The sequence below is a fragment of the Delphinus delphis genome, chromosome 19 (assembly GCF_949987515.2).
Source record: "Delphinus delphis chromosome 19, mDelDel1.2, whole genome shotgun sequence".
Classification (NCBI taxonomy): Eukaryota; Metazoa; Chordata; class Mammalia; order Artiodactyla; family Delphinidae; genus Delphinus; species Delphinus delphis.
In genome coordinates this window covers 33528331-33590010 of record NC_082701.1, presented here as the reverse complement: position 1 = coordinate 33590010, position 61680 = coordinate 33528331, and the positions used below count along the sequence as shown (strand labels likewise).

Here is a 61680-nt window from a genome sequence, read left to right as displayed (position 1 = left end):
AAATGAAAACACATTCACAAATTGTCAGTTTCCTTTCTCCATATCTTTACCCATGTCACTCCCTTCTGGAATTCCCTTTTTCCTATCCCATCCCTGATTTCTGCACGTACAAATACTATGCAGTCTTAATGTCCTGTTTTGAGGAAGCTTGCTGGTTCCCTTCCCTTCTCTTTATCCTCCAGACCACTTCTGTACTCTTCCTGTGTTTCTCATAGAACATCACTTTTCACATTGGTTACATATGGCATATCGCCAGCCAGTCTCTAAGCTCCCATCCGACCTGATCCCTCTGGTCTGATTTATCTTTGCACAGCACTCAGAGCTTTACAGTACCGAATGAATGACTGAGTGGACACATACTCATCCAATGACATGCTGGACTTACGGTCAGAAGATCTTGGTCCAAATACTAGCTCTGTCCAATGATGTTGGATAAATTCTCTGATCTTATTTGCCTTTATTTAAGATAAAATAACTTAATGACTGTGGTAGACTCTTACTTTGGGGGCCTCCCAATGAAGTATGCCACCCAACTTCCATGCCCTTGTATGGTACCTTCACACACCAACTCAAGGCTTGGCCACATGTCTTGCTTTGACCAGTGGAACATTAGCAAGAAAAGTCCTGATGAGCACTGCACACTGGGGCTTATCTTGGATGGATGGCTCTTGGCAGCCCTGAGCTGCCACGTCAGAAGTCAGACTACACTGCTGGAGAGACCACACAAAGAGACCATGTAAGGAAGCCACATGAAAGTGGAGAAACCTTGACCCTCCATGGAGAGGAAGAGAAGGCTGGCCATGTCAGAGTCCCAGCTGAGCCTAGGCCAGATTGCAGGATGATGAGAGAAAATAAAATGGTTGTTCTTTTAAGCCAGTAGGTTTTTGAGTGATTTGTTTGGAGATGTCACTTCCATCTATCCATTTTTGCTCATTTAAGACAATCTTATAATGCACATATATGCCAGGCCTGAAACTAAACTTCCTTGAGGGTTAGATATGTCTTATTCATCTTTTTCTCCCCAGTTCCAGCATAGTCCCTGGCATACAGTTGGTGCTCAATAAATGGATGTGGCATTAGCTAAGTCTGCTGTTTTGGGAATTTGGTTGAAATCTGAAACATTACAGCACCGTCTCACTTAGAATGGTACCTTATCTTTCGTCATAATTTTCTAGTGAGGAGAAATGTAGAGGTCACTTGATCATATGCCTTTTATGAGGAAACTGCAACTCAAAGAGGGAAGGGCACTTGCCAGTAGTCACCCTGCCAGGGGCACCCTGCACTTGGTCTCCTGGCTTCCAGATGCCATCGGGGGCTCCAGTGAAGAGCCGCTGAGACTCCAGCATATCCCACCTCAGAGGCAGTCTTTACAGAGGCCTTTCTGCCTCATTGAAAGAATGTTTTCTTTAATTTGTGCCCATTCCTTCTTTCAGTTCCTTCCCCAGATGACGGTACCCTAATCTTAGCGAGGAGACGAAGGCGGGGTGGAAGACCCCGATGCCTGCTGCGAGCTCTCCAAGCCTGGATGCCAGCGCTCCCACCCAACCCACACCCAGTTGCTGGCAGTGCTCAGCGACCACCAGAGCCCTGAGACCAAACTGGCAAAGCTGCGGCCGCTGCGATCGCCCTGAAGCCTATACCACTTTAAGGGAAACTTTACAAAATTATTTTAATTACCGTGCAGATCTCGTAACCCAGGCACAGTCATATGTTCTCTCCTAGAGCAAATATTTCTGAAATACCATTCCCTGTGTGTCTCTCTCCTGTCCTCACTCAACTTCAGGCCAAAGTTTATCCCTATGAATACCCCCTTCAAAGCGTGGGAAACAGTTCACAACGAGTCTCTGTCGTCCCCCTCTCTGCTTTTTGTAACTCATTAGAACTTCTAGCAAGTACGGGGCAAGAGAGAGGGTGCTAAGCTTGGCTGGCACCAGGAGAAATATTTAGAAGGGTATTTTCAATTCGATCTAAACCAATCATTGTCGAACTTGGCAGCTCCTTAAAACCACTCCGGGAGCTTTAAAAACTAATGTTGCCTGGATGTCAGGCCAGAAGTCCGATTTAACTGATCTAGGATGCGGCCTGGGCATCTGGATTTTTTTTTTTTTTTTAACTCCCTAGATTATTCCCAGGTTAAAAACTACTGAGATAAATTTCTCATTCCTCTTCCTACTCTGAAAAAGTTAGATTCTCAGCCCAGGTCTGTGGCCCAGGGGACCTGACGCCCCGACGCCTGTCTCTTTACAGCCCGCTAGAGCCGCACGGTCCCAGAAAATTGGAGCGCGCGACGACGCTAAACACGCGGCGGCGGACGGGCGGGCCCGCGTGGGGCCCCGCCCCCGCACGCCTATCGGCGCGCGGTGCGGGCCCTGACGTCACTCTTGTCAGGCCGCGGCACATGGGCGGCTGGATGCGCTGAGCCCGGCGCTGCGGGGCAGCGGAGCGCGGGGGAGCAGCGGCCGCCGGCTCGGGGAGGGGGGGTGGGGTGGGACGGCCCGCGGCCTCTGAGCTAGTGCGACGCGGCCGGGCGGTGCGGTGCCTTCCGCCCTCTGCAGCTGTCTGCATATTTTTTCTTTCTTTTTCGCAATTTTGAACATTTAACAAGACGAGGGGTTCGAAGCAAGTGAGAGCATCCTGCACGTCGTGGAGGAGCCCGCGGGCACTTGGCGCGCTCTCTGGGGACTGCATTGGGAACCCGAAAGTTTTTTGTTTTTATATTTTTACGCAGATGTATTTATAAAGACATAAGTAATTTTTTTTTTCTTCCCTGTCTGCACCGCCTTGAAAGCGAGAAGTTTTGGCAAAGGACGGAGGAAAAAGCTCAGCAACATTTTTGGGGGAGGTTGGGGTTGTTGTTTTTTTTTTTTTTAAGAAAAAAAAATTGAGTGCATCGCGATGGAGAAAATGTCCCGACAGCTCCCACTGAATCCCACCTTTATCCCGCCTCCCTACGGCGTGCTCAGGTCCTTGCTGGAGAACCCGCTGAAGCTCCCCCTTCATCACGAAGACGGTGAGCGCTGCCCTCCTGGCTGCCCCGCTCTGGGAAGGAACAACGCTTCCGGGGCCCCCTCCTGGGCCGGGCACCCCCGCTGGAGCATCCATACCCCTCCGTCCCTGCCCCCGGCACCCCGGCCTTGCTTTGATGAAATCGAGGAGCTCACCTATCGCCCCATCCCTCCTCCTCAAAAAGGGGAGGGGACCCCCTCGCTGAGCAACGTTTAAAATAGCGTTGGGGACCCGGCCGGGCCTTCCCGGGTCCCGCTCGGGCGGCGCAGGTGGGAGATAGAACTTGACAGGTCAGTGTTCCCTAGATTGAGGTTCACCCGCACGCAGAGTGAAACCGCCTGCACGCAGGCAGAGTAGCGCGGGCTGGGAAGAGAAACCACAGGGCCGGCTTCCACGCGGGTGGGGGCTCGAGTCGGGGGTCTCACTGCGGAGCCTGGGTATTGGGATCGTGCTTATCGTTGCTGTTAGTTGTTAGTGTTTGGAACACCCGAGGTGAGAGCGGAGACGCCTGTTCTCCCTGGCTGGGTGCTTCAGAAAGGGGGGTGTTGGTTGGGGTTGGCTGGGGGAGTGGTCTCTGGGCGGGATGCCGCGCACGCCCCCAGCGCTGCCACCTTCCCAGCGCACTTTTCCTGGTGGGAGGGGAGAGCGGAGCAGGCTCACGTGTAACCGCGCAGGAGCCTCCTCTGGCTTGAGCCTTTTCTTGGTAAGTCCCAAACCTTCCCCAGGCAACCTTGGTTGGAGCGGGCCAGGAGGGGTCGTGCGAGGAGGCGCCGAACCCAGCTGGTGCCGCCAGGGATTTGTCGTTTGGGTTTCATGCCTTCGATATCATGGTAGCAGATATGAACCGTGCGGTGAACCGTGCGGCTCAGAGTGTAAAGTCTTGAAAGATCATTTGGCTACAAGTAGCCCGGGATTACTCGCATCTTCTTTCCTAGGGCAACCTGTTGCATTACAAGAGTTGAGGGGTTTGGTTCGCCGTCTGCAGAACATAGCTTCTCTCTTAACTCCCCTTTAAGGAGGAGCACTTGGGAGGAAGGTGTTGCCTGCAGTCTTTTGCATCTGTGGGTGTTTTAAAGTCAGATTCTTGAGAGATGAGACCGTAGAGGATTAGAATGAATGGCGATGGAGACTGTGTTTCTGTGAGGAAGAAGCTCAGAAGCCAAATTGCTTAATCCCAGATGCCACCCGCACCTGAGTACTAGACTTGTTCAAATCCAGAGCGCTGGTTAAAGACCTAATGGGGTGAGTGATACTTCCAGGTAGAAAGCAGCTGCACACCTCCATCACAGGTATCCAGAGGAACCACCTTTTCTGATACTTGTGTTTTTGACAGGTTGCATACATGTATAATTTTTGAGTTGGGTCATACTTCAGTGTTTGGGGAAGAGGAGGAAGAAAACACTTCGTATTTGAAACCAAACCAAAACAAAAAACTCCTTTTGTAAAATACAGCGTACCTCAGTGGCTTTAGAAGCAAAGCACATTGTGGGCTAGGCAGTTCTCAGCTTTCCTTTCTGCAATGTGAGGCATTGGTCAAGCTCCTATCAAGTCTCAGAGCCTCCATTGCTTCATTGTGAATGGGGATCGTCGCTATTTGCAAGTTTATTATGAAATTTTTTGGGGGGAAAAATATATGGAAAGAACCAGGTATGTTAGTAGGTGCTCAGTACATGGTATCAAAGAAGGGTGGAGAGTCCCTGCTTTACCAAAATTAGAATTATGAATGCACTGGCTTTCTAAATATGAATGACCTCATATTGTTACTGTAATCAGTTTCCTGGAGGATAAATCATGCCTGGTTATTGGCTGTGTTCTTAAAAATCACAGCAGTTGTATGTAATTGCAGGTGTTATTTTACCACTGTAGATTTAAATTATCGTCTCTTCAAATAATGCACTGAATCCTGTGCTGTCTTGTTTATATCCCAGATCAGTCTCTAGCCCTGTCCCGAGGACTAGTGCTTTCTTTCCAAAGTAAATAGGAAGATGTTGAAAAACAGGCAGAGATCCTTGTCCTGCCTGAACTTTTAACTCTAGGTCCACAAGAACCAGCAGCTAGAGAAGAACCCCGGCATTTGTGGGAAGTAGTCTTGTAGCAGAAGCCAGGAGGAGTGATTAAAAAAGCAAGACTTCTTCATTTTCTTTTTTAAACTCCAATTTCCCCCCCCCCCCTTTTTGCAGCATTTAGTAAAGATAAAGACAAGGAAAAGAAGCTGGATGATGAGAGTAATAGCCCGACGGTCCCCCAGTCAGCATTCTTGGGACCCACCTTATGGGACAAAACTCTTCCCTATGACGGAGATACTTTCCAGTTGGAATACATGGACCTGGAGGAGTTTTTGTCAGAAAATGGCATTCCCCCCAGCCCGTCTCAGCATGACCACAGCCCTCACCCTCCCGGGCTACAGCCGGCTTCCTCAGCTGCCCCCTCCGTCATGGACCTCAGCAGTCGGACCTCTGCACCCATTCACCCTGGCATCCCATCCCCAAACTGTATGCAGAGCCCCATCAGACCAGGTAAACTCTCAGAAGGTTCTCCCTTCAGGTGGGGAGGAGGGAGAAGGAGGGAGAGGGTGCGGGTGATATAAACGTCTTAACGATCAGGGGTGCTTGACAAGTGGAGTCTTGTATTTCATTGTAGTGGTTGTCCCACTTCAATGAGCATATCAGCTGGAGAGTCAGCTAAAGGCAGATTCTATGGAACCTACCCCCAGAAAGTCTGATTTTTCAGGTCTGGATGAGGCCCAGGGATATGCATTTGTAACCGGCTCCCTGGGGGATTCTAATGCAGCTGATCCAAGGACTGCAGTTTAAGAAATACCAACCTACAGTTAATGATTTGGGTAATTTAGGCATCCATCTCATCTTCTGTCTCTTTTCCTCATTCCCCAAATACACAGACAATAGGACCTTGCTGAATGGTTTGGGTAGACAGACTGTCTATAAGGCTGTGGTTTACCTATATGCATTGTTCTCTGGCCCAAAGGAAAAAAATGTGAGTCAGGGGTGTGGGGCAGATAGCTTTTCCATCCATTTCATCTTGTGTTGTCGTCGATTGAGAAACTGAATCTAAAAGCAGCTCTCACATTAAGCGTGGCTTAGCCTTCTTCAGCATCAGATCCCGTCTCTCTCTTTTCCCCATTCCTATAAACCAAATTGTTCTTATATATTTTTTTTCATTTTCATCTGTTCACCACACGTAATCCACTTTTATCAAAACCCACAAGGCCCCAAGGCTGGCTTTAAATGGTGTTGAAATATTACACAAAAACGTTACCTGAAATGACCAGTACTTCAAAACCCACCGCCAAATGCTCAGATATAAACACAAGTTGAGGGAGCTCTGTCTTCGTGCCTTTAGTACCCTGTCGTACAAAATGAACAGGAAGAAAGGCCACTTCACGAGCGAGCGCAGGTAACCAGGAACAAAGATGCAGCCAGATAAATTGTCAGGAAGGTCGCTGAGCCAAGGGCCTTAGCTGCGGGGAGGACAGAAAGCAGGACAATGGGAGACTTGTGCTAGAGATCATTCCTGAAGTCTATGTCCTCAACTCGTGTAGAATTTCTGTGACACACAGAGCGAGATTAAAATGAAACGAAACGGTGCAGAGGAGGAAGAGAACGCCCCTGCCTTGAAATGTTAGTGTTGAAGCTTTCCCATCAAATCTCTCTGTGCTGCCCCTTCTCCAAAACCCACTTTGAATTATAACTTCAAGGCTACTGGCTGGCATGGCTTTAAGTCTTAGCCTCTGACCACCTCAGAAGGCCACGGAAGCTTAGGGAAACACTCCTTTATGTGACCCTGAGCCCCTGTTACTTAGGACACACAGGCCGTTTTCCCAGGAACAGACAACAAAATAAATAACCATTCAGAGTGAGAAAACAACCAGGAGGAAGGGGACAGAGCCTCAGGGAGAAGGCGCAGTTATGCCTCAGTCATCTTCTCTGCAGAATGAGACTGACCACTTCGTAGCCGTGTGACCTTACAAAGTGATACAGTCTTTCCGGGCCTCAGTTTCCCTTTGTGTAGGAGGGTATAATTTCTATTTGATTGGACTATTGTGAAAATTAGAGACAGTATGTATAAAGGGTCAAATGACAAGCACTAGTTATTTTTTAATGAGAGCAGTTACGATCATTATTCTGTGTCAACTGTCATCATTTATTCCAATTTCTGCCTTCTGAAATACCTTCATAAAGTAATTAGGTACAGTATATAACCCTTTTTTCTGGAGAGAAATGTCAGGAGATTTTGACCAATAGTTTTTGGCTTGGGGTATTCTAAGCCTAACGCATATACTCAGTTGACACGTATTTCTCAGTTTTCTCTCACGTACAGGATATGTGCCATGTTAGAAACGCTGTATTTTTTCCCAAGAGGCATGCAGATATTGGGACCCCACCCTTAGGTTTCTACTGAAAAATCAAGAATTGGGGTTTTGGAGTTTGAAGCTTCCTTAAAAGTCACTTGTCAGGGCTCACAGAATCAGTATTAATGACTTTCAGAAACTTCTGATGCCCGAATCAGGTTTGCAATCCATAGCAAAGGACTGCTGAGTTTCAGTGGCTATCATTTTGTTAGGTTATGGAGTTAAAGGCACTAGGATCAGACGGGGCACTGGCATCTAGAAATAAGCTCTTCATTTAAGCATCCTTTTTCATAATGGAAACACACTTCAAAATAATACTCTTCAATTCATTTAAACTCAGTGATAGTCCTGACAAAAAAGGAAAAGAAGTTAGAGCTCTTATTAAAATACCAAATGCAGGTAAAATAACACTGCTTTTTCGTACAGTGCTGATCATTATAAAGGTGATAATGCAAAGTAAAATTCTAGGGAGTGTTGGATGGTATATCACAAGCAAACCTGAAAAAGGAGGAAGTTCTTGATTATTCTCTGTAATCACAGTGGTGACCAGAATAGAAATACCAAGTTAATCTTGAGGAAAATAAGTCCTCAGAAGGGAAGAGCACAGATGTAGCTGTGAACATTCTGGGAATTGTAGAATTTCAGTCTAGAGCAAGATTTCTCAGCTTTGGCACTGTTTGACGTTTCAGGTAAGTCTTTGTTGTGAGGACTGTCCTGTGCATTGTAGGATGTTTAAGGGCATCCCTGGCCTCTGTCCTCCAGAAGGCAGTAAAACTACCCCCTCCCACAACCTGTGACAAGTAAAAATGTCTCCAGTTACTACCAAACGTCCCCTGAGGGCAAAATCACCCCCGTTGAGAACTACTGATCTTGACTTTCGATTTGAATGACAAAATCTGGGCTTAATTCAGGGTCCTGTCACACACGTGGATGCTTTTTACCTCCTGTAATGCTTTATGGCAAAACTTTTGAGAAGGTCAGGAGACCTTAAGTTGCCAAGAAGAAATATAATGTTAATAAGAGTATACTTATACACTTTTAGTTGATAAAACTGAGACATCAGACTAATCAGGAGATAATTGCAAAGCAATTTTATTAAACATTTGTTTTCTGCTCTCTGCTCGGCATGCATCTTTTGAGTTACACTCAGTAACATTGTGCCATTAGTGCTGCCTGTGTGGTTGAAAGGAAATGAAGCTGTGAGGTGACAAATTATGCACTTCTAGGTTTACCCCAAGTGTGTCTTGGAATGACAAGGTGAGCGTTCTTGTGAATTCTCTTATTATTTACCCTGACTACCCTCCAACCCCTTTCCTGTTTTATATACTCATCCTTATTCCTCTGTCTAGCTATCTGATCAAAGAATGAATTAAATATCTGAATACAATTTTCCTTGAAGAAATAACCCAGGGATCCATTGAAACCTCCTGTGGCTATGGGGTTATTGCTAAGCTTTCTGGGGTGACATCTTAATGAAGGAAGAGTGGTGGTTCCTGGGTGCTATAGCCACCTGCACGGGCTTCTCAGTCACCCGAGATGCAGCTTCCTGGACTTTCCCGGGCCAGCCTGGACTTTCCCAGGCAGGAAATCATCCTGACCACTTCGATGTTTGCATGTCAGATGCTATCAGAGGTGGTACCTGGGAGTGCTTTCCTGGAGGTATGTGCTGCGTACTGGAAAAATAAGAATCAGTTTGCCCTGAGAATTGAGCAATTGCTTTAAGGACAGCAGTCCCTTTAGGGAAGTCATCTATAGCAGACAAAGGCAGAGTTATTTTTAAATCACATGCTTGTAAAGCCAGATTTGAAATTGTTTCCTCTGGTGGTTTTTCTTTGAATAGCTTGAGGGTGTCCTACCACTTTAGACCCGTATTCAGCTGAGAATTCCGAAGCCTCTCTTTCCAGTTCTGAGCACAGAGCCTAGGTTTTGATGAAGGCTGGTTACGGAGTGAAGTGAAAACCCTTACATGTGGTGGTGAGTGGGAAGAGGAGGGCATGAATGGGTGGCCCAAGGAGAGTGAGGAGGTGGGGGAGACCCCATGGTACCCTCGCAGGATGGAATCCGTGTCCTGGAATTGCTGACCTTGCCTTGTAATGAGCTTTTCACATGGAAGGAAGATGCTGGCTCTGGGTTCTGAACCATGGTGGAGGGGAGTTCTGTGCTGGTGGTTCTGGGATTATGAGAGTCCTGCTTAGGCAACAGGCTTCTTTTGGTTTTTCCAGCATCATGAGATGAAGCTTCAGTTTCTCCCTTCCCTTCAGGGCATGCAGTTCGTATATTTTCCCTTCCAGCATGTTGATAAATCTGCAGATTGGCAGCGCCCTGATTGAGTTGAGGTGCACCGCGCCCCAGGTATATCTTGAAAGTGCTTTTCATTCATCAGGTTCAAGGAAATCACGAGGGGTGAGAGACAGCTTTGTTCTGGAAGCAGGCAGACTTTTTTGTTTCTTGTAAGGGTTTGTCTTCTCCACCACACCTTGTAGAGGACAGGCCTGCCCTGTTCTCTTGGCTTTGTCATGTGAAACATTCCCAGGACAGTGGATCCTAGCCTTCTGGCAAGAGGTATTCCCAGACAGGTATGGACAGCAAGGGTGACTGGGTGCTTAAGAGTATCAGCTCTGGACCCAGGGACTTGGGTTCACATCCTGGATTTGTAACCAGAGGTCGATTCCTTGACCTCTTTAAGCCTTGGTTTTCTCATCAGTAGAATGGAGACTGTAAATAATCCCCCTTTTGTGGGGTTTTAACAGGGTGTGTGGCACATGCATACTCAGAGCCTGGAGCTAGAATGATGTCGTGGCTTGCAAGTAGGGAAAGGAATGGCTTATTCCCAAACCCGTTCTCCATTTAGGGATTTGTTTCATCCAGTGCCCTTCCCTCTGCAAAAATAGGACGTGCGTTTTTTTGTTGTTGTTGTTGTTTTTTCCCCAGCATGCCCAGGCCCTATTCCTTAGAGCCTGCCTGACTTTTCTCCTCTGCTCTGGGTTGAGACGAGCCACTTCCCTGACGTTACCCCAGCAGCTGCGCTTCTGGGTTAGCAACTCCTGTTCCTCCAGTGTGGAAACAGCCGCTCACTGGCTACCCAGCCCCCAGGTCTCGTGCGAGCCCCGGGCACCCTGGCTGCCTGCCTGCATGACCGTGTGCTCCAGGCACGTGGCTGTGCCCTGTGGAGCTTGCCCAGCTCTGGGTGGCGTGCTGGCTGCCTGCCACCCTCCTGCCCCCACTCTCGCTTCCCTTCCCAGGCGAACTACAGCGAGTGCCAGTGAGGAACTGTAATCCTGACCCTGGCATGAGAAAGCTGAGCTCTGGAGGGCCGTTCCCATGCCAGGGAAACCTGCTCTGCCCCACATTCTAGCCAGACCCCAAATGCAGCCCTCTCTCCTGCCCGTCTGCCCGGAGGCGCTGTGTTCTCTGCGCTGCTACAGGAGGCGGGATTCCTGTAGACCAGCGCCTGCCAGGGGGCTTGTCAGAGTCTTTGCAGTTCAGCGCTGTGTCTACCAGACTAGAAAAATAGCAACATCAAGACAGAACTCGGTAGAGGAGAAGGAAGGGGGTGAGGGTGTGGGTGCGAAGAAAGGCGCTGTGATAACGTCCTGGTGTAGAGAGCCAGAGGGTGAGAGACAGCGGTGACTTATTAGGTTTCTCATAAACCTCCCCTCCAACCGGCACTAATCACTTTCACCCAGGAATCATTTTTTATGTCTCAGCAGTGGAAATGGAGGAGAGAGGGAAGGTAGTAGGGGAAGTAATGAGATTGAGAAAAACATTGGAAAATAATACATGAGAGAGGGACAGGCAGGTACAGGCCCTGTATCTGATTCTGTAAGGGAATGATTGAGAGTATTGGTCCCATCTGATGTCTTCCTTTATTATAATATTTGGTGTCCCCGCAGCAAATGTCTTAATCTGAAACCACTAAACCATTGTTTGGAATAAACTGAAATGTGCTGCAGACCTAGATGCCTGCTGGCTCACCATTCAAATGTCCATCAGAATGACCTGTGTTTGGAAAGACACAGATCCCTCCCGGCAAAATCCCGCCCCTGCCATGCCTGCTCACGATCTCAGGCAGGTCCTTCAAATGGTCTGAGCTTCGGATTTCCCACCTGGAACTTCGGAGTAATCCCTGGACCTGCCTCCTAGCATTGCTGAAGTTTATATGGGGATTACTAGGCACAGGGACGGGCACACAGCAACGCCCAATAACAGCTGCTCCGAGTGGCTTTCTCATTACCATCTGATCTCATTTCTCATAGGAGGACCTCCCACTGGACTCCTAGGCAGTCTCCATACTTTTCCCTTCCTAGCCAGTTAAGGCCTCTGGAGTTGGAATTCCTCCTCTGCTTCTCTGCCGAGCCTTTCTCGCCCCTCTCTTCGCCTCTGAGTTTTAAGTAGCCTTGGGTAGCTAACTTTATTCAGTCCTCCTTGTTCATGAGATTAAAAAAATCAAGCAAGCAAAATGCAGTTCAAAGAAGTTCTTGAGTAGAGGATTTCTCCAGGGCATATATGGCTAGTAAATCAGTCAATCAATTGTTGTTACTATTGTGAATTTTTACTAGTAGGCAGTAATTATACTTGAAGGAAATACAGTGACCTCAGGGGTAAAGGAACCATAAAGGCGTGTTAGGGTGCTGGGAGAGGAGGGGAGTCTAGTTCATCTTCCTACTTACAAGTAAGACTTTACATAAGCATTCCAGAATAATAATTCCTCCTTCCCCCCAGTGGTCCTTTAATGGATAAATCTTTCTCTTTCCACACATTTATTTTCTCATCTGCAAAGTAGCATTTTGGTTGGGTTGATGTGAGCTTTCTAATGTGCATGAAGGGCCAGCATGGTACCTACCCTAGTTGGCCAACCCTTACCCGAGATCCATACCGTTACTTTCCTGCAGTCAATGGTATGAAGATGAGAAAGCCGCAGAGGAAGCTGGCGGGGTGGGGAGCCGTGTGGACGGTCCCCAGCAATAGCATCAGCTTTGGCTTTGTGCTGCCCCCTGGGGAAGACAGACAAGGGTGTGATTTGGCTGCTGGTCTCCAGGAGATGGCAGCTTAGTAGGGAAGATAGAACTTGTAGGTAAAAAGATGAGTGACAGGACAAGCTCGCATGTCCTCAGTGCCAAGTGATGTGTACATAGAAGCCTCCAATGTCTACTGAAAAGAGGAGGGTGAAAGAGTAAGCAATAAAGTGAGCAAAACATTTGAAAATTAATAAGGGAGCAGTGCAGACGGTGAGGGCTGCCAGGCCTCACAGGAAGCAGTCAGTGCCTGGGGCAAGAGGGCCTGGGGCGAAGCTTCTTGCAGGAGTTGGACCTTCCGTTGGGCCTCCAAGTGAGTGGTGGAGGAGCCAGGATGGTGAACGGCAGAACGTGGAGGCAGGGATGCCCACGGGTGTTTAGGGAACAAGGTGTGGATCCAGTTTGGCTGGTGCAGAAAATTCATATGAAGGAGGCAGGAGTGTGAGTCTGGAGAGGCAGGTGCCAGCCAGGCTGGCAGCTTCATGCATGCCAGGCTACCGAGCTTGAACTTGATCCAGGAGGCAGTGGGGAGCCATTGAAGGTTTTTGAGCAGGGAAGTGGCATGTGGACGTTTCCTCTTGGGTTCAAGGTTGGATTTGAAACATTTTTAGATACTTCACAATAGTTTCCTCTGGCGAACCGGGACTTCCTTATTTTTGTTATTTTGAAAATAAATACTCTCCCTTGAACATAAAACAGTTTTTCAAAACACAATGTTCTAATGATCTAGAGAAAGTAATTCAAAAACACAGGGTTTAAGTTTCACTTATGAAGCCCATAATTTTGGCAATTAGGGGAAACACTCTTTGGCAAGAAAATAGTTTGAGGGATTTGAATGATTCAGAATTTAAAAGTCCAAAAGCAGGCCTGATCTCATAGGAGTAGAAAAATAGATTTTAATAAGCCCAAGCCATTAATATTCATGGCTTTACAATGCCTCTGTTATAAAGCTTACTGGGTTTGCAAACAAGTATGTTAAACCTATTTCTATGAGTGTAGGTTTTTGTTTTTCTTTGAGTGTGTGTATATGTGTATGTGAGAGAGAGAAAGAAGGAAGGTTTCAGTGATACAAATAGTACTTGATTATAAGGATTACCTGCAGCAGTAATATCAGGCTGAAAACACTTAGGCAAGTGTTTGGCCAGCTTAGTAATTTTACTCCTGAGAGACAAAGGAGTCCTTATTACAGTTTTGTATTCTTTTTTTTTTTTTTTTTTTTTTTTTCTGGTACGCAGGCCTCTCACTGCTGTGGCCTCTCCCGTTGTGGAGCACAGGCTCCAGACGTGCAGGCTCAGCGGCCATGGCTCACAGGCCCAGCCGCTCCGCGGCATGTGGGATCTTCCTGGACCAGGGCACGAACCCGTGTCCCCTGAATCGTCAGGTGGACTCTCAACCACTGCGCCACCTGGGAAGCCCCAGTTTTGTATTCTTGAGTCCTGACCTTGTATTTGTGGCTCCCTTCTTCCCTGAAGCCGGAATTAGCTGCACAACATGCAGAGATCTGGTGGCTGGGGTTGGGGGGTGCTGCCGGAGGAAAGGGACTTTGTGGGAGCAGACAGGCTCTGGGAGAGCAATGGGAGCTGCTGAATGGCACCTGCACGAAGTAACTCACTCAGGTACCCCCGAAGTGTTCTCTGAGATCAAGCCAAGATGACAGAAATAAGGAGGAGTTGCCCTAACCCAAACCAGTTCCCTTAAGTAAAAGAAAAAAAACAAAACAGTCAATGTGTGCAATTTCACCTCCAGCTATGTACAATAGACAATTACAGGAGTGTTGGCAGAATCAGGCATCTGTTGGGGAAAAACTATTCAGTACTCTTTTCTGTCAAATTGGCTTCTGGTGGATATACACTCCATGACTTAACGTGAAAATTCCTGAAATGTTTGTTTTCCTTCTTTTCTGACTTTAGCAAGTATGTTACTGTCTCAAGTCCCTAACCATCCAGCTCATAATGGGAATCCAGTCTCATTTTCTGTCCTGAAAAATTATACAGTTCTACTGTCACACAGATCTCCTAAAAGTTTTGTTTTTAGAAGTTTAATCCAGGATTTTTTATTTTTTTCATTAATGATTTTTGGAAGAATGCTTTGGAATTTAGGGTCTTGTAATGAGAGATGGATTGTGGCTAATTAAACCCCTTTCCCTCTCACATCTTGCCTGGGAGACCCTAGATTCCTAAAAACAATGAGTGCATGCTGCAGAAGAGTGCTCCAGGGAGCTACAACATTAAATCATCTGTGACAAAGTGTTCTCTTAGAAAGTGAGATTGCATAAATGGTTCAGCAGAAATAAGTGCTTTGGCAGAAACTCCTTGAGTGGGAAAGAGCAGTGCTTTCTTTTGTAATTAACTCTGGGTAACAGTCTGCTTTGATGTCCTTGCAGTAGAACCCAAGCATGGATAGTGGAGCAGAGAAGGAAAGCCTCACTGCTGCTCTGTAAGTGTTTTTGCACTTAATGGAAAGAGTTAAGTGAGGCTGTCCATTCATGCACAATAAATGCCTCTTGAATTGAATTGAATGGGTAAAATGAAGTTTTGTTTGGGGAAGGATGCCACCAGGCCCTGACCAATGGGAATCAGCGCTGTAAACCAGATGAACAAGATCATCTAGATAGGCAGTAATCAGATTGCTCAGAACAGAGATCTCAGTACCCCAAGTAGGAAGAGTTCTTCTAAGGAGAGTGACAAAGAGTCAAACTCCATCTGCCCAAAGGATTGATCAGAAGACGTAGTTCACCTTAGAATGGATTCATTGTGCTGTGGGCTTAGTATCACTGAAGGAGATTATGGAGGCTTTTACTAGAGAAAACTTTAAAAATAGGATGGGGATCTCATATCCAGTTGGAATAATACTGCTTTTAGAGACCAAATGCCACTGAACGATTTATAGAGGAAAGAGTAAATAATATAAAATGTAAAGATAGAAATAAAGCCTTGATGGAGTTTCTGAGGCTAGAAAAGGAAAATTTGTAGAACTGACTTCATAGGAATTTCACAGAATTCATTTCATTACAGTTGATTTCTTTTTATTAATACACTTTACCAGGGGAGTTGGATGCCTTTTTTTTCCTCATAGAATCTAAAGTATGTTTATTTCAAATGGCCAGTAACACATGAATGATTTTTAAAATAATATTTATATTCATGTCAAAAATATTTTTTAGCATTGTAAATGAAATTGGCCCAAATATAACAGGGCATTTAGTGATATTTAGTTATTGGATTCCTTAGATGTTTAAAGGTAAAAGACAGGAAGTTTCAGTATTGCAAAAATTAGGTATAAAGAAGCAATTTGAGTTTACTTATAGTCTACTTATTTCTCTTTACCCTCAAGCTTACCTGACAGTAACATTGCATTGATTCAGATTTTGTGATCATTTGATTTTACACTGTTGATTAAATTGAAATTGGTATCTTTGTCTTCTTTATAAAGATATAGCCAAACACATTAATTATGCAAATATAATTTTAGGAGGCACTTGAGTACAAAATAGGCTTTAAAGACATTAGCTGTGTGTATATACATTGATGTTCTTAATCACAGCGTATATTAGCAAGGAGCAAAAGAATTTATGTCATTTAGATGTTTCAGTAATTCGGATTAGTGTTCCCACCAAATTGTTGCAGTTTATCTCTCTCTGCCCTTCCCTCCCACTTGTCTCCACCCACTAAATTTTCATATTTTTAAACTTAGATTTTCATATAAGGAAATATATGGAAACGAAAGAATGTTTTTGTTCAATTATGTACCGCCAGAGAAGATGTCATAGACCAATCTGCAAAGATGGTGGTTTTCTCTCGAATTTTACTAATGAAATAATCATCTCCTAGAGCAGCCTGCTCTCATTCTTCGCTTCCTCTCACCGACGGGCAGCATAATGTGGTTAAAATTCCAGACTTGGCTTAGATCTTGGCTCTCAGAGCCAGATTGACCCGCTCTCTAACTCTTCTGCCTTTGTTTTCTCCTCTGTAAGTGGGGGTGGCAGTACCTGCTCCAGCCGATTCCTGGACCAGTAAACGAGATGCTCTAGGGGAAGCACTTAGAACAGCGGCCGATCTGAATGAAAGCTTTCACCACTTTCATTTGTATTCGTTTTTTTTTTAATTTGAGAGATTCTATTTCTTTTTTAAAAAATATTTTTCTATTTATTTATTTATTTTTGGCTGCGTTGGGTCTTCGTTGCTGTGTGCAGGCTTTCTCTAGTTGCGGTGAGCAGGGGCTACTCTCCTTTGCAGTGTGCGGGCTTTTCATTGCGGTGGCTTCTCTTGTTGTGGAGCATGGGCTCTAGGTGCACAGGCCTCAGCAGTTGTGGCACGTGGGCTCAGTAGTTGTGGCTTGCGGGCTCTAGAGCGTGGGCTCAGTAGTTGTGGCGCATGGGCTTAGTTGCTCCGCGGCATGTGGCATCTTCCTGGACCCGGGCTTGAACCCATGTCCCCTGCATGGGCAGGCGGATTCTTAACCACTGCGCACCAGGGAAGCCCCATGTTTATTCTACGATTACTATTTTTCTCTTTTCCTACTTAAGTAGGAAGGAATCTTGTGCTGTAGTAGTGGTGGCCAGCGATGATTACTGTAGCAATGCTCTCCGCCCCTTGAGTCATTGTAGGGAAGAAAGGGTGATGGAGAGGCAGAGCTGGAGCATTCTAGGTACTGACATCTGTGAGAAGATATACCCCACTCCCCAAAAAACCCGTTTGTGATCCCGTAACAGTGTAAGTGCCTGTTTCCTTGAATAGCTCCGTGGGCAAGGGCTGTGTCTTTCATCTTCACACCCCTTACCGTCCTCTGACTCTGTTCCTGGAAGACCTTGAGGGGGTGAAGGGGGAAATGTGACTTAATTTGTTTCTGTTAGTGCTCTCAAGCTTTTCCAGAGTGCTATAGGATTTGTGACTGGGGTTTCTTCTTTTTCCTTTTTTGGTGACACCTTTGGGTTGTGGAGTGGAGGACTGGCAGTGCCCCTAGCTGTGAGTGATGGGCTGCTGAGTGGGGGAGGCAGGACCGAGGGTTTCCATGGTAACGAACCCCCTAGGCTTCTGCTCCCCCTGGTGTAAATCTCTCAAACATTTTCTTAGCCCTCCCTACAAGATGAAAACCTGGCAGAGGGTGTCTTCAGAGAGGAAAAATAGACGCTTCTGTCAAGGTACAATGGAAACATGAGGAAACTGAGAAAACAGAGGTAAATTATTCGGAAGAAAAGTGTGAAAATAGTTTTTTACACAAAAGGGAAAGCTGTAAGTCAGTTAATTTAAGAATTGGGATTAACCTGATATAACTTTGCTTTGCAGCCAGATCAGAGATGTGGAGTTCTTGGCATGGGTCTTAATATAGTACAGTGTGTACATATGGGTGTGGCAGGATAAACCTTTTAAAGGTACAACAGTCCTGCAACTAGTCAAGACCGTTCCCTCTTGTGAGGGGCGTTTGAATTCCCTCACAAGAGGGAACTAAAGCTCCCTCAGCATATTTTTACATCCAATCAGATATCTGAGCTTTTATAAAAGAGTAGGCACAATGCTCCTAAGTTTAAATGAGCTAATTGCATATGAAATCATAGCCATACCCATTATGTGTTAAAGCTGGGATGCTGCTCAGCACTCAGTGTAAGAGGTTGTAGGAAATCAAGTCAGTCATATTAGAAATGAAACTGGGGGACTTCCCTGGTGGCACAGTGGTTAAGAACCCGCCTGCCACTGCAGGGGACACGGGTTCGAGCCCTGGTCTGGGGAGATCCCACATGCCGTGGAGCAACTAAGTGCATGCACCACAAATGCTGAGCCTGCGATCTAGAGCCTGCGAGCCACAACTACTGAGCCCTCACGTTGCAACTACTGAAGCCCACGCACCTAGAGCCCGTGCTCTGCAACTAGAGAAGCCACCGCAGTGAGAAGCCCACGCACAGCAACGAAGAGTAGCCCCTGCTCGCTGCAACAAGAGAAAGCCCACATGCAGCAACAAAGACCCAACACAACCAAAATTAATTAATTAATTATTTTAAAAAAAGAAAAGAAATGAAATTGGTTCCTGGAATTTAGTCTGCTCGCAAGAGGATTGGCTGTTGAGGATCCACTGCCAAAGCATGTCTTCTCTTTTCTTCGTCAGCCCTTCCATCCTGATTACAAGCTGCTTAAAAATAAATGTGGGCCCATCTCAGGGGCCAAAAACCATGGTGATCAGGATGAAATCATTGTAAGGCAGAAATAACAAGCTTTGATAAAGACATTCAGAGAAGCACAGTCTTATTAGCATCAGCACACTCTTGTTGGAGCCTTTAGGCACTAAACTATTCTAAGTCAGATTTGGAGTCAGAGGTCGCCTGAGAAGCCATGATACCCAGGGCAAGTCACTTAAATTCTGAGCCCTGTTTCCTCCTCTGGATCATAGCGACCTATTTTGTAGGAATGCTGTGAGGGTTAAATGCCATTAAATGGGCTAATCAGTGAGCAGACCTGGGAGAGTTGTCACTCAGTAAGTTTCAACTCAGAGTGATAATCTGGTATTTAAACATCACTTTCTACAAGAATGTACTTGTAGTTCATATCTTTGGAGTCTCACTTTTAGATTTCCGACTTGCTGGGCTGAGTCTTTTCAAGCCCCATGATGCTCCTTTAGGTACACTAACAGATCTAATTTATTGTTTCAGCTATGCTGTTAAATACCTTAAGCAAGTTGTCAACCTCTCTGGGCTTCACTTCTTCATTTGTAAGATGGGAATAATCTATGTTTTTCTAACTTACAAATAAATATAAAATAAGATAGTCAATTAGAAAATTGACCAATCTAAATTCAAATCAAAGTATAAATCGTGTTAGCATTTTTATTTACATTGGGTTTTAAGTGGTAAGAGGGGAAAACACATAGCAATAATTTCAAGGTAGACCATTTACAAAGAACACAGAATCTGGAATCAGCCAATCTAGGTGCCGGACCTGGTTTGCAAGGATTGGTGGCGTGTCTCTGGACAGGTCATTGAATCTCTCAAGGCCTCAGTTTTCTTATCTATCAAACACGGGTGTTATTTTTAGTTCTGTGACCCTGTATTCTAAGACTACTATGAATCGAAAGACAAATATTCAAATTTTGGTGCAAAACATGTAAAGCTTCTTGGGGTGATGGTGCTGCTTCCAAGCTGGTCAGTGGGTTAAGAGTCTGACGTTCTGCCACTCATAAAGGATGACAGAGTTCAAAAGCTAAAACTGTAAAGCAAAAGACATTTGACACCTTTGGGGAAAAAGGGCAACAGCATTAAAGCTCGTTACTTCCTAAAGAATGGTTTTCATTCTGAATGGGAACCGCTGGCTTCTCTCTGGTGTTCAGCATTCCAGAGGAAGCCTGAAAGCAAGTTATCTGGCTAGAGTCATTGCTCCAAGGGTTAGATTTTTTTAAGCAGGGTTTTTTATTAGCCAGAGAAAATAATTTTTAAAAAAGGAAAACCCCAAGACCCACAGCTAGCTTTGATGGCAACTTTTCTAGAAGGGCAGTTGCCAGCTGCACTTCGGCTTGCTCCTCTGGGTGGCCAGATCCTGGTTTGAAGGAGCTTCCCATGCAGCAGGTTTCACCTCGGCCGGTTTGGATGGATTAGTAGGTACCTGGAATGTCATCTCGAAAGACTGAAACTTGGTCTGGGCTCAATGGAAAGAGTTCTGTGATTGATTAGGGATGTCTGCCCTGGGCTTAGGTAGGACCATATTTGTGCCAGGTATTTGCTCTCCTGACAGAGCAGGTTATGAAGGATCCTTTAGTACTTGTCCCTCCAGTGGGCAGAAGATCAAGGACTCGGGCCAGTGCTGTTTCCGGTGTCCTGGAAAAGTGTTTATCCAAGACCCTGGCAAGTATTGTTTTTTGTCAGCGGAAGTGTTAACTCTGGTTAGCTTCACAGAATGGAAGAAGGGAAGTCTGTTGATTCTGTACCATGGTCACAGGACAGGAGTGGCCAGGTGGAAGGAAGCTATAACTCCAACAGTCCCCGTCAGATTCCCGTGGATATTCCAGTGGAGCACAGACTGGGGTGCTTACTGCTCAGCAGAGGCAGCGGCAAGCCATAGAGCCAGGCAGGCTGTGGCCAGCGGTCACGGCTGCAGAGTCCCTGGAAAACTGGCCCTTGGAAGGACGAGGAGGCTGGGCCCTCGGGACTCCACACACTGTGATTCTTTTTTTTTATATATATAAATTTATTTATTTGTTTTTTATTTTTGGCTGTGTTGGATCTTCGTTGCTGCACACAGGCTTTCTCTAGTTGCGGCGAGTGGGGGCTACTCTTCATTGCAGTGTGTGGGCTTCTCATTGCGGTGGTTTCTCTTGTTGCAGAGCACGGGCTCTAGGTACATGGGCTTCAGTAGTTGTGGCACATGGGCTCAGTAGTTGTGGCTCATGGGCTCTAAAGCACAGGCTCAGTAGTTGTGGCACACGGGCCTAGTTGCTCCGCGGCATGTGGGATCTTCGTGGACCAGGGCTTGAACCTGTGTCCCCTGCATTGGCAGGTAGATTCTTACTCACTGAGCCACCAGGGAAGTCCCTACACACTGTGATTCTTGACATTGAATACAGAAGTTCTGTTACCTTCCTTAAAAAGCATTGGAGAATTTACCAGTCTACTTAGGATTGGAGGTGACCTTCAGTTACCCATGTTAGTAGTTCTGAAGTTTTTTTCTCTTCAGCCTTGGAATGTGCTTTATGTTTTTGTGCTGTTGATCTGCTTTCCTAGAGATGTTTGAACGCTTCAGATTTTTCTTTTTGTAAAGCATGCTCTGGGGGAGTGTAGTGCTCTTCACAGCTCCCCCAGTGTGCTTCCCCTAGCCAGCCAAATGTCTTGGAGACCCCCTAATCTCCTAACTTTAAATCCATCAACTACACTAGTGGATTGATAATAGTTGCAATTTATTGAACACTTAGTATGTGCTTCCAGGCACCAGGGTCACTGTATGACAAGGGATTGGTGCAGGAGTGTATGGGGGCAGTGGGGTGAAGTGGGCTCGAGTTTAAACATTGTCTATGGAGAAGGTACAAAAGAGTTCACTGAGAGTGGACCTGACTTCCTCTGCTACTGAGGTTTCCTGCTGTTTCCAGTGACTGCACTTGAGCTGTGCATATGATTAGCTTTCAATTATCCTGAGCCAATTAACCGGTTTGCAGATTAACCAAGGTGAAGGCTCACCTGGGCCTGGGAGGTGCTCATCATCTCAACTGCTCCGTAATTAGCTGGTTATGGCTGATTGCATACCCCGTGGTCCAGGAGCCTGAGGGCTGGGCTGCTGCAAGGGAGGGGAGACAAGGAGCAGTGTCTTCTAGGACCTTCCACCCCCTTCAACGAGAGGAGCCCACTGGCTCATAAAATCCTGCAGTCTCTGGTACAGTCCCTGGGAGGTTCAGAGGCTCCTGGAGTCCTGGTGCTCTGCCCCTGTCCCCAGTACCTTCCAAGTTGGGAAGCTCAAGTTGGCTGGAGGGCACAGTGCATTTGAAATTCCCAGAGATGCAGTGATCTAATATGTTGAAAGGGGCGCAGTGAGCAGGGGCACTAATCCCCCTTTTCTTCCTCAGCCCGTGAACCACCCTTCCATCGCCACCCCAAAGATGTAGTTGACAGGCTTGAGACCCTGAGCAATGGGTCCCTCCTGTGGTCATAGGAGGCCAAAGCCACAGTGGCAACGAGGTGGGAGTTGCCCACAAAAGCAAGGTGTTTGCCACACCTTACACCAGCCCAGAGTATACACAGTTTAACCCGGGAGCCAAACTCCTGCCATACTTGGAGTGATCTCAGTTTCGTGGGGAGGAACCTTGAATCCCAGGTAAACTCCAAATCTTGAGAAAGTGTCCATGACGGACTTTGGCCTATGGCCTGTGAAGGAAGAACAAGCCTTTGCACAGGATGGTGTTTGATGGGCTTCTGTGGATTATCTTTATGTCTTAGGCAGTGTTCACCCGAGCACCTGGCACATCCTTTCACCTCTGACTCCGTGATCATCCTGCACCTGCCAGGCCTGGAGGCCTTGCCTCAGTACACCCCAGTTTGCCGACAGCTGCGTTCCCTTCTCAGCCTGGGCCATGGGTTTCCTCAGGTCCTTCTCTTTGGCTCACGTTTTCCCAGGGCTGCTTGTGTGTACAGTCTAGAGATCACATTTTATTAACACAAAGAAATCTGCTCGGGCTGCCTGGCTCTCACAGTCACATGGAGAGAAATGTGCTCCTTCGCTTCGCCAACCCTCAGCTCTCTGTTCAGAATACAGCCGAGAGCTGGGCACCGGGCCAAGCTTACATTTCACATTGGAACACACTTTCACATCACTCGTTGGCAGGACATCCACGGCGGTGTCTATTTGGGGGGTAAGTCAGAGAAGTGTTATTTCCCTCTTCTGCGTGTCGAGAGATAGGACCTTTAAAAAATGTTTGACCAGGGCTTCCCTGGTGGCACAGTGGTTGTGAGTCCGCCTGCCGATGCAGGGGACACGGGTTCGTGCCCCGGTCCGGGAAGATCCCACATGCCGCGGAGCGGCTGGGCCCGTGAGCCATGGCCACTGAGCCTGCGCGTCCGGAGCCTGTGCTTCGCAACGGGAGAGGCCACAACAGTGAGAGACCCGCGTACCGCAAAAAAAATAATAATAAAATAAAAAAATAAAAATAAAAAATGTTTGACCTTTCCCCATCCTTGTTGTCTGCAAGGTGCCCAGGTAGTTAGGTGATCCAGCGAAGCGTGGCAGCAGCACGTGAGAGAAGCCCCCTCCCTCCCAGGTTCCCCTGTTTCCTAAATCAGTAAACATAGCCAGGACTGCCTGGGACAGAGAAACTCAGGCCAAGGTAATAACATCAAAACCAAAGTCCTGGAACTCTTGAGTAAACTAGTTACCCTCCCAGATAAAACAACTTTGTTGTCCAGATCTCCCTTTCCAAAGATCTAAGACTTTTCAAATGCTGGTCCAAGGCCAACCATTGAAAGAGGGAACTTCAGCAAGCCTCCTGGAATGGAAAACACTGTTAAAGTAAACAAACGAGCCTCTTCCATTCAGTTTTCCCTTACTGGTCTATTTTTATGTCTTATTTTACCACCCCCCACCCCGGTACTTAACATTTTGTAATACTCTCCCTTCTCCACTTCTACTCCCATCTCCGTCTCACTTTTCTCAGGGAGCAAGCTGATCATTTTGCCTTCGGTAGCACAAATATCCAATTTCAAAAAGAGGAGTTGGGGGGAAGAGGTGGTATAATTCACTTCTTTTGGTGTCCCCCTCATACTCAGCTCTTACACGTGGATGCCTGAAGCCTGACTTGGGTTTGAAAAGAAATTTGATCCTGGAATTTTAAACCCTTTTTAGGAAAGATTGGAATGGTTAGAAAACAAAGATTTACTGGAATAATACTGACTTTTCTCAATGAAATAGATCCCTCTTGAAACAAAAAAGTTGAAAGTAAACTCTTCCTTCCCCATCACACCAACCCATAAATTCCGTGAGGATTTCCCAAGCGCCAAAGCTTATTCTGATTCTAGTGTTGACTACTTTGGGATGTTGCTTTTGCTGTCGGTCCCATCCAGCCAAGCAACAACTAATCAAGATTTAAAGAAACTTTTTCCCACAAGATGCATATGCCACCTGCTACTTCGTAGGACAGGCCACCCGTGGGAAGCCCCCTCTCACTGAGAAGGATGCCCAGAACCTTGGGGACCCGGATGCAGTCTCCTGGGACCCGGATGCAGTCTCCTACCAGTCACCTGGTGAAGCTTATGCTTACTCTGCAGAAGGGAGGTGGCAGAAACCCATTCCACCTGCAAGTAAGTAGTTTTAAAAATAATGCCAAGTTCTCATATGGTGGGTAGATGCCTCAGCTCAGTGCAAGGTGGAAAGAGTGCTACTTCACAGAGTAAAACCGTTGCAATCACATTACTCATTTCTGGAGAGGTCAGATAAAGTTTATTGGAGAGATGAAAGTCACCCTGCAGTTTCAAAGAGTTCTCCTGAAAGCACTGAGAAATGGTTGAAGTTCAGAAGTTGATTTGAAGCTTTGTTTCCCTTCCCCTTATAAGCGAGACAGGTATTTTTTAGTCACATTTTCCTTTTTGATGGACAGAAGATCTGGCGGATGACTGGGATGGTCTGATCTGCAGTCAGCGGCAGGTCTGTCGTATGGGTCATCTGCTTTCTGCATGGGCCGTGGTGAATGTGTAAGCTCTGGCTAGTTGCCATCTGCCACCCAGCAAGACAGCACCTCGAGGCTTTAACCCTCTGCCCTCGCTTGGGGAGGTGTTCGGGGAATGTAATTTCATGTTATAATTAACTGAAGCAATGTGCAGTGCTTTTCTTAGGTGTTATAGTGGCACGACACGTATCACTCAGAATTGACTGTATCGGGACTGCTTTGACAATCAGTAGGTTAAGTGGTTGGGCCTGAGTTTGGCCTACTCTCGTGCCAGTGTGGGTACTTGAATCCTGTGAGAGTTTTGCATAAAACGGGTAGAGGTGTGTTGAACCCAGTTTTCCCCAAAGCACTTCTGTGGACTCTGCACTCGGCTTGCGAGTGTCTCAGAGGCACAGGAAAGGGTTTTCTCTCGGGCACCTAAGCCCATGCTTTACACTCTAGCTGGTGTAAGTGTTTACTCAGTAAACATTTGTTCAGTGATTGAAATAACAAAGACATTACTTTCATTATAAATGGTTTTACAAGGGCACTTGTGCTCACTTTAATATCTTCAGTGATGCTGGCAGAATTCAGTTCAACATGGCGAGTCTTTGCAAAAGGTCACGTGAGTGTGTTGAGCTCCTTTGGGGCAGAACTGAGTCAGGGTGCTCTTGGAGGAAGGGACATGCAGACAGACCCTGTGGACAGTGACAGGGCCAGGGCTCACCACAAGGCTTTGGTGAGCTGCTTTTCCATGTGAACTTTTTGCTATTTTCTGATTGGTTGTTAAATAGCCAAGGATGAAGTGTTTTCAGATGAGAGATCACAAGTAAAGGTGGATACCCAGCCCTGACTTTCCATCTTCAATGATAGACACAACTGGAAGTCAGCAGCTCCAGACTCTACAGTATTCCCAGATCACCTGTAAGAGTTCTTGAAACTCATCTAACAGTTTTATTTTTAATAAATTTATTTATTTTATTTATTTATTTTTGGCTGCATTGAGTCTTCGTTGCTGCATGCGGGCTTTCTCTAGTTGCGGAGAGCGGGGGCCACTCTTGGTTGTGGTGCGCGGGCTTCTCATCGCGGTGGCTTCTCTTCTTGCAGAGCACAGGCTCTAGGAGCACAGGCTTCAGTAGTTGTGGCACACGGGCTCTAGAGCGCAGGCTCAGTAGTTGTGGCGCATGGGCTTAGTTGCTCTGTGGCATGTGGGATCTTCCCAGACCAGGGCTCGAACCTGTGTTCCCTGCCTTGGCAGGCGGATTCTTAACCACTGCGCCACCAGGGAAGCCCATCTAACAGGTTCTTAATTGGAATTTTTTTAAACATGGAATTCATAATATTTTATTTTATTATTATTATTTTTTGGCCACTCCACGCGGCATGTGGGATCTTAGTTCCCCGACCACGGATCCAACCCAGACCCCCTGCAGTGGAAGTGGAAGTGTGGAGTGTTAACCACTGGACCACCAGGGAAGTCCCCTCTTAATTGGAATTTTAACTGAGCAAGTAAGAAGTCCCATGTTGGGCTGGGGGAAAGGAGGAATGGAGAGGGATGTCGATTTTATTTAAAAAACACCAACTTATATTTCTTTGGCTAATAGATGCGGAGGAGGCCTCTCTGGCTGGCGTGTGAGGATGTAACTTCCTTGAGCATAGGATTTGATTGGTTTATGGAGTCGTGCTTCTGCCCTTACCTGCCAGTGGTTGGGGTCACTAAAACAGACACAGCCCTGCTGGAGAGGAGAGGGGCTTCTGAGGTCCACTCCAGGAGCAGCTGCAGCCTGCCACTGAGGGGTGGCAGGAGGCTGCCCTTCTGGCTCACTGCCTCCACAGCAGCAGGTGAAGAGTTAGAATAGGTTGATGGCTGGACTTGTGATGTCCTCAGCAGTCCCTGAGCAGAGTTCATTCTAAGCCCCCAGCATGCTCTGTGCCCACACCAGGGAATACAGTGTGAAGCTTCTAGCAACACCCAGAGATGCTCGACCCTTCCCACGTGTGTGTGTTCAGTTTGCTGTGTCTCAATTTAGTAGAACGTTGGGGAAAATAACCTCCCTCCTACCAGGGTGAGGTTGCAAAGGTCTCTGGAAGGAACAGTGCAGAAAATTATTCAAATAACTGAGGCATTTGAAAAATTATTTTGAGAAGGATTTAAAATATTTTTAAAAATACATAGCAAGGACCCTTCCTCCATTATCCAGAATTAACAACTTGGCATATTTACCATATATGTTCATATATCAATTTATATAGTCATCTATGAATTTAAACATTATAGATCAAGTTGGGGTCTTGGGGAACTTTTTAAAAAAAGCTGTGTGTGAACTCATAAGGCAGAGCAGAAATAACTCCAAATCTGCTTTCTCAGATGTGAATCCCTCCTGGCACTTTGGGTCTGTTGTATTAATAAATAAGCCTGGTTTTAGTCTAGTTAGAAAAGAAGGCCAGGCTGGTGCATCAGAACGCTGCATTCCTTTTGGTTAGACTTTGTCAGAGGATAGGCAGGCGGCTGTTTGGCACAGAGTTTCTGGGTGTTTCCCTTTGGAATATAAAAGGAGTATCCCTTAACCCCAGGAGAGACTGCACCAGAGCCATCTTCTTCCCTCGGTGCTGAAGAAAAACAGACAAATACGCACAACCAACTTTCAAAGAAGGGCGTGGTGCAGCCTGAAGACAGGTAGTGAGCTGTGACACTGGCTCACTCCTATGCAGTGTCATAGGGATGCCCGTTAGAGGTGGCAGCCGGAGTGGTCACCATTGTGCCTTCTCTCCTGGTTGGTGAAATCCTGTGAATCAGGCAATCTACAGTGTGCACCAGTTTTCCTCTGAACACAGAGCTTCCATCAAACAGGTGAAAAGAAACAGCGTGATAATAGCTAACCCTTCTCTAGTGTTTACTGTAGTCTGGGCACTAGGCTAAGTACATGCATTATCTCATTAAAACTCAAAACAAACCCTGGGCACTGCTATTTTTAGTACTAGGTAGATACTATTATTATGGTCCTTTCACAGATGAGAAAACCAAGACCCAGAGAACCGAGTAAATGCTGACAGGAGCCCAGTTAGTAGACAGCAGGGCTGGTACGTGCAGCCCCACGGCCTGGCACCAGCATCCGTGCGCCGAGCCGCTACCTCTCCTGCTTCTTCATAGGAGGCACTTTGCGTCATGGAAGGTGGAGAACTCCTGGGACCTCAGAACCCCCGTGTGGATGGCACACCACAGTGTCTTAGGTGTACTGGGAACCTGGGTGTGGGGGGGATGCAGACGAAAGGAGCAACAAAACCAGGCCAGTCAAACGCATTGTCTGTGGCGGCCCTGAGGTCTCCACAGCCAGGACCTGGAGAGGCCAGCTTTCAGAGCACAGGCTTTACTTTTAAATCATGAAGAGTTTAATTTAAAAATGGATTCTGTGCTTTGGTGTGACTCTCAAATCCACAGTGCCTTCCAATTTCTTAAAAGTGAAACTCTGTGAAATGATAAACACAGACATCCAGAAAGAGTCAGGGACAGTCTAGAGGGGTATTGGGAACATGTCATGCCTTGGTGCCAAGCCCACGGCACAGTCCACGTGAGGCAGAGAGCAGGAATCGTCCTCCTGGTGCCCATTCTTTGCGGATCTGCCCTGGTACAATAGTGAGACCCATCAGTCCGGAGAATCTCAGTCTTCCATGCAGAGATCCCCCGCTTCAGCCACCCTGAGAAACCCACATACAGAAGCATGCGTGGCTGTGTGGATGTGCTGGGCAGCAGCTCTGCACTTTGCCGTCAGCCGGGGGGAAGGAGTGTTCGCCTTCACGTGCTTCTCAGAGATGTGCTTGCTGAGAGCTCCTTGCAGATTCAAAACATGGGGGACGTGTGTTCTTGAGAGCTGTGTATGTGAAGCAGCACAGAGCATGCAGCCGGCACTTGGTAAATATTAGTTCCCTTCCCCTTCCTGTGTGTGAGGCAAGTCGTACAAGGGAAGCGTCAGCAGTTCGGATGCAAAAATAGATCTCCATGTGAGGATGTGGCCTCTTTTCCTTGAGTGTGGACCAGATGTCAGGCTGCCTGGTGAGGACTCCAGGAACGTGACAGCTTCCTTCTTAGGGGCTTCATTGCTTCTTCACTCTGTGGAGAGGCCTCCCTCTCCATGCACTTCTTGCTTCTGAAAAACAAGAATGAAAAAGAGGATGGTATAAAAGTCCCAGGAATGAACTTTCTGTTTTCTCCTTCTTAAAAAGGATGTGCGTGTTATTTGGATCTTACTTTCAAGTCTGATACCTGTTCATCACATCATTATCCCTGTTATTTAATAACATGACAAAAATTAATGTAGAACCACAGCAAATGGACATTTGTTTTGAGTGCCTTTATCCTTTTCCTTACCTGACATTTACTGAGGGCCAACTGTTTACCAGGCACTGAGCTAGGTGTTGGGAATTCAGAGATAAGGAAGGGTCCATCCCTTGAACTTGAGCAGTTTATGAATTGCAAAGAGATAGTTAAATAATTGCGAATAAAGTGTTAAGAGTGTGTACAAAGTGAAGGCAAGAGAGGTCAGCTCTGAATGGGGTGCGGAGGTAAGATCAGAGATGATCTTTGAATTGTGTATTGAAGAATAAGCACAAATTGTTCAATAAGAAGGATACATTTAAGTGACTCATTGAATTTTTCTTGTCTGATATTAAGTTAATTTCCATTAAATATGCTCAAGAATTAATTCAGGTCATAGTGTTAAGGGACATGGGACTGGAATAAAAAAATGAGGGGGGAAAAGGAGAATAAAAAGAACGTATAGGGTGGTTAATCCACAGAGGGGCTACCTAACTCCCTCCTACCCAGAGAAGGGAAACCTTGCTGCATGGTGAGGGACCCGGGCTCTGCACTGCCAGGGCAGCCGAGCCACGTGTCTCAAACATGGCATGTTTAAAGAAGTTGGGAGGTTATAGGCGGCATAACAGATGTGATTTGACAGTTGCTGTGGCAACACACCCACTTCCAGAAAATCAGTTAGTGGGAGAGCAGGGGAACTCATGGTACTTGCCCTGGGCTGCCCTGTGCCCCACACTGCCTGTTCTGGGCCAAAGGTGTGGACAGATTGAGAAGGACAAATGCCCCACATGGCTGACTGCCACCTGCCTTTGTGGAATTGACTCTGGAATAATATAGGAGATGCGTAAACCAGAACAAAGACAACAGGGGAACAGTGTGGGGGAGGAAGGGGAGTTCTGAGCAAGCAGTGCCGACTCCTTTCAGGAAAATACCTCCCAAGCATTGTATTTGAATATATGGAATGACCCATGGATTTCTATGAAAAAATGCATATGGCATAAATGTGTATAAATCTCCCTTTATGGAAGCAGCAGCAGCAAAGAATGCTGTAGGCATAAGTAAAAGCGTCCCTAGAGTAGCAAAAGGACTTGAGTTAATGAAAAATTGGTTTTGAAGTTTTGGCTGAAGAGCTGGGTGATTGCCTCTGTGGCACCACCTTCTGGCAAATCAGAGATATCACATGGTGTGAATCCTCGGACTGTATAGGTGGTGGGTTTTCCAAGCTTCAGTGTACCAGCTGCTTACCTCCACAGGGGCTGTTTACTCCAGACTATTGGTTCTCAACCTTGGCCTCACTCGAGAATCACCAGTGGAGATTTTGGAAAAAGTTATTTAGAAATATTTAATTACAAAGTAATATATGACTGTTGTAAAATAAAGTCAGAACTGTGCAGGTGTACAGCTTGAGTTCCTATATCCCATTCCTAGATTTAACAGTCAACAGTTCCTTGGATACTCATCCAGACATTTCCTTTGTGTTTATAAGCATATGTGAGTGTGTGTCTAAATGTACTTGTACATATATTTATATAGAGATTGATTGTGTGTGCACAGAAGTATGGAAATATATGTATATGCACACACTATACATAGACTATATACTATACGTAGTGCATATATACTATACATAATGTGCAACTTGCCTTTTTTACTTAATATCTTTTGGATATCTTTTCATACTAGTACATATAGATCTATCAGCTGCATGGAATCCCATTGCCTGGATATGCCATCATTTATTTAACAAGTACCTTTAGCTTGTTTCCATCCTTGGTTGCCATTCTCCGTACATTCAGCATACCTAAAGTTTAAATCCCTAGATGTGGAACTGTTGGATCAAAGTATGTAGGCTCCAGGGGCTTCCCTGGTGGCAGAGTGGTTGAGAGTCCGCCTGCTGATGCAGGGGACGCAGGTTCATAACCCGGTCTGGGAAGATCCCACATGCCGCGGAGCGGCTGGGCCGCTGAGCCTGCGCGTCCGGAGCCTGTGCTCCGCAGCAGGAGAGGCCACAACAGTGAGAGGCCCGCGTAGCACAAAAAACAAACAAACAAACAAAAAAAAACTGTAGGCTCCAAAAGAATTGTACTAGTTCATACTCCCACCAAAAGTGTGTGCGAAGGCTATTTCTCCTTTCATTAAAAGTAAAGGCTATTTCTCCTTTCATAAATAAGTAAAACAAAACAAAAATACAGAGCCCCAGGCCCCATTTTCAGAGCTTCTGATTGAGGTGGGAGGGGTGCTGAGCATCTTTATTTTTTTAGATCCACAGGTGAACCTGGTCCATAACCAGGGTTGGGAACTATGGCCTTAGATAGAGGGGGTAAAGTTAGGAGCCGTTCTCCTAAATGCTGATGCCTTGGTTATGCCCTTTCAGACCCAAACAGCAAGATTTCCCTTACTGTGGCCAGCTGGGGAATAGCCATTTCCTCTGAAGTTCTTCTTAAACTAGAGATCTTTATTTAGACAGACATAAAATTAAATGAATCTGTATTTATTAGAGTAGGATTAAAGCTACAAGAGTCAGAGAAGTAACATCTAGGTACAGTTTGTTACTTTTCTCACTATTCTGTAATTATTTGTTCATAAGTCATTTCTCCTTTAAAGACTTTTAAGAAATAATTGTTTAATTCCTTTCCATGTGGCTTCAGATTCTATTAGAAGAGGTAGAGTTTGTGGATATTAAAGTCAGTACCTTGTTCTCTGATTTCAGTATGAAGAGCCCCTGGGCTGGTAGGCAGCTGGCCAGCTTTGGGAAGTAACCAAAGTGTCTCCTTTCTGTTGCTTAGTTAGCCACAGTAGCTGGAGAGAGAGAAAAATGACATCTCTTTTCCAGAGAACCTGTTGTAAGCATTCTCCATCTTGGGGGATGATTCCTCCTTCACAGCCTGTTTCATTCCTCCCCTTGAGGCCATGTCTTGCCATCCTCTTCTGTGTCTCTGTCCACTGAGCTGCTACCAAGGACGGTGTCCCTTGCTCTGTGGCATTAGGAAGCCGTGTCACGCCTTCACTCCTCCCACCAACCCGAAGACCATTGCCTTCAATCTAACAGCAAGTCTGTCTTTGCCTTTTTGAGGAAACACCCCTGCGCCCTCCCGTTTGTCGTTTGCCCACATTTCTTTTCAGTTGGTCTCTTTATCTCACTTCCATGTTTAGGTAAGAACTGCCTTCCGTTAAGTTTATATTAGGAAATCTGAGCCGATTGGGATGGTGGGGGGAAGGGGGCGGGGGCTGGTACGCACTGGAATGACAAAGGATCTCAGAGGTGCTCGGACACTCTGGGTCCACAGAAAGTTTGCAGGCTGTGCTGGGCCTTCCCGTCTCATGTCTGTCTCATGCGTGGTCCTGACGGGCCCCAGCCTGAAGCTAAAGAAGAAGGTGTGCCACAACACTAAGGAACCCGCACAAGTGTTTGATAATGACTTAGTGTCTCATTTCTGTTTACCCAAGAGGCACACAGACCTCACCTGTGCCTGTGGAATAGAAAGGCAGATTTCTGCCCCATACAGATTTCTCTACATTAGGCAGGAGCCAGATGGGTTTAGCTTGGCTAATCTTAGTACAAGCTGGAAAATTCCAATTTTTCCAAAACAACACATTTCTAAGAAATTGTCTGGTTTAGAATATTATTCTAGCATATGTAAGAGAACCGCACGACTATGGGCTGACTTACTGTGGGCTTATAAATAGGGATGAGAATTTACCTGCGGCTCCCTTTGTCCCGCACCAACGTGGTGGTGGTAAGAACTGCACTCAGTAAGCCCCTCCATCTTTATTCCTTGTCAGAATCAGGGGCTGTTGGGCAATTTTTCCCTTGTGTGGGACTTGAAGTTATTTGAGAAAACCCGAGTGTATGCCTTTTCCCAAGTCTTGGCTTGCATCTGGATGTAAAATCAGATGCATGACGCATGCTCATTGAATGTTGATTCGGATTATAGATCACTGGAAACTGTATGTGTTGCTCTTTAGTCTTCCCTTTTCCTCTGCCCAGATGACTGAGACTGAGCTGTCACTTCTTTAAAATAGAATTCCTCCCGTGATACCTCATCACAAATGTATATGCCGGTCAGGCGATAACAAGACCGATGAACACCTACATGAAGCAGAGTGCCTGGCAGCTGCCGCAGAGGCTGGCAGTGCTCACCCCACCCCGGATGAGACACTGGGGGCACAAAATCCATTGTGTTTAGTTACCAGCTGACTCTGTGGAATTAAGTTGATTTCCCCCCCAAGAATCCAGATCCCTGACTTAGCGTAACGCCACCCCTCACCCCCACCGCAGCTTCTGTTGCCTAGCGATAGTTATTTAGTAACCTTTCAGAATTATCGTTAACTAATAAAGGAAGAGGAAGAGAACATCCCTATTCCGTGTCATATACACAGCCTGCATTACAGACCTCTCTGTTGTTGGCTGGAGGGGGTGTCTACAGGCATTTTAATCTATCACCCTCCCTCTCTCTCCATAGCCCCTGCCCTCCAGCCCGCAGCATACACTCTCTAGACCAAGAGTAAAAAAGAGATGTCATAGGCCAACAACGTAATAGGCTGGGTCGCTCAACACCGCTCACAGAGATCTCCCCCAGAGAAGGCAGAGCAGACAGGAACGTCCTGAGGACCATGTCAGAGCCCCAGGATTCCTGCCACAGGTGGGGTCTAGGTGTGGGCTGCTTGAAGGGAATTGTTGGCCACCAGCCTGTGGCATTACTTTTGTGGGTGGGCACGTGCGGGTGGCAGTGGAAGTGTAGAGAGGAGGGTTAGGGCTTTGGAGCTGGCCCTGGTTTGAACGTAGGCTCTTCCAACTCACTAGCTGTTTGACCTTGAGCAAGTTACCCAAGCTGGTCGATTGCTTCTCCTTTGTTCAGTGGAGATGGTACAGCTCCCTGGTTTGGAGGCGCAGGGACTGCCTGTGAGGGGTTGATAACATAGCTAGGAGAACCTTTCCTCAGTCAGTCCCGCTGCACCAACCTGTCCAAGGATTAGTTTACCTCCTGCTTTTCTGGCTCCTCTAAAGTACTGTCCACGGAGTCCTCTTCATCTACCCGTCCCTGAAATGTCCATGGCCCCCCAAGGCCTTGTCTTTGGTTTTCTTCTTGCTCTGTATTCTCTCCTGGGGGGATCTCAAGGCTATGAAATCTGTATCTCCAGTTAGGATTGCTCTCCTGCAGCCTGGACTCATGTTTAAAGCTGAGATCCACGTCCTTCAGCATCTTTCTCTGCAGCCCAGAGGTGCCTTGGACTTGATGGATCCACAATCAGGTGCTGCCTTTTCTTCTGAATGTGCTCGGGACACTGTATTCCGTATCTCAGTGAAGTTTACCACCTCCTTTCTGGCTGTCCAGGCTAGAAACCTGAAAGTTAACTTGCTCTCTCCTTCTCTCTCCCTTATATTGACTTGACTGAGACTTACATTGATCCCACCTCATTAATAACCCTTGAATCTACCTGGTCCTCTGCCATTGATGTGGGCGAGCCTCTCACCATTTCCTGTCTCCCCTCCGATGCCTTCTCCTCTTGGTTGCCACAGCGTTATTTCCTCGACTGCTCACCATTCCCTTGAGGATAAGATCTGACCATCAAGGGCCCCTCTCTGTCTGGTCTCAACTCTTCCAACCCCTCTCCTTGCCCTCTGAGCTCCAACTACCAACTGCTTTCAGTTCCCTGCCTGGCCCATGAGTTCTGTCACATCTTCATGCCTTCACAGATTCTGTTCCTCTGCCTTGATTACCCCTCATCTCTTTACTTTCTGGCCAATTTCAAGAATCCACCAAGTTGCCAACTCCCTCTGAGAAGCATTTCCTGATGCCCCTGCACTCCCTCCAAGGATCTGGATTAGTGATCCACTTTTGGATTCCACCCTTTGGTTCCCCGGACAAAGCCCTCCCATAGCACTTAGCACCTGTACTATGAACACCTGTTTGCTTACTGATTTCCACTTCCAGACTGTGTGCTCCCAGACGTGGGTTTTATTTATATATTTCCAGAGCTTAGTCCATAGTATGTCTTAATATATGTTTGTTAAACAAATCAGTGTTTTAATCAACAGGGCTTTGTTAATCATCTTCTATGTGAGGCATTGGTAAGGGCTTTGCCTGAAAAGATTTCCAGTCTAGTTTGAGAATAGATAATTGCTTAAAAGCTATAGAGTCACTTAACCTGATAAAACTTCCAGGCCAGCATACGCTTAAGTGCAAGAGGATATAGATCTTAAATGTGAGGGAAGTTGGAAGTTGTCACCAACACTGGGACAGTCAGCGGGAGGAGGACTTGACTTAGGCCTTGAGGGATGGTGCGACAGGTAGAGGCAGAGAGGGTGAGAAGCCAGACCAGTGTGCCTGGAGCAGAGAGCAGAGAGGTGGGAGTGAGGATGTCCTTGACCTCCAGATGGAGAGCTTGGACTGGAAGGCAGTGGGAGGCCACTGCTGCCGTTGATCATGGTAGAGATGTTCCAGGAAGGGGAACCTGGTGGTCGTGTTGCAGGACAGGATTGCAGGTGGCAGACAGGCCAGTTAGGAAGGCACTGAATTTGTCCAGGTCCTCAGAGGAATGGCCTGCCCTGGCCTGTGACAGGGATCTGAACCACAGCAGAAAACCTTCACTGAACTTAAGGATAATTTATTGCAAGAGCTAGAATGAGCCTTTGCTGTCATCCCAAACTCTTGTCCCATTATATAACGGGTGGTCACACCGAAGCCCAGGGATTCTCCCCCACAGTTCCCATAACTGGCGTGGTCTCTGGATTTCAATCCTTCTGCATGAGAGAGGTGTGGTTAAAGTTCAGAGCCTGATGGAAAGACGACGACAGTTCTCAGGCTGATGGTCCCTGGGAGCTTGGAGGATGAGTTTGGCTTTGAGACGACAGTGAGCCATGACCAGCCGCGCCCAGACCAGTGCAGGGTTCTCTGTGAACTCTGGGGTGAGGGAATTTCAGAGAGCGCTGGCCAGGCGCCAAGGCAGGAGGCTTTAGAAAAGCTTGTTTACTTTTGGGTGCTCAACTTGGAGACTCGCACAGGAAGGAGTTCTTGTGGATCTCCTTGAGCAGCCGCAGAACCACAGACACACCTGAATCCTATTCACGTTCATCCGGAAACTCAGGCTTTAAAACAATCCTGGTTTTCTTCCTATGTTTGTTTGGACTGGTTGGGGGGTTGAGAGAGGAGGAAGGGTGTTGCTCAGGAGAGTGTGGGCCACTTGTTTGCAGTCGGTTCCTGGGTTCACAGTGGACGTCAGCAAGCCCTGCACTTACCTCATGCTCTGCTTCACTCTTTCCTCTAAATCCAAACAAAAAACTCACATGGCCCAAAGGAGAATAGTCAGTTTAATAACTCAGCGTGACAGCAATTTGAAAACTGCGGGTTTCAAATGACTAGGCCTGCACATTTTCACCATCTCAGACAATTAAAGAGACTCCAGGGACCTAGGTGGTGCTGATTCCAGCGGTGCATGTTGTCATTAAAGATGGAAAGAGCCTCCAGGTATAGCGAGCTTGTTTCTCTGCTTGATAAGAAGGTAGCCCCAGCCTAGGGGGACCTCAGTAAATTGCTTAGTGGCTCAATTTCTCCGTAGGTAAAATGTGCCCATGGGCCCTACGTGCTTCGCAGGGTTGTCAGGAGGGTGGGATGAGGTTATAGATACTCAGCGTGCACTTGAACCAGGTCTAGATGCAGCATGTAAATGCAGGCAGGAGCCCCTCCTCTGCTCCTGCCTGGAAAGCTGACATCACCACCGTGCACACATGGGGGCTCTGAGGAGGGGCTGAGGTTAGGACTCTAGTCCCCACTTTATCCTTTCCAGATGTCTCTTGTTGCTTATCCTCTAGCATGTGGAGTTGCAGAAGGGCTTGAAGTGGCCATTCTGTATTATAGCCACTGTCACTATTACAGCCTTGGGAGGATTGGGCCTCTGCTCTCTCAGAAGAGATGGCTGCGGGGACTTCCCTGGTGGCTCAGTGGTTAAGAATCCTCCTGCCAATGCAGGGGACACGGGTTCGAGCCCTGGTCCTGGAAGATCCCACATGCTGTGGAGCAACTGAGCCCGTGCACCACAACTACTGAGTCTGCGCTCTAGAGCCTGCGAGCCACAACTGCTGAACCCGTGTGCCACAACTACTGAAGCCCACGCACCTAGAGTCCGTGCTGCGCAACAAGAGAAGCCACCGCAATGAGAAGCCCACACACCGCAACGAAGAGTAGCCCCCAGTCGCCACAACTAGAGGAAGCCTATTCGTAGCAACAAAGACCCAGCACAGCCAAAAATAAATAAATTAAAAAATAAAAAAGAAGGGATGGCTGCTGCACAGAGCATTTGAAGACTGGGCAAGCAGGCAGTTGGTGGGACTCAACCTTGCACTTCCCGGGTCTTCACCCACCTGTGTTTCCTACAAGTGCAGAGGAAGCCAGGAGGCCTGCTTTTCTCCAGCCATGCATGTTCCATGACTTGGGGTGGAGTGGCGCAGGGACATGCGTGTGTGTGGGGGAAGGACGATGCACCTTGTTTCCAGTTTATGACACTCCCTACGCACCTGTGGCGGGGCAGGGGTGGGGGTCAGTGTCGCAAGATCTGAAATCCAGTTCACGCAGGCTTTGGTCTCTGGCACTGTGAGTACATTTCTGGCCACGCTGTTACTTGTCTGTACGCGGAGGTGCTGTGACAGCAGTGGGGAGAGGCTCTTAGCCCCCGGGAGGGCAGGTGAAGGGGACTCTGCTGCTCTGTCTTGGGGACAGTGGCGTGGTGGCCAGGGGGCCCACACATGCCCTGACCCCTGAATGGAACTGATCTGCCCCATGTCACTGACTGCCAGCGGGCGTGGCTCTGAGCCGCTCTGCTCTCGCCTCTCAAGTTCACCTCAAGGAGGCAGGTTTCTTGCTGACTCCACTGGCAAGACACGCGCTGGTCCGCAGCCTTGGAATGAGAGGCCTTGCTAATCCAGTCCCAGCCTCTGCCAGATCAGGAGCTGCCAAGTCAAGCCAGGGCCATTTTGGGTACTGGTGCACCATCCCAGAGCAGCGTGCTGGTCCTGGACATGGGTCACACTTGGTGACATCTAGCAGGCTTTTCCTGGGCTGCAGCCGGAGGGAGGCGTGTGCTGGGGGGCTCAGGGAGGGACGTGCGGACTCCACACCCCCGCCCCCGAGTGGCCTCCCCACGTCCTGCCCATCCCAGCCGGCCCCAGTGGACAGAGGAGGGAGCAGTACTCTGCATGGGGGAGTGGCTGGCCCCAGGCCACAGAGCTATTTAGGGGCAAAGGCACCGTGAGTCCAGGTCTGTCTGTGCTTTCTGATGAACTGAGCCATCTCCCAGGACGGGTCAAAGTGAGGGATGAAGGCCAGAGCAGGAGCCTGGAACGGTGTTCCAGCTGTCTCTGCCCAAACCCAGACCCAGTATTAACTGGCATACTGATAACTCAAGGGTATTGGCCTCTGCAGCCATAACCCATAACAGAATAAATGAGGCGTGGTCTCTGGCTATCCAGAATCTCTTTAAAGATGCCTGAGTGAGATGTAGTGTTGACAGGAGCCCTAGCCCTGAGGCTCATTAGTTGTTTTGTCATTGAAGGAGTGCTCTTGGCAGGAGCTCGCCATTCAGGAGGACCGAAGTAGTGGAGGAGGGAAGGGAGGGAAAGGAAATGGGGTGGCTGGCTGCCCGAAAGTTCCTGGGGCTCTTGTCCATAGCCGGAGGCATTCCTGCCTCCTTGGGGGACCATCTGCTGCCCAGGAGCCCGGTGGGCCATGGGAGACTGAACCCCACCAACCTCCCGCCAGCTTTCTGGCTGCATGACTTTGTGTATGGCTGTTGGGGGCGGATTTCACCTCTGACCCTCCACTTCGTCACCCATAAAATGTGGTGCGGGCTGATGGGTCAGTGGAACGTTGTACTTGAGGCCAGGAGACCCAGGTCCTGATGCAAAACTCTCAGTTGAGAAGCACACAGTCCCTTGCTGTCCTTTGAAGCATTTACATGCTTAAGAACTTGGGCTTTAGAATCAGAAGAGTTGGGAGGTGAGATTCTGTTTCATGTACTAGTTGGGCAACCTTGGGCAAATCATTTAGCTTTCTGAGCTTGTCTTAAACTGTCTGGAAAATGGGGTTACTAGTGATTCCACCTTCACACAGCTATCGTTTTTTTTTTTAAGTTTCTTTATTTTATTATTTATTTTAGTTTGGCTGCATTGGGTCTTCGTTGCTGCACGCAGGCTTTTCTCTAGTTGGGGAGAGGGGGGCTACTCTTTGTTGCGGTGCGCGGGCTTCTCATTGCAGTGGCTTCTGTTGTTGTGGAGCACGGGCTCTAGGCATGTGGGCTTCAGTAGTTGTGGCACTCGTGTTCAGTAGTTGTGGCTCACGGGCTCTAGAGGGCAGGCTCAGTAGTTGTGGCTCACGGGCTTAGTTGCTCCGCAGCATGTAGGATCTTCCCGGACCAGGGCTCGAACCCGTGTCCCATGCATTGGCAGACGGATTCTTAACCACTGCGCCACGAGGGAAGCCCCACACAACTATCTTGAGGATTAAGTGAGGTGATACACTGGCAGGGCCTTGGCGAGGGGGTACTCCTCCTGGCCACTCATCACTGTGACTAACTGGTTACTCAGCGGGCAGGGGAGGCCTGTCTGCCAGCCCACGGGACTGCATTTCTTTCGCCCTCTCAGTAAATGGTAACAGACAGACCCTTCCTAATGTTTACAAGTAATGGATTGGGCTGGCTTCTTGGTGCTGTGCTTTACCCATAGTTCTGTTGACAGCCTGTTACTGGATGGAGAGAGTTGTTGGAAAAGAGCTGCTTTGATCAAAGTAATCTTTATAGAGGACCTTTCAGTGTATTTGTTCCACAATGACAGACAGCACTAACTGGGCACCTTGTCTGGATATGGCACAAATGAAGTGTGTGTGTGTGTGTGTGTGTGTGTGTGTGTGAGAGAGAGAGAGAGAGAGAGAGAGAGAGAGAGAGAGGGAGAGAGAGGGAGAGAGAGAGAAGAGAAGAGGAGAGGAGAGGAGAGAGAGAGGGAGGGAGAGAGAGAGAGGCGGTTGGCGGGGGGGATTTGTTTTTGCCTTGAAGTCAGTGTATCAGCTGAGTAAGGCTCAGGACACTTGAAAAGTCTCAGGGTTATGACAGATTCCCAGCCGCTGGAGTTGAGAAGGACTCTTTCTAATATAACCTTTGGTTAAGCCTTTTCTTTCTCCTCCTCTTCTTCCTTTCTGGGGGTTTGAATGGTCTTTTCTTGACAGTATTTAACACAGCCTCTTGAAGGTTATATATGTGCAAAGTGAAGCAAAGTCCATTTTTAGAGGATAATTTTTATTTGTCTTTGAAAGTAAACGTTGCTCATTATAGACAATTTGAAAAATATAACAAATAAAAAGAAAAAATAGTCCCTGTTCCCCACAACAGTCCTTGTTAGGAACCAGGGGTGTTTATCTCCAGTTACTCAGTAGTTAGTACTAAGCATCTTCTCCATGCAGGCTCCTTCTAGAAGCCAGGGATGCAGCAGCAAAGAAGACAAGGTCCCCGTTCCCTGGAGCTTACATGCAAATGGAAGGAGGTCACTGACAAAGGTCAAACAAATACAAAAGATAATTTGGGGGGGGAGATAAATTTTGCAAAGGAAATGAAACAGGGTGGTTTGATAGGTGGTGAGTTGGGACAGAGGAAAGTCAGAGGGTTTGAAGATGTGGCATTTGAACTGGTGTCTAAAGCATGCAGAAGGACCAGGCAGGCAGAGAGCAGGGGGCAAGTGTTTAGGTGGAGGGAATACTAAGGACACAGGCCTTGGGGGAGGGGGGGCCCTGCTTAGGGCAGTTGAGGAGCAGAAGGAAGGCCGGCATGGCTGGGCATGTGCGGTAAGGAGGAGCCTTGAGTGTTATCATGTGTGGCAGTGCAAAGCCTTTGGAGGGTTTGAGGTAGGGGGTGACCTGCATAGGTTTCTGTTTTTAGAGTGTTTCCTAGTGGCTGTGTGGAGAGTGCATTGTGGGGACTCCAGTGGAAGGAGGGGAGCAGTTAGGAGGATGTGGAGAGATGCTCAAGGGAGAGACCATGCCAGCTTGGATGAGGAGGCAGTCTTTTTTCTTGATTTTTTTTAAAATATCTGGATCATAGTATCTGTCTATCTCTCTATATATTTTGGCTTGCGGCTTGCAGAATCTTAGCTCCCCAACCAGGGATCGAACCCGGGCCATGGCAGTGAAAGCACTGAGCCCTCACCACTGGACCACCAGGGAATTCCCCACAGTGTCTATACTTTATATTTGTGTTTATCTGGAGACTACTGATTGCTTTCCAGGCACTGTGCATTATGTTAAGCACTCTATAAATACCTTGTCTCATTCATTTCTCACGTAGCCCTATGAGGCAGGCATTGTAATCTCCATTTGCAGATGAAAAAACTGGAACTAAGAGAGGTACGTTTAAAAAAAGGAAGAAAATTCACCAGTAGTTCCTGTCCTCACAACAGACCTTACTAGGAAATGCGGAATATTTCTTTCTGGCCCTTTATTCACAAACACCCAAGTTTATACTGTATAGGTGGTGGAATGAGAAATCAAACCTAAGTCTGACTCACTTCACAGCTTAACCACTACCCGGTACATTTTAAAACCTTACTGTGATATTAATGTTATTGTATAAGCATGCCCCCAAATATACTAGCTCAGCTTGTAGATCAGTCATCTATTGCCATGACAGTGTTTACCAAACACTCACAAATACTTGGTAGCATACACACATGAGGGTTTATTGTTCTCGTCTGAAATTGCTGTGGGTTGGTCAGGTAGCTCTGCTGATCTTGGCTGGGCTCGCACATCTCAGGAACAAGTGATCTGGGCTGACCTAGACTGGCCTGCCCCACATGCCCTTCACACCCCCCAGGAGGCTAGACCAAGCGTGTATATATGGTGGTGACGAAAGTGCTGCAGAGAACCAGCAGGACATGCAAAACCTCTTTAGGCCCAGCCTCAGAACTGACACTCTGTCACTTCTGCCACAAGGCCAGCCCAGATTCAAGGGGTGGGGAAATAGACTCAGCCTGGAACTGCAGTCACGTGGAACAGGACATGGGTAGAGGGAGGGATGAGACCTCTGGCCATTAGGACATTGTTGCCTTTGCAGAGTGCTTGTTGGCCAAGTTAACAGGTTCCTGCCATCGGAATAGAGACTAGCTAAATCATCCTCAGAGTTCAGAAAGCCTGCATCCTTAGGGTGTACTTTTGAGGCCTTTATTTAATCTCTGTACCTAGTATGGTAACACTTTACATACCCTTGAGTGTTACTGCAGTCTTCTAAGTTAATTGGCACCCTGTGATGTAAGGATTCTCGGAAGCAGGGTGTTTTGCAGTGAAGGGAGCCCCGATGATGGTTCTCTTCTGAAAGCAGTTGGTACAAAGGGGGTCAGAAGTGCTATTTCAAACTCAAATTATGACTCTCTAGGGTCAAAGAGGTCATGAGAAGCAAACAGACCACAGACTGGTTATGGGAAGGAGAGGAAGATCATGAACCAAACTGAATCACAAGGAATTTCACCCATCAGTTCTAATAGAGAACCCATGGGCCCAAACCAAATCGTTTTCTCTCTTCTCAGCATTCTTTATAGAGGATAATGTTCATCAGCTGGCTGATGCTCGTCAGTGGTAACACTAGGATATGGTGTCTGTCCTGACAGTACGGCTGTGTTTAACTTCCTGAATGGGGAGCACATCAGAAAGGTTGGAGATGCTGTAATTGGTCTTGAGGGTTAAGTCGTAAATGTAGCTACAGTTTATTACTTTGATGCAGCCATAAACTAAAGAAATAAACCATCAACTTCAGATTGGGACACAGAACACGGATTGTGGCCGTACCCATTCATTGATGACTTCTAGCTAATCAGCTAATTGAACGTGAGATGCTAAATTCTTGTTAAGTATGTAAGAATAAAAAACATCCTATCTTCAGTTATGCTATTTGGAGGTTTAGGCATGCCTACTCTATGACAAAAGTGGAGGCCAATTTTGGGTTTGAAGGTAACTTCTAATCTTCTAGATTTAAGCCCTTTGTTCCACCCTTTCCACCAGAAATCCTCCTTGGCTCTCCTGGAAGTGACTTTCATTAAGATGGTTTTAAAAAGAAGAAAACAATGTTCCAGCAAACTGCAGAGTCTACACCGTGGGGTTGATCCTGTCCACCCCTGATATTTCAAAGAAAGCCTTGGAGAAATACCAAGCTCAGACTTAACAAATACAGGAAAAAACCACATGATCATCTCAACAGATACCAAAAAAGTCATTTGAGGAAATTTAATATGTGATTTCTGATTTTAAAAAAACAACCCTCAGTGCAGTAGGGCTGGAAGGGTTGGAAATGCCTTAGCTTGTCACACTGTTATCTGCTAGGATTCTATAATAGACCTTAAGGATATGAAGCATTAAAAGATTTTTCATTAAAGTCTGGGACAAGCAGGGACCTCCAGTCTCATCCCTTTTACCTATTGCCTTGCAGAGCCCAGCCAGTGCAGGGAGGTGTTTTTTTTAGGTAGGAATTATAAACATTGAGGCAACAACTATCTCTAGAGGCAGAAAAGATTATTTACCTAGAAAACTCAGAGAAGTTAGAACTATTAGAACTAATAAGGGAGTAAAGTGGCTGGATATAAACCCAGCATTTTAAAACCAGTAGCTTCTTATATGTCAGCAGTAACCAATTAGTAAGTCTAACAAGGGAAATTTACATTAGCAACAATTATGAGAAAACATTGAAGGGATAAATTTAGCAAAAACTGTGAAAGTTTAAAGTGAAGAAAACTGTGAAACTTAAAGATGTAAGAAAAAGAACAAAAAATAAAAATGGGGAGTATACTAAGGTTATATTGAATATTTAAAAGGTATCAGTTGTCCCTAAATTAACCTATGACTTTCATGCAATCTTCATTCAAAAATTCCATTAATAATTTTAAATATAACTTAATATATCCTGAAATTCATCTAGAAGAGTGTAAGAATACTGACTAAAATTTTACGAATAGAACAATAAAGAGGGAAGAATTTGCCCTATCAAATATCAAACCTTACTTACCATTATATTAAGACACTTGGAGAATACTGTGTAATGCCCCTTGCATGTACTTTATACAAAAATAAATCTTAGGTGATTCAAAATCCTAAAAATATAAATTAATTATAGTTGTATTAGAGAAAAGTATAGAGTAATATATGTACACACACGTATGTACACACATGTATATGTATACATACATACTTGTATACGTGCATGCATATAATATAATTTGGGGATAGAGAAGGTATGAAATTAGAAGCCATAAAGGAGAAAATTTTAAGAGATTATTACCATGTTACAGTGTAAGATCTTGTCAGTAGTGCAACACTCTATAAGCAAAGTTAGAAAACAAACAGTCTGGGAGAAAATATTTTCTACAAATAAAACAGATGAAAGGATTGTATCCATTGTCTATAAAGAGTTCTTTCTATAAAGAATTCTTACAAATGAATAAGCAACAAAATCCATTTAAAGAGAAGCAAAATATATGAAGAGGGTGGTATACAGGAGAAGAAATGGATCCAATGGACATGTGAGATGCTCAGTCTCACTAGTAACAAGGAAATGTAAATTCAACAATAGTGATATTTGTATATATCAGATTGGCAACATTTTAAAAATTAATATTTAATTGTACAAAACTGCACTCTTAGAAATGTTGGTACAACTATAAATAGATAAGATTCAGCAATGCTTTTAGAAATATAAAATATACATGTCTTTTGCATGAACAGTCTCACTTCTAGACATCCCTTCTATAAAAATACTCACATACCTAAAAATCCTTCTATTGGGGAATGATTAAGTAAATTGTTACATATCCAAGCTATGGAATACTACTCACCCTTTAAAAAAACAGAGTAGTTCTGTTTGTACTAACATGGGAAATTGCATATGGTATACTGGTATATTGAAAAAGTAATTTAAGATCTGTGGGTAGAATAATCCTATTTGGGTTAAATCATTTATATGTAAAAACCAAGGATTGAGAGGTTCACACCAAGCAGTTAAGGGTGGTCTCCTCTGGGAAGAGCAGCAAGGTAGATTGGGGGCAAGGGAGACACATTTCTGCATTTGTTGAAATTTTGCAATGAACATCTTTGGTAGTTTAAAAAAATTAATGTAGGGCTTCCCTGGTGGCGCAGTGGTTGAGAGTCCGCCTGCCGATGCAGGGGACACGGGTTCGTGCCCCGGTCCGGGAAGATCCCACATGCCGCAGAGTGGCTGGGCCCATGAGCCATGGCCTCTGAGCCTGTGCGTCCGGATCCTGTGCTCCGCAACGGGAGAGGTCACAACGGTGAGAGGCCCGCGTACCGGGAAAAAAAAAAAAAAAAAAAAAAAAATTAATGTAATGATGCAGTCTTAACTTGAAAATTCTTATATTAAAAAATTGCAAATCCACAAAAGGTAGTACAAAATAATAAAGATCTTCCTCCCTGTTACTCAGTGATACTGTGGACATTTAGGAATAAAGGGGGGAAAATGAGTCCAGCAGAGTTAATACAGTAGAAAATATAGACAAACAAGATGATGCAAGGGTATCTTGGGAGAAAAGAGACCCGGCTGTGTTTCTCATGTCCTTTGCTGGTTGCTCTGTGATGCTGGGGAAGCTATTGAAAGCCATTGACTCGTCTGTGGTCCAGTTAGGTTTTCTCTGTGCTGCAGGTAGGGCTGACCTACTTCCATTGGGAGAAAGGGCTCGAGAGAAAGAATGCAGATAAAGCTTCTGCCTAAATGTGAAGTGTTATTGTTAGAATGTTCATGAATGAATGTCAGCGCCCAGCATCTCAGAGGGCCCCCATTAAATGAGGAGTATTCTTTGTAGAAGCAGAACTCTGAAGTAGGCACCACCGTGAGGAGTGGGGTGGGGATAAGATAGAGAAAACATGAAAGACCATGTGGTCTGGTAGAGGAGGGTGTGTGTGTGTGTAAACCTTAACATGTATAAATCAATAAAGGGGATTTAAATACAACATAATTAACAGAATACTGAAGTACTAGGGAAGAACTTGAAGTAACTTTGAGCAATTAGATTTGGGAAATATTAATTAAGACATGCTTCCAGAGGGGAGCAGAGGATGTATCTACCTGTGGGTGTGTGTATGTGATGCGGGGGTGACACATGGGGCATGGTGGTTGAACTGAGAGGGCATTGGGTAGCTTTATTATTAAGTTCAAAGAGAGTTTCTAAAGGGAAAGTAAAATACCCGTTTGACTCAGATATGGTCCATTTTCTAAGGCAATGTCGAGAGGCACAAGATCAAATTTAGCTTGACCCCATCCAGTGCAGAACTCAGCAGCCTCTAGAAGCTGGAGCTGAACTGAGCGTGGCTAATGAGAAACCTCCATCCTCTGCCAATGCCTTGAGACCCATCTCTTCCTCTTTGGCAAGCAGGATACAAAGAGAGCTCAAAGCAGAGTGGGGACCAAAAGGTCCCCAGAACGTTCATTCTGCAAGCTCCCCACCAGGCCTTTCCGGAAAACAGACGAGCCTGGTTTCACAGGTTAGCCAGAAAGCAAGTCGATGGCTTTGCCCTTCAACCCGGGGTAGTTTCTAATGGCACCTACAGGATACTCCGCATGGCGTCCAGCCTTCAGCAGTGAGGGAGAAGAGGACGTGTGCTAAGCCGAGCTGAACTGTATCCTCTCATTTATTCTCTGGGCGTGAAAGGGGTGATTGTAAAATTCAAATGGAACTAGAAGTTGAGGTTCAGAGCTCCCCACATAAACGCTGCAGTCTGTTATTCCGAAATGCAGTCCACCCTCTTTCGAGGACCTTTGTGCGTTTCAGTGGTTTGGTTTGCAGAACCGTCAAGTGGAAGTTAGATCATCTCCGTTGCATCTTTTCCGTTTTGCTCAATATTCCTTGAATGCACACATGGGTTAGCACCACAGCCTGGTAGCTCATCTCCTGTCTCCAGTCCTGCCCCCTTCAGTTCACTCCTCACACTTCTTTCCACACTTCAGCTCTGCTTCTGACTTCAGTGCTCAGAACCCCTCAGTGACATTCAAGGCCTTTTATAACATCCCTACTGCCCACCTTCCTTGACCACGTCTCTTGCATTTATGCCTCTCTCCTTTCCATCTTGTGTTCTGATACAGCTACCCAAGACTACTTGTGGTTCCTCAAAAATGCAACCCTCTGTCTTGTATCTGTCCCTGGATTACCGTTTTTGCTAATTACTGTGTGTCTCAAGACGCCGCTATACCAAGCATCTTCTCTAGGAGTGTTCCTAACCTGCTTCGGGTTATGTCCTTTCCCCCCACACTCTGGAAGCACGTGTGGTTTCCTTTCATCCCTTCACTATCTCTCACTGGCTAGTTTTGGTCTGATTCCCTGCCTCACCTGGAAAACACCTTAAAGGTAAAAAAGAGTACCTGACACATAGTTGGTGCTTCATGAATATGTTGTAGGACGGAACGAATGCATGTATTTTTTCATTTAGTTTGTGAATATGTGTATGTGGGTCCTTGTTTTCCCTGATCTGACATGAGTAAAGCCATTCAGCCTGCTGTGCCTCAGGAACGATGTTAGAGTCACATTTAAGTAAGTTTAAGACTCTTGCCCTCATCCTCATACTTGAGCATCATCAAGTAGCTGTCTCCTGGGCCTCCATAGAGTGTGCATGAATTAAAACTCCTGTGTTGTTCCAGGCCAGCTGTTGCCAGCCAACCGCAATACTCCGAGCCCCATTGACCCTGACACCATCCAGGTCCCGGTGGGCTATGAGCCAGACCCGGCCGACCTTGCCCTCTCCAGCATCCCCGGGCAGGAAATGTTTGACCCTCGCAAACGCAAGTTCTCTGAGGAAGAACTGAAGCCACAGCCCATGATTAAGAAAGCTCGCAAAGTCTTCATCCCAGATGATCTGAAGGTAAATTGGAACTGGTAATTAGGCTGTGGGCAAGTGGAGAGTGGGATCAAGAGGCAGATTAAAAGGGTGACCCCAGGAAAATCACACAAGCTAGTGAACAAAGACTTGTGATTTCTGATCCCATTTCTTGGCACGTGACGAGGCAAGTTGCTTCCTCTCTGGGTGTCTTCTGAACTATGCCTTCCATATCTTGATAATGCATAGATATAAGGAAAAGCAATAAAATGGAGTGCTTTGCAGCCCATGAAGGAAGCAAACCCACTACTATCTGCAAGGAAACCTATGAAAGCCTAATAAAGTCAAACCAGGATCTTTCAAGGTTGAAAAGAGAAAAAAAAAATTATTGGGGAAGGGCATCTGGACCTCATAGTCTCCAAGGGTTCCCTTTCCTTTGGGAATTTCACACTAATTAACTGCTTCCATTTCTCTGTAGGCCTCAGGGAGTAACAGCCAGAGACAGGACCTCTCTCCACATTGCCAGCCTTGGAAGCTAGGGTGGGATTTTTAAGGAAGCTGGTGGGTTTCCTGACACTATTTATAAGTAATATTCACTCTGTGTCTCAAGTAAAGATCACTTGAGTATCTCAACAAAAGGTTAATTTGGGCTTGGTTTTTCTCTACTGTATTGAAGGCACACATTATTTATAAAGGAAAATAGCCTTTCCTTAGGAAATCAGATACAACTTAAAATTAATCTGACACATTTAACGATACCTTAGGAAGAGAATTCTTTCTAAACTTATGCCACGCCTACCAATACCAAAATAGAACCATTTTTGATTACCCATTGCTTAGAATTTTTTGTGTTTATGTTGCTTTCCAATCATATGGACAATAGAGATATGATTGTATACATTCAAGGCATTGGAAGCAGACATAATTTTCTAACTGCTGACCACCATTTCTCAAACCTAAATATGGTTCACATGAAGAGACACTCCTGTTGGGAAAATGGGAGTTTGGGACATTGTCCTGGAACTGATTTAGACCATTTACTTCTGCTTTTCACATATACAAAGAGCACTGGAGGAAAATGTACCCGGCAGATTTAAGTCACTGCTGTCATCCAATACCTCAGATTACCTTCAGTGATGCAGAATCATAAAATGTCCGGGTTTTGGGACTTCCCTGGTGGTGCAGTGGTTAAGAATCCACCAGCCAATGCAGAGGACATGGGTTCGAGCCCTGGTCCGGGAAGATCCTACATGCCGCGGAGCAACTGTGCCTGTGCACCACAACTACTGAGCCTGCACTCTGGAGCCCGCGAGCCACAACTACTGAGCCCGTGTGCCACAACTACTGAAGCCCACATGTCTAGAGCCCATGCTCCACAACAAGAGAAGCCACCACAAGGAGAAGCCCTCTCACCACAACGAAGAGTAGTAGCCCCCGCTCGCTGCAACTAGAGAAAGCCCGCACGCAGCAACAAAGACATAATGTAGCCAAAAATAAATAAATAAATAAATTTATTAAAAAATAAAATGTCGGGTTTTAAAAAGGACCTCAGAGATTCACTGGACCAAAGTGATCATTTTACCACTGAGGAAATGGAGACACAGAAAGGTAGAGGTGAGCACTGCTAGTTAGTGTAAGGCCCAGCTTCGTCCCCAGGTCGGCTAGCTTCCAGAAAGGTCACTGAAGCACGTTGGCCCTGACAGGAGCTACATCGGGAGCCTTTGGGTGACAAACCAATAGCTGTCACCCTGAGAATCAAAAGAGGAAAGTGCATAGTAAAAACACCAGAAAATTGAAGCTAGTCAGGGAATCGATGGTTAGACTAAGATGGAGTAAGAAAGGGGCCCCATGGGATTAGGTCCTGGGTGATTAGGCATCTTCTTTCAGCTCATGCTTTTCCTCATCTTGTGTTCTTAGCCATACAATTCTGTGTGCATTTTGGAACTTGCCTCTTAAACTAAACGGGGGAGCCCATTCAGTAGGGATTTCCTCTTGAATGGAGGCAAGTTTGAAGGGATGCTGCTGAGTAGTAGATACAACTTCCAGCCAGACCTGCACATGGTCTCCAAATTTACACATTTAAAGCAAAGAGCAAGCTTACTTAATTACCCTGGTAACCTCAGCAACAAAGAGGCCACGTGAAAAACGTCTGTGCTGGAATTATGCATGTCACTGCCACCGTGGCTGGGCCTGGCCTTCTCACCAGTGCCAGTGAGGGGAGCAGGCAGGAACACTGTCCTGCTAGGTGTCCTTGGATTCCTTCAGTTGTGAGTAAAGTCTCAGGCCCCAGAGCATGAGCAATGGTGAAGCAAGAAGCAGAGCTGTAAGATGTTTCTCGTGTGGCAGGAGGACTGAGCTGGGTGGGGCAGGTGACCTCCAGCCCTGGATGAGCAGACCGAGTGAGTGAAGTGGCTCTCCCTGCCACTGCCTGCACTCTCTCTCTGGAGCCATTCATTTGGGTTAGGGGGCAGCCCCAGGAGGATGAAGGGGTGGCATACTGATTCCTAGCTGAGAGTCAGTTTAATCGCCTTGGTGTCTTTCAAACACCCATTCATTCACTTGATAAATATTTTTCAAATGCTAGTGTCTGCCAGGTCCGATGTCAGGGCCTGGGGATTCCAAGGTGAGCCACTACTGACATTGTTCCTGCCCCCAAGTGAGAAAAAGGGAGTGTTGACATGTCAGGGGGGGCCTGCTGGGCAGAGGTGTCATCAAACACCAGACCCTCAAGAAGATGGGACTGGACTGAGGAGTTCTTTGCCAGGTAGGGGTATCTCCGTAGCCAGATGGCATCTGCCCCTGGGAGATAGAGGGAAAGGGTACAGGTGATGTATCAGCCCCACTCAATATCCCGCTCTCCCCGCCCCCCATTTCTGTGCTGACAAAGGTGGGAAAGCTGGTTTTTCTTGTCTGGGACAGTCCTCCTATCATGCCTGCCTTCTGCAGCCTCTGCTCCAGTCCTATTCCCAGCTCCTCTCCCACCTGAGATGGTCCCCATTCCACACCTTGCCCAGCTCATCTGCACATGTGGACAGGTGAGGCTGGGAAATGAAAGCACCTTAGAAGTGAGAAGAGCTCAGAAACTGGTTGCTACACTGAGGTCAGCTGGTGACTCCCCTGGTCCTTAAGACCTGGTCACAAACCACCAAGTCCATGGCCTACGGTGGTACCGCTTCCCCATCCTCCTGCGCGCTGCACACAGCTTCTCCTTGTTCTCATGTAACCCTTCTCTCCCCGGCCCCTGTGTGCAGGTTCTGATACATCCTAAGCCAACCCCTCTTTCCAATCATCTTGGAAACTACACTCCTGGGAACACTAATGAGTATGGTAGATTCACTGATTGACCAAGGGGGTGGAATTGGGGCTTCCAAAGTAATGCAGACAAGTTCCATCAGAGCTGGAGCTTTCACTGCTGTTAATGTGCCTTAGGCTGTCTCACCCCTGTGGAGTCTTGTGCTCTCTTAGCTCCTCCCAGCTTCTCTGGGCCAGCGCCCTAGTCTCTCACCCCTTCCTCCCTCCTCTGCACCCTTTCTGAAGGAAAGCAACAAATCCTGCCCGAAGCTTAATTATCCAGGTATTTTCCAAAGGACAGCCTCCTCTCTAAGAAGAATTCTGGTACTAGCTATTATGAAGATCACCTTTTTCACTTTGTTACACATTATGAAATGTATAGCAAGCTGGGAGTGGTTTATAAATAAGAGAACAGTACTAGCCTGTGAAGGGCAGATAGAAGGTGCTTGCATATGCTTTCTGTCTCACACTTCCTGTCTTTGTGCTGGGCAAGTGTTGGCTCAGGATAAATGGCAGGGATGGCACAGACCACTGACTTTGGACTTTGCTCGCAGCCTTGGCCTCAAACCATGTGACCTCCTCCAGTGCCAAATGCCTCTTGGAATCCTGGGGGAGGGGAAGAACTCGCTCACTCACTTATTCTGGGTGGCACATAACTGCAGGTGTTAGCTTTGCTAGGATTGAGAAATTTAGTGTTGCAAGTTGTTGAAAAAAGGGGGTTGCAAAACCCACCAGGTGGCACCATAAATGGAAGAAGACTTACATTTCTTAGTCCTCCTAGGAAGGTTTTCCCTTTTTTGGCAGTGATGGGGGGGGGGGGAAGGAGGGATTGCTTTCATGTTGACCACAGTTAAACATCACTTAGGCTAAGACAGCCTAGAAAACAGTTAAACAGGAAATTCGAGTAAATTATTTAAATGTTAGCCACCAAAATGAGTATATTGATCAGTGGCAGGTGGAACTTTTTTTATTTGTTTTTAATTGCCAAAGTATACATGCCCATTATAGAATATTCTAGTAGTTCAGAAGGATATAAAATAAAAGGTGAAAGATCCTACCTCTCTCCTTGGCTCCCTCCTTCAATCCCCTTTCCAAAGCCACCACTTTTAATAGCTGCGTATAAATCTTCTGGGCCTCTTTCTATGAATATATACTATTATAATTTTTAAACCAAAGTGGGATGAGGAACCTGTTGATCTGCAAATTGCCACTGTTTCTACCCAGATAGTGATATGTTGCTAGCATCTTTCTGGTTCAGCTGGATCATTATTTTTAACAGTTGTGTGAATCTATCATGATGTAGTTATTAAAGCTCCTGATAATTAGGGGGGTTTGCCCATTATTTTCTATTACAAACAATGCTGCAGTAAAAATTGTGTGCCCGTGTGTGCGCACGTGCGTGAGGACTGCGCTAGGGTGCAAGCCCAGAGGCACGGTGCAGACACTGCCAGGTCGCCTTTCAACAATACTGTGTCAATTTATTCAGGAAAGCACGCTCCCAGGGAAGAAAAGGGTTTAACATTTCCAGCAAAGAGAGGGAAGGAGTTAGGCTTGTCCTTCAGGGAGTGCGGGAAGCTAGGCTTTGCTTGGGGACGTGCGCTCTGTTGCGCGGGAGAGGCGGCCCGGCGAAGGGCGGGTGCCCTCGGCTCGCAGAGCCGGAGCCGGAGCCGGGGACGGGAAGCCCGGTGGGGATGCGGGACGTGGGCCGAGGTCTAACCGCGTCGGTGTGTGTTTCCCCCGCCCCGAGCAGGACGACAAGTACTGGGCGCGGCGCCGGAAGAACAACATGGCGGCGAAGCGCTCGCGTGATGCGCGGCGCCTCAAGGAGAACCAGATTGCCATCCGCGCGTCCTTCCTGGAGAAGGAGAACTCGGCGCTGCGCCAGGAGGTGGCCGACCTGCGCAAGGAGCTGGGCAAGTGCAAGAACATCCTGGCCAAGTACGAGGCCCGGCACGGGCCCCTGTAGGCCGGCGTCCGCGGGCGGCCTCAGGCCCCGGACAGGGGTCTCCTGGTTGATTGCACCGCACCTACCGACCTTCCTGACATCAGCACTTTACCAGATGCATCAACAGGACGGACTCACATTTTGGCGTGCGTGTGTGTATGTGCTTGTGCTCATGTGTGGTCAACGGGTGTGTGTGTGTGTGAGTGTGTGTGTGTGCGCGCGCGCGTGCGCGCGTCCCTTTGCACTTGCCATTTTGATAGCCCTCCATCGTCTTTTAGTTCCAAAATGAAAGGTGCCATGTTTTTACTGGACTGCGGAGACTTCTCGTGGGTTTCCTGACCCCCTTCCTCCTCCACTCCTGTCCTTTCCGCGTGGCTTCATGTTGGCACTTACCTACTCTTCCAGGACACTTTGGTTGGGCTCACTAAGAAGGGCCCTGGTGAAATAGTAGATCTTGGTTTTCAAGACCACAGGCTCTTGTTTCTGTTTAATCTGTAAGTTACCATGCTAATAAGGTGCACAGAATAATTTAGCACTACACTGCAGCTCCATTCAGTTACAGGTTGCTTCCCTCCTATCTTCAGTTTTGGTGATAATCGTCTTCAAATTTAAAGTGCTGTTTAGATTTATTAGATCCCATATTTACTTACTGCTGTCTACTAAGTTTCCTTTTAACTCTACCAACCCCGGCAAGTAAGAGTACTATTATAGAACACAGAGTGTGTTTTTGCACTGTCTGTACCTAAAGCAATAATCCTATTGTACGCTAGAGCATGCTGCCTGAGTATTACTAGTGGACGTAGGATATTTTCCCTACCTAAGAATTTCACTGTCTTTTAAAAAACAAAAATTACAGTAATGCATTTCAGCATGACCAGAACATCCCCAGGACAGAGAAGCAGAGGGAAATGCCAGGTCTAAGAACGAGGGGTTAACTTATCAGTATACAGCCAAAAAAATGCATCTTGGAACAGTTTTTGACATTGATGTGTTTGCTTTTGTTTTCTTCTCTTTCCCATACCCTTAGCCCCCAGTTTTCTAGTTAACTTTTTCCACATCCCTCTTGATATTCAATACAATTCAATTAAGATTCAGTTTTCCCCGTTTTTTGTAATATATATGTTTTTGTGAATTATACCTTGTCGTTTTTAAAGATCAGTCAGTTAAGTTAATAAGTTGATGTTTTGTAAAACCCTTTTTCCTAGTGGTGTCATTTTTGAATGCTTCATAAATTAATGATTTTGGAGCTTATGTTTCTTATTCTCTGTTTGCTTTTGAACGTATGTGCTCTTATAAAATGGACTTCTGAAAAATGAATGTAAAAGACACTGGTGTATCTCAGAAGGGGATGGTGTTGTCACAAACTGTGGTTAATCCAATCAATTTAAATGTTTACTGTAGACCAAAAGGAGAGATTATTAAATTGTTTAATGTTTATACAGAGTAATTATAGGAAGTTCTTTTTGTACAGTATTTTTCAGATATAAATACTGACGATGTATTTTGGAAGACATATATTATATATAGCAAAGAGAAAAGGAAAACTATTCCATGTTTTAAAATTATATAGCAAAGATATATATTCATCAATGTTGTACAGAGAAGAAGTGCTTGGGTGTTTTTGAAGTCTTTAATATTTTAAGCCTATCACTGACACATCAGCATGTTTTCTGCTTTAAATTAAAATTTTACAACAGTATCGAAGCTTGCTGTGACAAATTCTGCTCTAAAACACCAAAGGAGCTCTCTTATTTCCTATTAGGTCTCAGAAAGAAGTCAGTTAACATCACCCAAAAGCACAAAATGGATGTTAGTCAAATATTTATTGGATGATACAGTGTTTTTTAGGCAAAGCATCTGCCACAAAAATGTTCACTTCAAAATTATGAGTTCCTGGAATGGAGCATCACTGCAAGCATCCCAAACAATTCTGTTCTCCTCTGTGAGCACGTGCATCGTACGCAGTATAAGGTTAATATTGGTGCTATGTGTATGGTTTATAATTTGATAGATGTTTTGACTTTAAAGACGATTGTTCTTTTGTTTCACTAACTTGTGTCGAGAGATTCTGCTGTTGTTGCAAAGAAACATTTTCCGCAAGATTAAAATACCCTTTAATCAGTGGGATTTTCTAGTTTCCTGTGTCCAGAGTATGTAATTCTTTAGTGACCTGGTGGTCTCCTTGTCAATCCATCAGCAATGCTTCTCTCATAGTGTCATAGTCTTGGAAAATCTGAATAGTAAAATATTCCTGCTAGGTATCCGTTTTGTCCCAAGCTACAGATTATGGTGGGAGATGGGAGAGTATTGGAATTGAAATACATTGTTCAGGTAAATAACCAATAAAATAAATAAGACCTTTGGCAAACTTAAGCAGAACTGAATAAGTGTTATTCAGAGAAACAAGTGGACATGGAGTTGGCCTTTTTATAGGTAAAGAGACTAATTGCAGCAGAATTGTTAAATCGTCACTAAAACAGAAACAAATGACATCTTTAAGTGGAGAAGTGTTGAAGGATTGTCCTGAAGACCATCTAAATTCATTGACGTTTAAAATGGTAGCTGAAAAACTGTATTTGAGTACTGGTCTTTCTGAAATTAGGTTGTTTGTATCAAATGAGCATCATAAATGTTTCCTGCAGAAGAAATAAGATCATAATAAAACATTCTTTGGCGTGCCAAGGGAGGTTTCAGAAACCTACCTCGTCTTAAAACTTTAGAAACTTTGGAGTCTGTATAGGTGCCTTATATGTAGGTTATTGTCACCACACACATGAGCACTCAACCCCTGGACTCACTGCCTTCTGTCCAGGGCAGTCAACTAGTAAATAAAGCAGTTCTGCTAAATGGTATGGGAAGCCCGGCCCAATTTGGAATGACTTGGATCATCCAGGGTCAAATGAGTTCTGCAGACTGAAGCTATTAAAAGAGTCCTGTTGTAATTTTTCACCTTTTCATCATAAGCATCTTTCAGAGATTAATTACTTGGCCATTAAAAATGAATCCAAATCATATTATGCCAACATCATTTAGACATGATTTGGAATGAGCGGCCTAGAACTTCTGACAAGGTCACATCATCATTTCTTTTGACTAGACTTGCGAAGAAAGGCAAAAATTGGTCAGCCTGTCCTTCTGCTTGTGCCGCCTTGAGGACATAGGTAGGGAATGGGAGGGAGGTCAGTGATCACTTCCTCCCCTTGAGAAAGTGGCCACTTTTGACCATTCAAAACCCACAGTGAGCAGGATAGTGACAGGCCTTTCATCTTCAAATACAACAGACCACTGTGAAACCATCCTTTGAAGCAGAAGGACCATTCGTTTGAGGAGCGTGCAGAATTCTGGCATTGGGTGGGGAGGAAGCTGTATGAGAAAGCCCAGAGGTTCCTTCCAACTCACCAGTTTTGTGAGGGAATTCACAATAATTCTGAATGTACATTTGAAAGGTCTTGAGTCTGTTTTCAGAAGAGTCAAGAAGAATTTTAAGTAGAGTCCTTCCCACCTCCCACCCCCACCCCAAAGTAAAACAAAGGTCATTCTGTAAAACGCAAGGAGTTTATCTACTTTTCCCCTAATGTTCCTTTTAGGAAAACTCAAACTTGATCAGCGTTAATCAGACCAATCCCAGAAGGTGGTAGACACCTGCTTTCAGTCCGCCAGCTTCCTGCTGAGGGCTTCTAGGCCCCCACTGGGAAGGCCAAGATCTCCTCTAGGTTTTCTCTACAGTCAACAGTGTCATTTTTAAATGAGCAAAGCCATGTCTTCAATCTTGATGCATTGGATTTGGCAACTAAAGTCAGTACATTTTGCAAAGGGCCAAGTGTATGTAGAGGAATGTGTGTATGTGTGTGTGTGTGTGTGTGTGTGAATAGTTAAGGCATAAAATCTTTCATTTTGGAGCACCTTACCGAACATAACAATAATCACTGTTATCCTTTTGGCAACACCACAAAGACTGCATCTGTTAAACAGGTACAAGTTCACTTGAGGTCAGTGTAATTGTACACCATGGTATTGGTGGTGTTTATTGCTGATAAGTCCAAACCTTTATCTGTCTGTTATTCTTAATGTTTAATAAACTTTGGATTGTTTCCTGTCTTTCCTTTATTTTTGTTGACAGTCTGCTGGAAATGAGATTCTGTTCCCAATTCTATCATAAAGAAGCCATTGACAGAGTTAATTACATAGATGATAAAGTAATAATACTATATAGCTAGTGAAAAATCAACATTTATTGAGTACTTACATGCCAGGCACTATGCTAAACACTTGCATGGAATATTTTATTTAATCCCATGTCAACCCTATGAGGTAGGGACAATTGTTATCTCCATTTACAGAAGAAAGATAGAAGGTTCGGGAGCTTAAGTAGCTGGTAGAAGTGACAGAAAAGAGTTCTGATCCATCAAATGGGTGTCATTTAGAGTGGTGGTTCCCAAAAACCAGTCCAAAGACTGTTTTCTTGTTGGACGTATAAGAATCACCTGGGACCATATTACAAGACTGCAGATCCAGTGATGCTGAATCAGTACATCTGGGATGGGGCCTGGAAATCTGAATTTCTTAAAGGTTCACAGCTAACTCCCATGTGTGGCCAAGTAATTAGAGCCAAGGATTTACAGACTTGACCTTAATTTGAGTTCATGACCTTGGGGGATCCATGTAGAAGCTTCAAAACTTCCATAATTACCTGAAACTGTATGCAACTTTTTGTGTATAAACATGTATTTTTCTGTAGAGGAGATCCATAGCTTCCCCACCCTCCAAAGGAATCTGTGATGCAAGATGGAATAAAACCCCCTGATTAACAGGAAGGCTGATGTAGAATGGTGGTTCCCAGCCCAGGCAACCCATTAGAATCACCTGGGGAGCTCAAAACACTGGCGCTCATGTGCCACGGTCCAGGCCAAGGAGCTCAGCATCTGTGGCAGGAGAGAAGGGAGCTCTGGTGAGGAGTTAGTTCAGTGGTTCAGATCTGTCACTTAGCGAGTGTGTGACCTTGAACAGCTACTAAGCACTTTTAAACCTGAATGTCCCATCTGTGAGAAGGTCAGCTCTCCACCCCTGAGGGTTTTGGGGAGAACTAATGACATAAATGCATAGTCTCTGGTACCTCATCGGCCCTCAATAAATAACTGCCACAGGGACCTGAGGATAGAATGTGTACCTGCTGCACTTTTTCCAGTTCAATATTTCAGACCATTTATTCCTCCAAAGAAGTCAGAAAACAGTTCTGTGCAGAAGAAGGGGTAGGTGGCTGGTGGCGAGAGAACAGGTGATGCCCCGGCATGGGTGTGGTTCATACTCTGACATCCCTAGTAGATCAGAGCTTTGACCACAGGTTGGGGGATGTCCATCCAGGTGGCACCTTCCAATTTAAGCAGCTACAAGTCAGGGGTCAGCTCTATTTCACCATTAAACAACTTTCTCCTTTCTCAGAGGAATAGGTACAATGACCTTAGCAAGATTCTCTTTGAGTAACTGATTTTATATTTTTGCATCTTCAAACGTCTTAGAGGAAATGACTGCTTCTCCATGCCTGGAGAGACTTGTGACTTTATGGTGGCAGGAACTGATGTGAAGCCCAGCTGTGTAGATGCCCAGTCACTCGTGAGACCTCAGTCCCCAGGGCCCATCACTGCTGCCCTTGGGATGGCTTTTCCATTCCCATTTAAACATAACAAACCTTCAACTGCCAAGTCCTTCTCTTCAAAGCACAGGAATTCCATTCCCTCTTTGAAAATCACTGGCTTAGAAGTCTCTTTGGGCATCTTTAGCAAGGATCTGGGTGGGAATTGTGGAAGTCTTGCCTTTGTGGTCGGGAGATGGCTTCTTGGTAATAAATGTAAATGACCCTATTGGAGGAGAAAGGCCCAGGTAAAGAAGGTGGTGAGCGTTCTCTGCCTCTCTGGGCTTTGAGTCAGTGAAGACTTGCATCCAAAGGCCCCTCTCTGACTTCTCTTCATCCTGCAAAGCCTGGCACGATAGGAAAAGCTGACAGTTACTGAACCCTGTACTAAACTAAAAGCTGACAGGTACTAAACCGTGTACCTGCCACATCTCACTTCCTTCTCATGCTATGAAATTGCTACTAATATTTTTCCTGTTTTAAAGAAACAGGCTCATGGAAATGAAGTAAGCAGAATTTAAGCCCAGGCAGGAAGCCTGATTCCAGAGTTTGTGTTCTGTGCTACTGTACTCCATGGCTTAAACTACGGGCTCAACAAAGGCAAAAGGCAATCACTGTAATTAGGAGGGTGAGCCCAGAGCAGGCAAACCTGGGCTTGAATCCCGTCTCTATTATTTACTGTGTGACCATAGAAAATTCAGCAAATTGCCCTGAGTTTTACCTGCAAAATGGACAAACTACAACTCTCCTTATATGGTTGTTATTAGGATTAAGTGAGAACATGCATTGAAAACACTTGGATCAATGTGCAGAGTATAAGAGGAATTCAACAAGTATTTGCTTTTTGTAATAATCATAGCAATTATTAATAAATGTTGCTTGATTTGATTTCACTGGTGATGTGTTATGATAGAGTCAGACTATATATTATGTATTTTAGTAGGTGCGTTTTTTGTTTTTTTTTTTGCGGTACGCTGGCCTCTCACTGCTGTGGCCTCTCCCATTGCGGAGCACAGGCTCCGGACGCGCAGGCTCAGCGGCCATGGCTCACGGGCCCAGCCGCTCCGCGGCATGTGGGATCCTCCCGGACCGGGGCACGAACTCGTGTCCCTGCATCGGCAGGCGGACTCTCAACCACTGCGCCACCAGGGAAGCCCTAGTGCGTGCACTTTTATTCTGCAAATACTTGATTCAAGAGCCTCTTCTACATTTTGGTGACATCCCTGTTTTATGGATGAGTAAACAGTGGAGAGAGTGTGGTCACTTTATGAGCGAAGTTGTGTTTCTGAGATTGATTTTATAAACATAAAATTCATGAAGCATCACCAATTTTAAGCCAACTCTGTTGCCTCTGATATTGTTGGGATCTTGGAGACTTTTACTTTAACGAATGTACTGAATGGTACTGAAAGTCTGACCCTTGCAGTGTGAGGGAAGGCTCCCGCTCACACAGAGATGAGAAGTCGTGGGTGGTTCCCAAGGGTCTTTTGTTAGCTTCTGCCTTCAGGCCTGCCCCAGTCTCCATGCTATACATCTATATCTATACCTCTATCTATCTATCATCTATCTATGTATCTATCATCTATCTATCTATCTATGTATCTATCTCTCTCTCTATCTATCATCTGTCATCTTTTTCTGGCTCCTGCTAATAACATGTAGAGCCAGGCCCAGACCCCCATGGTCTATGACAAGGCTGAGAACTATGTCAGCAGCTTACTAAACCCATTGCTTTCCCTTCTAGATATTCACCTAGACCACCTTTTCCAGCCTTCCTTTCATTTTGTGTGGCCAGACAACTGAATTCTGACCAATAGAGCATGAGCAGGAGTGATCCTGGGTGTCACTTCACGACTGGCCAACAAACATCTCCATCTACCCTTCTTCCTCTTCTCCTTCTTCTGGCTCCAGCAGATGCTCTGAGAAGAGGAGACTTAAGGAGGAAGGGACCTAGGTCTCTTGAGTCACTGAACTGTTACATGAGGGAGAAAATAACCTTCCTGTACTAAGCCTTTGAGAACCTGGGGTTGGCTGTTGCAGTGGTCAGCCTACCCTGATTTGAGAACCTTCTTCTGCAGTCCATTGTCCTTATTTGAAGTCTTCACATCTTTGCCAGCCTCTTCCCCAGGCTGGGGAGTGGAGGATGGTTCCTCGTTAAAACCCAGACTCGTCACCTCTCGCATACAGGACCTTGTGGTTTACCTACCTCCAGGACAGACCTCCCACCCTGGTTTGGCCCAGCCTGTTGGGCTGGACCTTCAGAATATCACTGCCTGCCTCTTGCCTCAGTTTCTCCTGCATTTGAACAGTGTCCAGAGCTGTCCAGATGCCCTCAGGGGACCAGCCTCTATATCTATCCCTCCCCTAGCCTAGACCCTCTCCCTGGCCACTTGGTCCCTCCTCCATCCCTCACACCAGATATTCAGTTACATACCTAGAAATGAGGCCTAATGTTTCCTAGAGCACTGATCTTCCCATTTTTTAAAGAATAAATTTATTTTATTTATTTATTTATTTTTGGCTGCGTTCGATCTTCATTGCTGTGGGCGGGCTTTCTCTAGTTGCAGGGAGCAGGCTTCTCATTACGGTGGCTTCTTCCCATATTTTAACTCACATAACTCCCTAAAATTCTTTGTTAACCATGAACCCACATTGCACATTATAAAGCTAACATCTAAAAGTTTTCACCACAAGTATAAATAGGTACAAACAGAGCACTAGCTGCTCTAAATATCAGCATTTTAATAAAGCACGACATGGCTCTTCTTAATGTAGCCAGTGAGGTACAAAACCCCAAGTGATCAGATACCTGCCAACATCCATTTGAAAAATGCAGGGCTTCCCTGGTGGCACAGTGGTTAAGAATCTGCCTGCCAATGCAGGGGACACGGGTTCAAGCCCTGGTCCCGGAAGATCCCACATGCTGCGAGCAACTAAGCCCGTGCGCCACAACTACTGAGCCTGCACTATAGAGCCTGCGAGCCACAACTATTCAGTATGCGAGCCACAACTACTGAAGCCTGTGCGCCTAGAGCCCCTGCTCTACAACAAGAGAAGTCACCACAATGAGAGACCCGTGCACTACAACGAAGAGTAGCCCCTGCTCGCTGCAACTAGAGAAAACCTGTGCACAGCAATAAAGACCCAATGCAGCCCAAAATAAAATAAAATG

The 61680-nt window shown here is 46.1% G+C and overlaps 1 protein-coding gene across 3 annotated transcripts; it reads left to right on the top strand.

Moving 5' to 3' along the window:
- The first annotated feature begins 2504 nt into the window (after positions 1-2504).
- On the top strand, positions 2505-56970 carry HLF (HLF transcription factor, PAR bZIP family member). Of its 3 annotated transcripts, none has more exons than XM_059996703.1 (4): positions 2505-3010; positions 5187-5522; positions 47468-47688; positions 52685-56970. In XM_059996703.1, exons 1-4 carry the CDS (start codon positions 2896-2898, stop codon positions 52898-52900), a joined length of 888 nt encoding a protein of 295 aa, XP_059852686.1. In that variant the 5' UTR covers positions 2505-2895; the 3' UTR covers positions 52901-56970. The 3 variants fall into 3 exon arrangements, with proteins under 3 accessions (XP_059852686.1, XP_059852685.1, XP_059852687.1); XM_059996702.1 differs by having other exon boundaries at positions 52682-56970; XM_059996704.1 differs by lacking the exon at positions 52685-56970 and adding an exon at positions 48122-48697.
- The last annotated feature ends 4710 nt before the right edge of the window (positions 56971-61680 follow it).

Coding starts and splice junctions, on each gene's coding strand:
- HLF (XM_059996702.1), top strand. CDS start 2,896: ATGGAGAAAATGTCCCGACAGCTCCCACTGAATCCCACCTTTATCCCG. Junction 3,011..5,186: donor CCCCCTTCATCACGAAGACG/GTGAGCGCTGCC, acceptor CCCTTTTTGCAG/CATTTAGTAAAGATAAAGAC. Junction 47,689..52,681: donor TCATCCCAGATGATCTGAAG/GTAAATTGGAAC, acceptor CCCCGCCCCGAG/CAGGACGACAAGTACTGGGC.